This window comes from Vicia villosa, linkage group LG3 (genome assembly GCF_029867415.1).
Source record: "Vicia villosa cultivar HV-30 ecotype Madison, WI linkage group LG3, Vvil1.0, whole genome shotgun sequence".
Lineage (NCBI taxonomy): Eukaryota > Viridiplantae > Streptophyta > Magnoliopsida > Fabales > Fabaceae > Vicia > Vicia villosa.
Genome location: NC_081182.1, coordinates 59,621,885 through 59,693,697, shown reverse-complemented (window position 1 = coordinate 59,693,697; position 71,813 = coordinate 59,621,885). Strand labels below are relative to the sequence as shown.

Genomic DNA, 71,813 nt, shown 5'->3' with positions numbered 1-71,813 from the left:
AAATTTTAGAACGCGGTTGTTGATGATATATGTTAAGGCTCTTCTTCAGTGCAGAAGCATATTAGATGTGATGCTACAGAATGCACTCCTGTTAAAAGGATTTTTTGGAAGTTGCTAATGATAGTGATGGGAGCAGCTCAAAATTACCAAAAACATCAAGATCGAGAAGGATTAATGGAAATGCTTCATCTAATTTATGTTAAATCTTTTCAAAGTTATCTTATTAACACTTCAAGGCCTAAACTAATTCTACTTTTGATATTGGGGCATGTGTTTAGCCCAATTGGTTTATGTTTAGTTTTCTGCGATGACATGTTTACATAAATGTTGTGGTTAATTTTGTTTTGTTTTATCATGTAAACATTAAGTTTCATGACACTTTACCCGTATATGCACGGTTTGGGTTTATTATTAATGTTACATTGTGATGCATATTTGTTATAACTTACATTGCTAGTCATTATTTACATTGCTACTGCCATGACATTTCTACTGTTATGTGACTGAGTTGAGTAAATTATGCAAATTGACCTGTTACTTATAAAATGGTGTGATTAATGTTAATGCTTTACTAAATGGTATGAACATTCAAATTAAACATAATTCTTTGGTTATCTGTGAATTCATATAACTAATGTTATGTTTGCTCATATCGGAAGATGATGTAGTAAAGAATTGGAAATTGAAAGTGTTAAATAGCAAGTTAGTTGAAGAATACACATTTTAACGAGGCACTTATTTCAAATTATTGATTAGGATTATGTATTTATGATTATCGTGTGAAGCATTATGTAGTTGAAATATCAAACTCATTTTGAGTAATATCAATAAAACTAATTTTTCATTTTGATATTCATATCTTTGCGATTTCAACTTACACAGTTTTAACTACGTCATACTGGTATTCATGTAAATTGTGGATAACTTTTTGATTACCCATCCTACCTGTTAGAATTTCTTGCTTATTGATAATACCATAATTGATCTTTTTGATTACCCGTATTTATTTTCATGCAATCATTATTAGATGCTATTCATGATTTTTATTTTAACCATTGTTTTCACTTCTCTTTATCATAACATATTATACTTTTTGTTGTTTATTACTTTTAATTTCCTTACGGTCATAATCAAATACTTTAGTATTAAAAAAACAATATAAAATTTTAAAATAATACTTAATAAATATTTTTTTCTAATATACGAATTTTTAACTCGTGCCTCGCACAGGATTAAACACTAGTATAATATATAATAAAATCCATCCACATAATACTTGATAAGATTAGAAAGTTATTCAACACCCTACTTTTTCACTTTTTATGTTCCACATCATCTTATCTCTCTTCCACCTCATCATTCAACACACATTTAAATTTTACTCACAACAATGATTTTGTTTAATAAAATTCAACATCATACCCCACTACTTTTATTTCTTATTCTTATTTGCTTTAATATATTTGTTTTTATGATTATATATTTCTACATCTCAATTATCAATTGAAACTAAATTAAAATAATTAAGATTTAAATATTTTATTTTAATTTTTTTCTAATTTAGTAATTTTTTTTAATTTTTTCTTCCAATTTTATATTTTAAATTTTTTTTCTTGCAAGTAATAAATTTTTTGGGTGTTAAAAGGATTATTGTTGGGATCCATTTCACTACAAAGATGTCTAGAGCTATAAACAAGAATTTTTTGAAGGCTAAATAGAAAAAACTGAGAGAAACAAGTGAATTTTTTTGTATGTCCAAATCAAATGAAACAAGTCTCTATTTATAGACAAAAAATAATAATGAATTTTGGTGAAAATAAAAATAAATAAAAAATTGATTTACTAAAAAATAATTTACATTAAATAATTATTATGAAATAAAAATTTAAACATACACAACAACCAATAATATTTTGTCACATACTTTAGGTGGTTCCCACTCTTTTCTTATTCAACATGTTGAAAATATTCAACATCAATTAATCCACATCACATTAAACACATGATTCAACACACCATTGTAGCTATTCAACTATTGAATAAATTATTCAACACCCCCATTGTAAATGGTCTAAGACTTACGTCCATAAAATACCAAGTTTAAAATATTTATAAAAAAAAATAGAAAATTTCATAAAACTTACTTCCATAAAATGCGTAAGTTAAAAATATTTATAAAAATACATTGATCTAATAGTGGTATATGTAGTGATTTTTTTTTGGCAAAATTGGGGTTAATAGCATTATATTATTTATATTTTGATTTTAAATAATAATAAAAAAAATATTAATATGTTTGTGGATTGAGAAATTTAAATCCAATATCTAAATCATATAGACGAGTTCAAATAATTTATTATTTGATTTGGGTCGAAGAGTTCGTGGATCGATCCATATAGAAGATTAATATCAGGCAATTTTGAATGATGAGCTTCGACATGTTAACCATGTCGGCTAAATAGTCTGACTAGCATGGTAAATATGGTTTGTTAGAATATTAAGAACAAACCCACGAGAATAGGATCACTCTCTTTTTTAAACATGTTTAAAATCTCGAAAACGGTTTTCGACAAGATGGTTTAGTTCAACGGGTTCACCAGCTAGCACACATGCAATTGCAATCTCTGACCGTCATAGACACAATTTTAGTGTAAAAGAAACAATGGACCTAATGAAGGGATGCTGAATGGATACTATCGGGTCAAAGTGAATAGAGGTTGGTGCAATTGTCGTAAGTTTAAAGCCTTTTGCATGCATTACTTCCATGTCATTGCGACTTGTTCAAATGATCTCTAAGACGCTTCCAAACATATATCCTCTGTTTACAAAATGATAAATGTATTTAATGTATACAACAATAGCTTTTCGCTGGTAGCAAATGAGAATTATTGGTCTGCATATCAAGGGGATATAATTTGGCACAACATAAATATACAAATGAAGAAAAATGTTTGCCCTAACAACACGCGTATTAGAAAAGAAATGGATTCAACTGATAAAATGGTAAGATTATGTGGTATATGTCATCAGCCCGAGTACACTCAAAAACATTGTCCCATTGTTCTGCATAATGATGATATATATATATATATATATATATATATATATATATATATATATATATATATATATATATATATATATATATATATATATATATATATATATCAAGTGAGAGTATTTTATAATAAGAGATGAGAGGAATAAATATCAACCATTAGATTCATCAAGAGAGAAAAACTAATAGCCACATTAATGTATTAACATTCTCTCTCTTGATGAATCTAATGGTTGATATTTTTTCCTCTCATCTCTCATTATCAAATTACACCCGAAGAGTTACATCATGAGTTACACTCGCTCATAACTTCATTTCGAATAAATATTTTTTAAAATCAACCGTTGGATTGAAACATACTATCATATAGATCATACCTATAAAGTTTGAGATTAATCTACAATGATTTACTATACCATCGAGACATTGAAAGATTAACATCAAAATGAACTATCATATAACGTTAATTTTGATGTAATTCATTGACATAGTAAATCATTGTGGATTAATATCAAACTTTATAGGTATGATCTATATGATAGTATGTTTCAATCCAACGGTTGATTTTAAAAAATATTTATTTGAAATGAAGTTATGAGCGAGTGTAACTCGTGGTGTAACTCTTCGGGTGTAATTTGATTCATCCTCTATATATAACAACTTTTAGTTACAACAAAATTAACATAAACACTCTTAAAACAAACAACGGACGAACTTAAACACGCCTAAAACAAAAACAGAAACAACAACAACCCTTAACACCTTAACATTTCTAAGAGATTACACCAATCAAAATAATATCATCTAGTGCGGACATCATATTCCTAACATCATTGTCATCTTTAACTCGCACCTATATACGCTACATAGAATTCTTATCATTTGCAATTGAGATGTACGGAACAAGCATCTCGATACTTATGATTCTTTCTCCGTCATTAATCTACCTGTCTAACCTAGAGTTGTCAAAATGGGCTACGCGATCCTAAACGGGCGGGCCCAGGGCTTTTTAGGGATGGGCCAAAAAGGTCTTGTATAATATGGGCTCGAGATTTACTACTCAAGTCCGGCCCTAGATGGACTTCGGGATACTCGGTCCTAAATGGGCTTTTTATTTAAAAAATTAAAATAAAAACTCCATAATATTTATTATAAATAAAATTAAAAATTATGTCATTTTAAATATAATACATTTTTAAGTACTATATTATCTCTTACAAATACTATAATGTGTTTCTAAATATAATATATGTCTAAATTGTATAAAATAATATTTGAATATTTATTATAAGAGAAAAACTAATATAATACGATGAAAAAATGTTGATTATATTAATGTATAATATTTAAAAGAGAAAGATTGAATAGAGATAAAATTTAGTGAAGTGAGAAAAATCAATATGCTATTTTGGAGTAAGATAATATAACTATTATTTTTTTTAAAATTTATAATTAGGCGGGCCTAATGGGCTACCCACGATCCATATGGGGTAGCCCTAATGGGTAACGAGCTTTTTAGGGTTGGGCTAAAAAGGCCTTGAAAAATATGAGCTCTAATTTTAAGGTCTAAACCCTATGACTTTTCGGGTCGGCTCTAGTCTAACCAACCGTTTAAACTCCTTGCAAGAAGCTCGAAACTTTCGATGTTCCAAAAATGTATTTTCACTGGAGGCTTCATTCTCGAATAATATACGTGCCCATTCCTTTTAACAATTACGATAAAACCGGTGAAGAAAATATAAGAATAATATGACAAAAGGTGTGAAGTAAATGGTACAATACACCTTCATTTATACTTAAAAAGACATGTAAAAAATAGTAGCCAATTAATTGGTTCCACCACTTAGGTCTTTTACATAGGCACCAGATGAATAGGCGCCACCTCTTAAGCAATACATGCAGTCACTGATTGGATTGACAACACTATATGCAGTTGGTAATTCGATTGTGACACCTATTTCATTTTAAATGGAGACGTCAATTCATTTGACAACCCCTATTTGTCCTAATTTTTTTTTGTTTGAAAGTAGGTTACTTTAGGAATTATATGAAAAATATGGTTATTATGGAAATAAAATTTAGAAAGATGGTTATTTGCATAAAAAATTGAAATAAGATGCCCAATTTGTATGACTCAACCCCAAATTAATTCAAATATCACGATGGTGTGGAAATATGAAGAATTATATTTAGATAATTGGGAAACAAAAATTGTCACGAGGTGTTACCAATAGCTTTATTCAATATGAATATTTCTTTCCAATCCAAATAAAATTAGGTCTAACTCTTAAATCAATCAAATTACACTCATATAAAACATTCCTTTAATCACTTATTATATTATATATAATAAATTACAATTTTGGTCCCCCTATTTTGCCCAATTCATGAAATTAGTCCCCTGATTTTTTTTAAACAGTTTTGGTCCCCAATGTCTATTTATCAACCAAAAAGCGTTGAGGTGTACAATCTTTTTATTACGTGGCATTAATTTTGTTGCCATGTCATTTAAAAATAATTTAAAAAAGTTAAAAAAACTTTAATAATACAAATTTTTTATATATTAACTAAAAGTAATGTGCTATTCAAACTAAAACCTAAAACTTTTGCCATCGTTGTCTTCTTTACGTTCTCTTCAAGCCCTAAAATTTCGGCCTTTTATTTTCGTTATCTTCTTCCAACCATAAATCAAGTTCTTCCATAGTTTCCCTAACTCTTATTCTCTTTTGTAACGAATTCAAATTTATGTAAATATCAAGTTATTCTTCTTATTCTAGGAGGAGAAGGATGCAACGTTAGTGTGGATTGGATTCACCACTTGCAACTTTGTGGACATCTCATAATTCAAGTCGGAGGTTCTATGGTTGTGGCTTATACAAAGTACAAGTAAATTCCTAATTTTTAGTATTCTTCATCTTCTAAATTTTTTGGGTAATTTATAAATTTCATCTTCTTTTATGTTTCATTCAATTGCATGGAAGAAAATGACATTCTTTTTTATTGGTATGATGAGAAGATGTCATAACATTCACAAGAAGTGATTAACTTTCTTTTAAATAAGGTTAATGAATTGAAGAAGAAAGATGATTTAACAAAGAAGAGTGATGATGACCTAAAGAAGAAGATCCAAATTTTGATTATATTTGTTGATTTTGCCTTGGTTTTTTATCATCATGTTGATCACAAAAGCAGTTGTTTGAGTAATATTGTCATTATTGTAAGATTGTATTGTTAATTTTGTAATGTCGTATGGTTAATGTTGTAAGGTTTGTCTTCAAGTAACAATGTTCATCATGTCAATATTTTTGTAAGGTTAAGGTTGTAAGCCTTTGTTTTGGATGGTACATGTAATTTTTGTTTTGGATGATTCACTGTTAATGTTACTGATATGTTCCTGTCAAACTAGTAATTGGTAAATGGTCCAAGGGATAATTTGTCAATGTTCCTATCAATGGTTAAAGTGATAATTTGTAAATGGTTAAATGGATTATTTTCCAATGTTCCTGTCAATGGTTAAAGTGATAATTTGCAAATGGTAAAAGTGCATATATCATATTGATATGTCAAAATTGATATTTCACTAATACTTTCAAACTGATATTTCGGAATGGTAATTCAAACTAATATGTTATTAACAAAAGGTTACACGTAAAAGTTGTAATCCATTACAAAAAGTGATGCATCAAGTCAACGTTACTTCAACAAATAGTGATGCATCTTACAACATTACTCCAACAAAACGCGATCCATTACATATATGTTACACATAAAGAACATTGCAATCAAGTTGTCTCTTAAGCTTATGGAACTTATGATCCTTGTGTCAAAATAGTAGGTGCTTCTTTGGTTGATGCAATCTTTTGTTTTTTTGCCTTGTTACATTCTTTTGACAATTGTCGATCCACCATTGTTTTGCCTTTGCACGCTCTTGAAATGTGCCAAAAAAATCCCATAGCTCTTACACTTTACGGTAGTCAAAATCCTAGGCAACACACTGCTTGAAGTGGGTTCATCATTATCTTTGTGTCCCTTCTTTATGGGTCGACCCAGAGTTCTTCTCATAATCGGTGGATGAATTGGCTCCCCTTGAGTTATTGGCCAGAGTCTGGGACCATTGGAAGGTAGAACAATATATGAATATGTCGCTAATAAACTTGTTTTCCTGTTTACCATTTACAATATAACCAAAGTGCATAATATATTACACAATTTAGTACAGGCTAATAATATATTACACATATCATTACTATAATAAAGTATTAATCAATTCATAATATAACCAAAGTGCATAATATATTACACATATCAGTATCTAAAACAAAGTATCAATAAATTAACAAAGTTCATATCAATTAATGAAGTATCATATCAGTACATATAACAAAGTATCTACCAATTAACAAAGTTCACATAAGTACCTATACATTAGTTCATATCATATCAATACCTATATAAATTCATATCATATTAGTACCTACATATCAATTCAGTTCTTACGTCTACCAAAATATCAGATCAGTTAAGAAAATAGTAGTCAATTAAGAAAATAAAATCAATTAATAAGTACCTATAATATTGTGAAACGTATGGATCAACTTCAACCTTGTTGTGTAAAATACAAACGATTGCATGGACACAAGGAATACCACTTAAATCCTATTTACGACAAACACAAGAATTTCGTTGTAAGTTCACCTCAAAGGTGTAAATACCATTTGTCACACTAAATATATTGAATTCACCATCTTCATGTCGAGTTGGACTCCGACCTCCAGTTTCCCGCTTCAACCTTTTTATAGCTTGTTCAACCTTAGGAAAAATAATGCTTCTAAGTTGACTAATGAGATTATTTTGCTTCACTATAAAATTGTGACGTAATGCTTCAAACCTTCAAGAAATAATAATGGGTCTGTCTCTATACTCCAATATAGCCATTTTAAACGCCTCACACATGTTATTCACTTGCAAATTATAGTGACCATCAGTGCGGAATGCAGACATAGTCCATATGGAAGCTGGAAGTTCTATCATGTATTTCCAAGCGACTTTATTAATGCCCTTTATTTTTCTACACAACTCTCTCCCAATATTGTACAATTGTTACCCTAGCTTCCTGCCAGAGTAATTCTTTCATGTGTCCGCCGAGATACTTTTTCTTCCAGCTTCCATACAAATGTCTAAAACATAACGTGCGTTTTATATCCGGGCCTAATGCAACAATAACTGGTACCAAACCCTAAAAAATCTATGAATTAGTTCCAAATGGATACATAAACATAACAACATAATGAATTACAAAGATAAAAGCCTTAACGAATTACCTTATATTGGTATGAAATGAATAAATAAGACCTTTGCATTATGCTATTCATGTTCTCAAGTAATAGATCCACAAACAACCTGGATTAGATCCACTTCTTTCCTCAACATAATTCCTCAAATAAGAATATTGCTCTGTCAAAGCTCCTTTAATTAGTTCTAATGATCTTGTCTCAGCCCTATATGCTTAAGCAAATAAAAACTTCAACCCCTATTTCTCAAATGCTTATGCTATCAACCCAGTTGGCCTCATTTATGATGTATGTCTTAGGATATGCATAAATTTCGTAGCTAGCAACTCAATTTTAGCCTGCCTATTATTCACTATCCTATGACAGGTGTGATCTTCCATCAGACTTGCTAACAACCCGAATTGGTTGCTTACCCTTTTACCAAATCTCATATAAAATAGAAACTCCTTTTCACACGTAACAACTATTCTTTTGTTATTATTTTTATCGAAGTGCGTGTTTTTCTTCCTTTCCAAGGCATAAGACGTAATTGCATCTCTAACAAGATTCATTGTGGCAAAATCCATTCCTAACTAAACTCTCCCTTTATCTCCATAATCATGCGTTTTGAATTTGGGATACTTATGTTCGTCATCTTCATCTTCACTTCCTTGGGGAGTATCAAGATTATCTCAATCAATTGGTTTGCCGTCGTCCAAATCATTTGTTGTTGTTGGTTCTTGGTTTGAAGACACTTGGCTTCCATCATTCTCTTCTTGCATAAAGGCATAGTTAGGTATTTCATGTGTCCAATCCCAACTATCTTCATCTAAGTCATCAAATTCAATATCATTCAAGTCATCGTTATCTTCTTGAATAAAATATGAATCCTCCTTGCTAACATACCCACTTTCCTCTACATGCACTTCTTCCATTTTCTTTACCTGCACTCCTTCCCTTTCCTCAGCTTACACTTCTTCCTTTTCCTCAGTTTGCGATTCTTCTGTTTCGTCATAGTCAATATTTATTGGTTCTTGAATATGTTCAACATAATTCCTTATTTCATCTTCAGTTATAACATATGGTTTATCTACTACATGTTCAACACATATATTAGCACTTTCATAACTAGACATCTCTTCCCCAAATTTCAAAACATCTTTGTCATTATTCAAAGGTTTAAGACCATGCTCAAATGAATACTTCAAATCACGGTACCAAATACATTTTATTTTTATATAACCCGAATTCTTGATAACTTCTTCAATTTCCATATATGACATTAAATCAATATCCCATTTCCAGTTCATATCGTCAACCTTTCCATTTACATAAAGTTTGCCGAGATAATAAAGTAATGTACCCCATGATTAATTGTCAACCCTACTGAATTAGTCTGAGATGGCCTAGAACAAAACAATGATAAAAATACACAACATATCATTTTTGTTTACAATATTCAGTATCATAAAAATACACATCATATCAGTTCAGTAATCAACATTCACAAATCAACATACCTCGCGCAAAATTTAGGGTCTTCCATTGTCTTAGAGGATGGTTGGCCATGAGTGAAAGATATTTGACAACTGTTACAGATTCACAAAAAATATAAAGACATAAGACTTAGGGTTTATGTTTCAAAATCGTGTTTTAGATTCATAAAAAATGACAGACAATGTTATAGAATTAGTGAAATACCTAGATTACGACCTCGTTTGGTGTTCTCTATCGTTTTCTCGCTCTTCGTTTTCTCTTCTTCGCTCTCTCAAATGTTAATTTTGGGCTTCGTTTCTAGAAATAGATTTTTTATTATTATTTTTTAACATAAATTTTTTTAAATTACTTTTACTTTTATTAAGAAATAAACAAATTAATAAAATTATGCTAAGTCAGTACAATAATGCTAGTAATTAAAAAATGGTACACCTCAACAATTTTTCCCCCTTATTAAAAAAAAATTTAGTCCTTGTTTGACTTGGAGAATCTTGCTGATTAGAATTTGAACCCAGGTCACTAATGATACATTTTTGCAAGCTTACCACTAAACCAAGCTTATTTTGTTGATTTTAGTTGCCAAGTAGTTCTATATATTAATACTCTATTCTTTTTCAATAATATATAAATTAAAAAAGCTGTACATATTAATACTCCATTTTTTTATACTTATATTTAAAAAAGCTGTACATATAAAATATTTAAATAATTATATAAATGTATTATTTAATAATTATATAATTATTAAATGTTTAAATGTATTTTAATTAACGTTTTTTTTATAAAATATTTAATTAACATTTTTAATTAACTTTTTTTATAATTATGTTTAAATGTATTTAAAATATTTTAATGTTTTTTTATATAATTATATAAATGTATTTTAAATATTTTAACGTTTTTTTTATAATTATATAATTTAATATATAAATGTTAATTAAAACGTTTTTTTAATAATTTTATATAATTATATAAATAAAACGTTAATTAAAATTATTAAAAAAATATAATTATATAAAATATGTTATATGTACAACTATTTTATATAAACATTTTAAAAATATTTTATATGTACAGCTATTTTATTTTAACGTTTTTTTAATAATTTTAATAAACATTTTATTAATTATTTTAATTAATTATTTTAATATTTTAATAAACATTTTTTTAATAATAAAAGTTTTTAACATTTTAATAAACATTTTTTTTCTGATAAACATTTTTTTAATAATGTTTTAATAAACATTTTAATTATATTTTTAATATAATTATATTAAATGTTAATTATATTAAAAATGTTAACTAAAATTTTATATGATTATATTTATTAAATACATTTATATAATTACATTTATATAATTACATTTATATAATTACATTTTAAAAATATTTACATTTACATTTATATAATTACGTTAATTATATAATTACGTTAATTAAAATACATTTAAATATTTTATAAAAAACTGTTAATTAAAATACATTTAAATATTTTATAATTATATAATTATTAAATAATACATTTATATAGTTATTTAAATATTTTATATATACAGCTTTTTTAAATATAATTATATAAAAAAAGTTAATTAAAATACATTTAAATATTTTATAATTATATAATTATTAAAAATAATTTTGGAATACAACTAAAATATTATTACAGTTTTTTTAATTTATATATTATTGAAAAAGTTAATTAAAAAACTAAATAAAAACGTTAATTAAAATTTTTTATTAAAAACTAAAAAGTATTATAAAAATTGAATTTATAAAAGAATTATCAACAATTAAGCTTGCAGCAATTATAATCTATACTGAATGTTAAGCTTGCATCAATTATATAGAACTACTTGGCAATTAAAGTCAACAAAACAAGCATGATTTAGTGGTAAACTTGCAACAATATATCATTAGTGACCTGGGTACGAATCCTAGGTTAGCAGCCATGTCATACGCCCAGTTAGCCAAAATTAAAAATACATCTCTCTTAACTTTCATTTTTAGTCATTTCAAACACCAAAATATTCATACTACTTTCCACCCAATTTTCGTTACTTTAATTCTTGTTTTTTAAACCATTATTTTCTCATCCAAAAGCAACATTACGTTTTGGGTTCCCTCCGAATGTCGCGTCTCTTTGAAAATCCCAATTTTCCCTCCACATTTTTTAGCTCCGAAATCAAACCAAATTCAAATCGAAACCAAACTCAAATTTCAACTCCACTATATATCTTTCGTCTTCTTCCACTATCGCTATCAAACAAAAACCCTCTTCTCTCCAAATTTCTCAATTCCCACTATAATTAAATATGGCTTCTTCTCAGTCACCATCCGGCGAGATCCATCTCTTCGTGGGTCCCATGTTCGCCGGCAAAACGACGTCCCTTCTCCGTCGTATTAAATCCGAGGTCGATAACGGCAGGTACTACTCAATTTTACTTTGAATACCTATTTCCCCAAATTGATTGAATTTTGATTTGAAGAAATTTTATGACTGTTCGGATCTTTAATTCCACTGTTGATTTTTTTCATTGTGAAGGAACGTGGCCATGTTGAAATCGAGCAAGGATGATAGATATGCGGTTGATTCTGTTGTGACGCATGATGGGATCAAATTTCCTTGCTGGGCTTTGCCAGATTTGATGCTGTTTAAGGATAAATTTGGTCACGAGGCTTATCAGAAGGTAAAATAAATGTTATTTAAATTGTAAAGTTTCTTTTAGTAGTTTTGATTTGTCTTGCAATGTAAAGATTCGATTTTTATTAATAGTGAATTATGGGCTAGTTAGAAGTGTTGGGATAGTCATATCAATGGCAATTATAATTAGGATCTGCTGAATTGTGATTAGCATCCTATTTAAGATTTTAAATAGTTCTGTGTGTCTTGTTTATGTTTTGATTCTTGATGTTGTGAAGAATTGTAGTTACCCATATTTTGAAATTGATATTCATTGCAAGTGCAAATTAGTAACAATGTATGGTTTGATGCAGAGTTATAGCTTTTGTTTATATAAGTTTGCTGAATTTTGATGTAGAATTATAGCTTTTGTTTATATAAATTTGCTGAATCATTTACTGTTTTGGATGCAGTTGGATGTGATTGGTATAGACGAAGCTCAATTTTTTGAGGATCTATATGAGTTTTGCTGCAAGGCTGCTGATGAAGATGGTAAAATTGTTGTTGTTGCAGGCCTAGATGGTGATTACTTGAGGTATTATTTGGAGAAAATTCCTTAAAGGCTTTTACCACTTAGTTTATCTCAAATTATTGTTTTACAACTAGCCCTCTAATGGTGTGTGCTTTGAACTTCAGGAGAAGCTTTGGATCAGTGCTTCACATAATACCAATTGCTGATACTGTAACTAAGTTAACAGCTCGTTGTGAGCTTTGCGGTAAACGCGCCTTCTTTACTTTGAGGAAGACAGAAGAGAAACAAACTGAACTAATTGGTGGGGCTGATTTGTATATGCCGGTATGCCGCCAGCACTATGTGAATGGTCAAGTTGTTGTGGAATCTACTAAGAGTGTGTTGGAATCTCAGAAAGTTATAAGTGATTCCCTTCTTGAGGAAGCTGCAGTTGCTTAGTAATTTTAGAGGAATTGGTTTGGTTTTGGTTTTAACATGCTTACTAGATTCTGGTGTGTGGTTCAAAAGGTCGTGCTGGATTATGACTCACATCACATGATCTATTTGTTTTATCATTACTCTTCTAATTATGTATGTGTGGTATATAGTGGAGTTCATGTGAGCTCTTTTTATTGTCATGTTATACTTTACTTATATATCAATAAAGAATTCCTTGTTCACTATTTATAGCAAAAGGCTTTTTGTTCTTTGGGAAATTTTTAACTTCTCCATCCCCATTCTCGTGTATATTCTTATTTTGAACTTTGAAGTATTGATCTCTTCTTTCAAATCATGAAACAGCCAAGCAATTTTATTTTATGTATGTGGAAATTAAAAAGATATTGCTAATTTCCTTTTAAAAAAGAAGCAACAACCCAGTCTCTTGAAGCACTCTGAAGACACCATTGGTTGAGTTTTGATGAATCCCACTGTCAACCATCAAACTTAAACTAACTAGTACACAAATTCTGTAACAATTACAAAATCCTTACAGAAAACACATCAATGCTTAGAACAAATTTAAGCCTTTGCTTACAACTCTTTTATCTAGAAAGGTAGATAAATAAAATACTTGCATCCAATTGAATTGGTTCCTAAATTGCTTTCAGACATGGCTCTAACATGGGAAATGGTTAATCAACACTCCTCTGTCTTAAATTGAATATAGCAGCCACCCTTTTCATATTTCTTATAGACTCTTAAGACAAGGGTTATAATACTGTGGTTGTTGAGTCTGTATCCAAAACCTGATTGGAGACCTTGCTGCAAACACTTTTAGGGGTGTGTAAAAATATAATATTACTAATGAATCGTTTAAATAGTTAATGAGCTGCATCATTTATCTTAAACAATTCTAAATTAGTTTAACCAGTTTAGAATCATTTTTTTTAAAAATGATTTAATTATATGGATTAATTTCTAAACCAATTCTATATTATGAATTACTTTTAAAAATATCTCCCTCTATCTGTACCTTTTCTCTCCCCCTTTCGGCTCTCTCTCACATCCTCTCTCCTGTTATTAATTGGTTAAGTTAAATTATCATATTTATTTTCATTGCATTCCATTGATATTGCATTAAATTTACAAAAGGAAAATGTTATTCTTACACCCAAATATACATGTATTTACTATTCACACCATCTGTACCAGAGCTTTTTGCACTATCATAATCCCACACTACTCTATGAATTTCTTCTACAAAGAATTCCTTGATAAGCTCCTCTGCCTCCACCCCAGTGATTCGCTTGAAATTTAGATTTGTATCAATGAGGCTACTGTTTCGAGAATTATTGTTGAAAGTGTTCAGATATGACCTTATGTCCCTTCATGTCAATTTCCGTTAACGAAAATTAACTCGAGTGAAAAAAACATAAATTTAAAATTAAAAAAAATGTTTAAAGAAAATATTTAGAGAGATTAAAAACCAATTATTTATAAAAAAGAGAATTTCTCAATCCGAATCTCTTAGCCACTTGGCGAAATTTTAATTATGTCCACTGCTTCCGTAGATGCACATCCGGAAGCACCTTTTTTTCAAAAAAAATACTTATTCCCGTAGGTGCATCTATGGAAGCATTTTAAACTAATGTTTGTCGGCAAAAACTACAAATAAATTCAGTTCAGGGATTGCTCCGTAGGTACATCTGCGGAATGGCTTAGCGCCTGAATATTCCGTATATGTACCTACGGAAGCATCTGATATAATTTGAACCAGCATGATTACTCTCCCATTGTCACATTTCTTCTTCAACACTCACTCTCACCACCCTAAAAAATCCTACTTCATCAATAAATTTTCCACTCCAAAGCTCTAACTTTTTGGTGCAACAAATTAAAGGGAGCAAGAGAAGACTCAATTTCAGATAAATAGTCATCTTTATCCATTGCATTGTCCACATTATTCATGAATTTTTTGTTAAAAAAAAATTTTACGTTGCTTCCGTAAGTACATCTATGGAACGTGTTGAAGATTAACACATTTCGGAGGGGCATCTACGAAAGGTGTTTGTGTTGTTTTTTACAACAGTCTTGTAATTTTGTGTTATTTCTGTTATTGGTTACGAATAGGTATGGTGCGCCCCGATAATATCTCAAGAGAATTAGTTCCTTCAGTCGATGTTTCTCTGAATGTCGAAGGGGTAGTCGTAAAGGCGGTAGATGTTGGCGATGAATTTAATAACAAGCAATAGTTTGATGATCGGGAAAGCATGCTCACATGGATTCGTAAGAATGCAACTGACCTTGGTTTTGGTGTGCTGATAGGAAGATCGGATAATGGTACGACAAGAAGAAATGCTTTCGTAACAATGTTGTGTGAAAGAAGCGGGAAATACCATCCTCCTCTAAGGAAGTTTAAAAGAGACGACACAGGTACTAGAAAATGCAAGTGTCCATTTAAAATTTGTGGTTACACGGTGGCTAGCAAGAAGTGGAGATTTAGTGTTATTTGTGGTTTGCATAATCATGACATGTGCGGGAAATTACAAGGACATCCTAGTGTATGTCGGCTCAAATCAAAAGAGAAGACATGTATTAATGACATGTCCTTGAATCTTGTCCAATTGAAAAATATGCTTGCCACGTTGAAACGGAAGGAACCCGACAGCATATTAAATACAAGGCAAGTGTATAACATTTGGTACCGCAATATTAAGGCGATTAGGGGAGATAGAAGTGAGATGCAACAACTGTTGAAGATGTTGGATGATAGCAAATATGTATCGCGATATAGAACTTGCGACGATTGGGTTACGGTCCGAGATGTTTTTTGGACTCATCCAGATTCGATAAAGTTGTTCAACACTTTTCCGACAATGCTCCTTCTTGATTCTACCTACAATACCAACAAGTATCGACTTCCGTTATTTGAGATGGTAGGAGTTACATCCACTGATAAGACATACGCTGTTGGTTTTACTTTTTTGGAGTGTGAAATAGAGGATAATTTTAGGTGGGCATTAGAGGCTTTGGCTAATATGCATAAGGATTTTACTTATGCACCATGCATAAGCCTACATAAGCCATTGGATCATGTTTTTAATCCAGTATTGAGTATTGAGTGGTGAGTATTGAGTAATAACAATTGATGTCTAGAATTTGATCCAATGATCCAAGGGTCCATAATAATCTATGCATGGTGCATATATTTTTATCTATGCGCTGTAACTGCACCCGGCATTAGAGGTGTGTCAGTCACTTTTGAAGGAACAAGTCGAGATGCCCAAAGAGATTGTTATGAACCGCGATACCTCTTTGATGAATGCGTTGGAAATGGTATTTCCTTCTTCTAACGCATTACTTTGTCTATATCACATAACATGTAATGTGAGAAGTAAGGTTAAACCCACGATTGGGACGAAACAAGTAGAGACCAATGGTGGAAAATCGATGAAACACAATGTGATTGTGGAACAAATAATGGATGCATGGACTCGTATTATGAATTCTTCGATAGAATAATTATACGCCAATTTCGTCTTTCAATTTCAGAAAGTGTGTGAAAAGTATTCGTATTTATTGAAATATGTTGAAAGCACCATTCTTGATAAGGTAAAGGAGAAGTTTGTGTGTGCATGGACCAATAATGTCAGACACCATGGGAATACAACCACCAATAGAGTTGAATCGACACATGCTAGTTTGAAAAATTGGTTGGCTAATAGAAAGGGTGACTTGTGTCGAGATTGAGACACCGTGAATCTCATGATCAAAAACCAACATAATGAGATACAAATCACATTTGGTGGGAGCATTACGGTGTTGGAACATCGATTTTGGTACAACATTCTTTATTCTCAATCGATCGAGAATGTGTCTCCGGCCGAGTTAAACTATGTTTTTCACGAGGCCAAACGAGGTGAAAATGTCGGTTCCGATAGTGTAAAGTGTGGTTGCACTATTACTAGAACATATGGACGAAGTTATCCCTCATTGGAAAAGCCTTAGTTTTGATGATGATGGTTGCGTCGAAGGAGAAAAATCGAATATCTCCATTACTTCCAAATTGGAAGTGATACAAGAGAGGTTTTTGAAAGGCTGATGACAACATGAAACTCCATATCAAAGAAAAATTGCGGAAGATTGGATATCCCGAAACAATCAACATGAAACCGCCGTCTCAACCGGTTAAGACAAAGTGTTCTCCCAAGAAATTGAAGCCTACACTGAATGACAACTCGACTACATAGTCTCCTTCTTATTGTGAGCATGTCGATAAACTTTTTCTCGACTCACCGACTCTTAAATCTAAAAAAAGTTCAAACAAAGGAGCTCGCATAAGCAAACCGCCTCCGACACCTATTCCACTCAAAATTCCAATTGTCGAAGAGATGCCTATTCCATCAAACATTCCATTCATCGAAGAGATGTCGATTTTTATGCACCCTTACATCGAGTAGATCGTAGATGTTGCGGGGGACGGTAATTGCGGTTACCGTGTCGTCTCAGCGTTGCTTGGTAACAGAGAGGGTAGCCATACGATTGTCCTTCATCAACTTATCCAAGAGTTGAAGACGCATTAAGAATCGTACACACGATTATATGGAGAGAAAGCTAATTTTGAAGCAGTTAATGAAGCTCTTGTGCCTTGGATGAGCCCTTACGCACCGGTGTCAAAATGGATGAAATTCCCATAAATGGGATATCTTATTGCATGCGCCTATGATATGGTGTGCATTGACTTGACGCATTATGGTTTTGCGGAAACCTTTTTCCCATTCCGCACCGCCTACAAATTCAAATGCTCGCATCATATGTATTGGATGACTTTCAAAAGCGAATCACTTTGTGCAAGTTTACTTGAAACCAGGATGCCCCATACACCTACGTCACCGAAATGGGATCTTCATCATACCGAAGATGCCGAGATGTGGGCGGATCTTTTTGTTGATAGGATGCATGAATTCGAAAGATTGAACAACATCGAGAAGGAAGCGAATAAGGAATGAAAAGTCAAAATTGGAACCACCAATAGATTTAGTCGGCGACAGTTCTTTTGATGTATTTTCTAGTTTCAAAGTGTAATATATGCACTCCTTAACATTGCAATATAATCATTTTTTGTCAAGTATTAGTTTATGTGTTTATGTGTTTTCCTTCTATTGGTACTGTTGTATTATTCTGTTTTGTTAAAAAAATAGCAGGGAAACTTTCGTAGATGTATCTACGTAAAACTCTAATTTTGAAAATTATGGGTTTTTTCCGTAGATACACCTACGAAGGCAAAATATCTAAGAAACTTCCGTGGATATACCTACGGAGCGTTCTGTGACAGAGAATGTGTGATCCATATGCACAAAGGTTTTCTATAAATTAGGGTTTCTAGTGTTGTATTACACACAAACACAAAAATTTCTCAAAAGAATTAGTTCGTTGCATCTCCTAAGCCATCATCATGGCAGCGATCATCATCCAAGCGATCCGCTCCTGAATAAATTATTTCCAAAAGGGACGGACATGTTGTTTTTTCTCCTCTCAAACCCCTGATCCAGATGAAATTTTGGCACATCCATTCCTTGGACCAACTAAAAAGAGCTCTGATGTCTTGGTTAGAAGAGGAGTACGAATCTGACGAAGTCATCAGAAGGATTCAGAGGCTCAGAACAAATATCTCACCTAAGACCGGAGAAACGAAACATTGGTGGGATGAAGTGAAAAACGACATTGATGCCATTCAAATGATGCATGGATCAGATGAAATTGTTTTGATTGTTGTAATTTCTTAGATGTAGTATTTAATTTTCTGTTTGAAATTTCAATGTAATGCCGATTTTAATCAATGAATGTTTCTTTTTCCGTTGTTTTGCTGATTTTTGATTTATTCCACAGGCGTACGTACTTTGTGTTCCGTATGTGCATTTACGGAATATTTTCACCCAAATGTAAAAAAAGTGCTTCCGAAGGTATATCTACGAAATCAGGGGACAATTTTGTCAATTCAATGATGCATGAGAGATCCAATAAATCTAATAAAAAATTCTAAAAAAAACAAATTTAAAATATTTAAGAGACCAACATATCTAACCCATAATTATTATAATAAAATCTTAAAATGATTTTATCTAAATAAATCACTCTTTTTAAATTCCAAAATGAAAAAAGTAGACATACATAGAGATTAGAGAGTCCATGAGAACAGCGAGTATGTAGCTAAGTGAACATCTGTTTCCCGCCATCCCAAAATAAAAAAAGCGAACAACTCAAATCCCTAATTTGCTTAGTTAAACCCTCATCTGCGAAGAAGAAGAAGATAGATCAGAACAAATGTCGTCATGGCAGTTATTCTCCGACGCCGATCTCAATTACCGGTGGCAAATCTACTCCGACACTTCAAATGTTACTACACCTTCACCCCCTTCCAATCCTATTCCCACCTCTCCTCTCCCCTCTTTGTACAATGTTCTCCTACATGCTCCCACGCCACACCGTTTCCAACCTCAAGGTGCCTCTTTCTCGTTCATTCGTTTACCTTATTATTTCATTTTCATTTTTATTTCTTCATGATTTTATAATAGTAATGATAACAATTGAATTATTATTTATCTTCCGATTTTGAGATGAATTTTGAAGTGTCTTGATTTGAATTTATGTAATTTTATATTGTAGACGAAGAACATGCGATAGATGATAGTTTTGGATTCTCGAATTCTCTTTTCAAGACGGCCTCAGGAAGAAAAGTTACTATTTCTTCTAATAGTCTTGTTAGAGCAAAGTCGTTACTGGATTCGGGATTGCGAGAAGAAGCTGTTGGTAATGATATTCAAACCCCTCAGAATGCTAAGAGATTTCATGCTTTTGGTAAAGAATCACCTTCAACAGTTTTGAGCTCTGCGTTTCAGAGTCCTTTAGTTAGTAGATTGAGGAATGGTTTTGAGAATAAAATTGTGGAACCAGATAGTGGTAGTAGTAGTGGTAAGAAAGCTTCGATTAAATTCCAAACCGTTGGTAGTGATATTCAAACCCCTCAGAATGCTAAAAAATGTCATGCTTTTGGTGAAGAATCGCCTCGTTTACAACTTGTGGATAGTAGTAAAAGGACGAGTTGTGTGTCGTTTCAAAGTCCTTTAGTTAGTAGATTAAATAATGTGTTTGAGGATAAATTTGTGCAACCAGATAGTGTTGCTAAGCAAGCTTCGATTAAATTCCAAACTGTTAGTAGTGTTCAAACCCCTCAGAATGCTAAAATAGCTCACGCTTTTGATGAAGAACCACCTCATTTACAACTTGTGGATAGTAGTAAAAGGACAAGTTCTGCGTCGTTCCAAAGTCCTTCAGTGCAGCTAGATAGTGGTACTGGCGGCGGGATTGCTAAGCCTGCTCCAATTAAATTCCAAACTGCAGGAGGAAGGTCATTATCCATTTCCAGTGATGCGCTGAAACGTGCTAGGAGCCTTCTTGGTGACCCTGATTTGGGAGATTTCTTTGATGGAGGGGATTCAGTTTTCTCGATTCCTGACAAGAGACAGACCAACACAATCACTTCCTCTGTTGAAAGAAGTGAGAGTAATAAAAGTCATACTCCTCTGGTCCATCAAATAACACCAGAAGACAATCACAATCACATGGCAAAAAGTTTCACATCCCCTTTGCAGCCTTCTAGACAAATGGATTTTTCAAATAAGCTTCGCTATGAAGGAAATGGGAATAACTTAATCATGAAATTTGATGATGCCGTGAAAGAAAATGACTACAGCCGTAAAAGTAGCAACACTCCTGGACAGAAACCCTTGCATAACAGAAATGAGGTGGTTGACACGACAATAAAAAGTTCAGTAAATGGTTTGTCCTCACGAATGGATCCACGTGGAAAACCATTGGGTAGGGCATTAGTTGATATTTCCAACACCATTAACACACTTCATACAAATAGTAAACAGCCTACCAGTGGGAAAAGGAGACTAGGATTAAACTTAACTGTTTCTCCCTTCAAAAAGCCTCGCATTTCCAATATCTCTGCTTCTGGTGACCAAGATGTTCAATTTTTTCCTAATGGTATGCATGGCTTAGGATTTTTTAGTATATTCATTTCACTTTATTGGTTGCAAGATCTGTTATACTCATTTCGATATGCGTGATTCTTAAGATTTGTCTCAATTATCATCTGGTGCTTCTGGATGCAAAAGAAAGGTTTCTACCCGATATCCATTTCAGTATCCAAGGATGCATATCAAGGAATTTTTTGCAGTTCCTCCACTGGAACAAAAAGTGGTCAGTATGATTAGTATATGATCAATGTTGTTTATCACTAGGATCTCATTTGGCACTGAGTAGTACTGACTATAATTTGAACACCAAAATGAAATGTGTTGCAGCATTTTCCCAACCCAGTCAAACAGGTGACATCAGGTAATGCAGGAAAGTACATATTCCGTGATGGGTCTGATGATGATGTTATGGGAGCAGAAGCTTTCGTCCATCTATTGGCACAGCAGGGAGCTTCCCTTCATGCTTCAAAAGAGTAAATTGCTTCTGTCCTGAACTTTTGCTTCCAGAACTTCTGGAAACTGTCAAGGAATAACTTTGTTTTATAATTTCTTAATTAAACAATGCTCTCTTGCCTAGTTTTAATTGGCGTAGTTATACACTTGCATTGCACATCTCTCTAGGTGGGTCTTGAATCATTACAAGTGGATTGTTTGGAAACTGGCATGCTATGAGAGATTCTATCCATCTAGGTGTGCTGGCAAATTTCTGACTGTATCTAATGTGCTTGAGGAACTAAAGTACAGGTATGTAACTACTCTTAGACAACATATTTTAGGTCAATAAAACTAATGATGACATTTGGTGCATAGATATGAAAGAGAAGTGAATCATGGCCACCGGTCTACCATCAAGAGAATTTTTGAAGGGGACGGATTGCCTTCTTCAATGATGATTCTCTGCATATCTAGCATTCACTCTGATCACGTGCTTGAAAGTGGGACATTAGTTGAGGCACAAACCGGGAATCAGAGTAGGGAGGCAGTACAAGTTGAACTAACTGATGGATGGTAAGAATTTCAACTTGCATGCTCTATGAATCTATGATTTCATAATATAAGAGGTTCCCTGAAATGCAAAGTGTTTTCTTTCGCAGGTATTCTATAAATGCCATTTTGGATGTTCCATTGTCAAAGCAACTGGCTGCTGGAAGATTGTTTGTAGGACAGAAGCTTCGGGTAATGTGCTGGCCTTTATTTATTGTTTATCTTGCTTTCTGCTACTATAACTCAGATAATATTGAATTTCCTTTTCATATTTCTTGTACAGATATGGGGAGCAGGATTATGTGGCTGGAATGGGCCAATTTCACCTCTCGAGGTTTTTTCGCGGCATAGAATTGTGATTGAGAATTATGTGTATTCCTGTTGGATGGTTTCCTCAAACTATGTTCTAATTTTAGGTGTCATCGACAGTTAGTTTATTTCTTCACATAAACGGAACATATAGAGTTCATTGGGCAGAGCGGTTAGGATTTTGTAAGCTTCTTTTAGTTTGTAGATGTCATTCTTTTCAAGTTAGAGAAAATAGCATCTTGTTCATTGAGCTGATCTTCTTGAGCTTATCGACAGGTAAAGTTGCTGGTCCACCTTTGGCTTTCAAATCCATAAAAAGCGAAGGTGGTTTAATACCTCAAACTTTGGCAGGAATTACCCGCATATATCCCATTCTTTACAAAGAAAGGTAACTTAAAACTGGTTATGTCAGTTTTACTTGAAATAAGAACAGCAAATTTCTTTTCAGAAACCATTATGCTATACAGAAAGTTAAGAACTATTTCCCTTATTAGGTTAAGCAGTGGACAATCTGTTGTTATATCAGAGAGGATGGAAAATAAAATTACGGAGCTGCACAATCAAAGGTAACTTCTCATATTATTAATAACTTAAGCAGAAATCACTGTGGCTTAATATCTTAATAGTGCCATCAATATCCTTTTTCTTCTTCTGATGTGAATATTTCCCTCAGTATTGATAGTTTTTGTTCTTGTACAATTGGAAGGAAACTCCTTGTTTATTGTGTTCAGTCATATTTTGCATCTCATACAACGTCTACTTGTACATAGCTTTTAGAAAAGCATTTCGCAGCCAGTATAGTGCCTTATTTCTAGGAACAAGTGCTTGGATTTATTGAATAAAGACCATGTATAGTAACTACAAATTTCTGATTTAGTTTCTATCAACATTATCATCTTTATAAAGTATTGGGTAATTGGTGTGCTTATTTTAATGTTAATATCATGAAGAAATGTAAGAACAATGGATGATTGGCATGCCAACTGCCAAAGATTGTAAAACTAATCATTAGGAAAAGCACAAGGTTATATTTATACTTGGTAATTAATTTAAAACATGAACAAGAGGCATAAAATAGTAAAATAGAGTCAGTCGTGTGGCAAAAATTTGAGCAAAGTCCAAAGGAAAGCATGATTGCTCATAGTAATTTATTGCCTTTAAAAGCATTTTTGGTATACATTACAGATGATTTTGTACATGATTATGATAGGTAATCCTTTAGCTAGTCAGTTAGTTAACTAGGGGCTTAGTAAGTCATTAAGTTAGGGCATGCGAGATGGTAGGCTATAAATAATTGAAAGGAGAGATTAGAGAGGGTATCTTTAGTTTTGGAAAAGAATTTGGAGATTTTACTGTCAATAAACAACATTTTCTTATATGTTTTAATCTAGTTCCTATCAGGTTGCTTGAAGGTTTTTAGTCAAGATATGTAATAATCCAAGTTGTTGTACATAAGACTTTAATGGATTTATTTTCAAATATACCTGATTCTAATATAAGATAAAAATAGGAAAGGACCTCATTAACATTGAGTAATGATATACTTTGATGCCTATAGAGGGCATCAAGTGGGGGGCCTCTGGACCAGCTTAACAGTAATAACTTTTGTATGAAATATCATTTCTGTTGGCACTATAAAATGTAAATTTGGATATGGTTTGCTGTATAACGGATAAGAATAAGATGAAACAAAAAATGTTATAAAATATATTTGTGACTATTGGGCATATAGGAAAGCCCTAAAAAATGATAAGGTTCTCACAATGTGGTGTGGTTATTTCACATCCAATTAATATGAAATTTGATTTTGTGCTATGACTGATTACCTGTATGGCATTAGACGCTCGGCTGTTGTAGATAATATTGTTTCGGAATATCAGAAGGAAGGAAGTGGCTCACATATTTACGGCGATAGTGAAGGGGCTAAGATTTATAAGATGCTGGAGACAGCTGCAGAACCCGAATTCCTGATGGCAGATATGACTCCGGGGCAACTTAGTTCTTTTGTTGCTTACAAGGACAAATTAAATGTGAGAATATATTTCTGTATTAGTAGAAGTCTGTATGCAGAAAGATATTTATGGTTTCACATCCATCTTCAGGCAATCAAACAATCACAAATGGAAAGTGCAATTAAGAAAGCTTTGAAAGATACTGGCTTAGAAAACAGAGCAGTAACACCATTTATGAGGTTGCGGGTAGTTGGATTAACTTATAAAAGTCGGCAAGAGAAGCCTAAAGAAGGAATAGTAACTATCTGGAACCCAACAGAGAAGCAGGTGAGCTGATGAGCTAATTGCAAAGATTAATCATATTTCCCATGTGTTCGTAACTTTTCTGCATTTCTATGGTTGTTGAATTGTATGTCAATGATTTTTTCATGAATCATGATGCCTAGCTAGTTACTACACTCTTGATTTCCTTTCTTCCAATACCTTATCATAAATGTTTATCATGGACATCAGAAGATTGCTCACAATTTCACAATTTCTTTATTTTGTGTTACTATGCAATAGCGTCAGGAGCTTGTAGAGGGAGAAGCATATGCAATTTCAGGACTCATACCATCAGGCTGTGATTCAGATGTTCTTAACTTGCAGACTAGAGGATCTTCTACCAAGTGGTTGCCATTATCTTCTAATGCAAAGGAACGGTTTAAGTAGGTATCAATCAATTCAGAATAGGATGGGAAAAAGAAAGAAAAAAGAGTTTCTACCAGGCTTTCTTATGGTTATGTAAATTCTAAACCAATCTTATTTTTGTCCTTTGTAGGCCATTTTTCAGCAGTCGAAAATCAATCACACTGTCATGTTTGAGCGAAATTCATGTTTCCAAGTATTTTGTCACCCCAGTTTTCTTTTAATTATCTTTGTGAGTAAAAAAAGAATAGCAAGTCAATATTTAACATAGCCTTGTTATTGTTCTTATACAGTGAGTTCGATGTTGTTGCATTTGTTGTGCATGTGGGAGAGGTTTATACATCAAGTCAGCAAAAGAAGCAATGGGTTTTTGTGACCGATGAATCCATCATGTATGGTTTACAGTCAGAAGAGTTAATGGACACATTGCTTGCCATATGCTTTTGCTCCCCATTGATTGAGCATAATTCATTTCCCCCAATCAACCATAATCTGGCTGGATCTACGGTAATTACATTCTTCTCTACTTTTTCTTACTGCTAATTTAAACTATCCATTATGGATTGAATTCGATTCCATGGTTTTAGGCTGTCTAGTTTGCAAAACGCTACTAAATTTGTGTTACTTCAGACATTAGATAAAACCCGTGTTCTTGTTATATGTAGGTTGGTTTCTGTAATCTTATAAAAAAGGAGAAGGACCATTCAAATCATATCTGGGTTGCCGATGCTAATGAAACCTCAACCTATTATTTGAAATTTGATTCCTCACACTGTTCTCACCTCAGAAATGCTGCCAGTTCCGTCAGAAGATGGGCTAGCGAATCTAACTCGGTATGCATCATAGAATTCTACTGTATCAAAACTTGTGCCGCACGGTTCAGTTTCTATTAATGACACCTTGTTTCTTCTTTTCTTTCTGCAGATAATGGAGAAACTCAAGGAAAAGGTGTTCGATATAATTGGTGAATGTAAAGCCTAGATGGAGAAAAAAAGGGGGGGAACTGTTTTAAAGATATGTGCACGTTGCTCTGTTGTTTACATAATATTAAACAGTTTTTGAAATCCATGACAACATTGAAGTAGTTAAAAGTTAACAGGTCCTTTAAAAAAAGGATAACAGGTCTTTTGACAAATACAATGTTAGTAGTGTGTTCCTTTTGAAGAAAACAATCCTGAGATAAAGTAAATGTAAATTTTTTTTTTATGTAAATTGATATAGGGTGAACTATAATTACAAAGAAAGGGAAAATAAAACTGGAAAGCCAAGTTACTTTGTAATCAAAACATTCAACTGATGTGAGTTTTAATTTTGGAAATATAGTTGTCGCCCGAACTTTTTGGGGATACTTAATTCTTGTAAAATATTCTGTTTACATTCTACTAAGTTTTTAAGTATTACATTTTGGCTCTATCATAATGTGACATGTTAACGACTTATGTATCTCTCAAAATGGAACGTAATTTAATTATGGTGTGTAACATTTAATAATGTATGTCATGTTATGTTACCACGCAACGAAAATAAAATTGTAAATTAATGTTCTAGAGGGATGGAAACTTTCTTTTTACCGGAATTGAGAACAAAAATCGCTCTATTGACTATTTACTCAAATTAGTTTAGTGGTGAAAGTTAGATGTTGTATTTTTATTAGTTTAAGAAAAAAAAAATATGCATTGATAGTGTAAAATATTTTTACACTGTCAATTAGTCACAATCATGTATCTAATTAAAACATAATTTTAATTTTAAAAAATTAATATGACATGACAAGTGTAAGAATTTTGATTAGATGTATGTGTAAATATGACATGGCAAGTCTCAGTGCACTAACCTTAAAGTATATTTTATTCAATTAAATGAAATAAGGGGCAATTCAAATGATGTATGTGAATAATAAATTATCTTAACAATTGCAATCTGTACTTTTTTTAAAATGTATAAATAGATTACTTAATGTGATACAAGAGCACCTCTTTACAATATAGACATAATAACTGTTTGTCAGGTAAATGATTTATTAACTTTTAAAAAAAAATATTTATTTATAAATATTAATAATTTCTTTATAATTAATCTTAGTATGTAAATATAAATAAATGTTTCTATTTCTAAACCAACAACTTACATTCATTTATTTAACTCAACTAATGCATATCAGTTGATTTACCCCATTGACAACAGCTTAGGAGAAAGAGCAATGGACTGCAAGCGTACTTTGGCAGCAAAACTTATTTACTCTGTGAATACCTTTGACTGAAAACAACATTTTGACCTTTTATTTTCCTCACCAAACTAGAGTTTCCATTAGCACCAGTCTCAGTACTAGTACCAGAATTCAAGGCATTATAAGCTTCAATATTGGAAAACAAGGCAAAACTACAAAAATCATATAAAGAACTTAACACTTTGGAAATGAAAATGATTCCTCAAGTAGAACTTTGAACTCAAATTTATTATTTGCAAGAGTACCCACTGTGTGCAAAGTTCTTTCTCTATCGTACGCAAAGCGTTTGCCACTAAGTTCAGAAGAGTCTGGCTGGTGGCTAAACTATGATAAAAGTTAGTGTCATATACCAATTATGATAATCAGTTAGAGTAATAACATAAGAAAAGAAGCGGCGTTTCTACAAAGCACCTCGTACGTCTGCAAACAATAAAGAAAAAGTTGCACATATTGACTACGGCAGCTCCACAACTGCATACAGCCTGCTCAACATAACGAAGTACATCAGGCAGTCTCTGATTAGAACAATACTTATTACCAATTCTAGACTCTGAATTTGACATAAACCTCTGTCCATAACCTTCCGTGGTTAGTTTTTTGGCTGCTTGCATAACCAGCTGATCATCCTCTCTTAAGAAATGCACCTCATAGTTATGTGCATCATCGTTAAAATCACCTAAATAAGTATACGCCCAATTATCTCTATGAAGATCAGTCATTACAAACAATGGAGGAGCCAGGATCCTTGTTCAAGGGATTCATAATTAGTATTCTATAACTTTTTGAGCACACTGATTCATTTGATATAATAAGAATATTTCATTATCTTTTATTAATTGGTTTATACAATGGTTCAATGTGTATGGATTCAATGAAAATATATTTTCAAATTATGTTTCCAAAGCTTATAGAGAATTTACTTCCACTGTTATTCCAAATCTCTAAGAAGGATTTAGGATATCATTACCATGATAATATTACTATGATGTTATTAAATTTTAAGATAAGAGTTGTCTTTGTCCAACTTTAAAGTTACTTTGGCTTTTATGCCTAAAAAGGATGAAGATAAGAAAGAAATAAAGTTACTTTGACTTTTATGCCTAAAAAACAATGAAGATAAGAAAGGAATAAACTTACTTTGGCTTTTATGCCTAAAAAGAGATGAAGATAAGAAGGGAATAAAGCTTCTTTGGAATTATCTGAAAATAGATGATATTATTGTTAGCTTTACAGCTAAGCGGAATCTGCTACATTACTCATCTTGGTGTTATTAAGTGTATTATGAAGCCATGAATATTATTTTTAGCTTTGCAGCTCGAAAGAATCAACTACAAATGACATTAAGGTGTCAAATTTACCACATATTTAGAATAAATCTCTGCCCATAACTTGTCATGGTTAGTTTTTTTGGTTGCTTGCATAACCCGCTGATCATTCTCTCTTAAGAAATGCACCTCATAGTTATGTGCATCACCGGTTAAATCACCTAAATAAGTATACGTTCAATTATCTCTATGAATATCAGTCATTACAAACAATGGAGGAGCCACGATCCTTGTTCAGGGGATGCAGACTATATATATATATATATATATATATGTATATATATATATATATATATATATATATATATATATATATATATATATATATATATATCCACCTTTTTGTTTCACGTAATAATAATAGAGAAAAGAAGAGGAAAATAACGTAACAAAGAAGGAAATGAGAATGAGTGAGCGTTTGTATTGGGGTTTCCTTTTAGGTAACATTTTGTTAGGATTTGATACTATTTAAAATATGTTCATATTACATTATGATTTTATTTTATATAAAAATATACTCTTTTCGTATAAGGTTAACACCCTACCGCACAAGTCATTGAGATCACGTAGATATAACATTGCAAGAGTGAGTGAATGAATACCTGATATGAGATGCGAGATATTGTCTAATTAGATATGATGGTTTGTGATGAGAAATTAGGTTGAATCAGGTGCACGACCTTCTGTCGAGGATCAACCTATTCGTATTCCATATAAAAGATTCCTTGATTGGGCAGCTCAATTTGGGTAGTCTTATTGGACCGTTGGGACGGCCCAGATCAGTTCCCCCCAAATTCTTACTTTCATTCATGAAGGTAGGATTGGGAAGCATATTGAGGTTGACTCTTTTGAGCGTCCTTATGGGCCGTCTGACGGTTGCCAAGCATATTTTCACTTTTTGGTTGGATAATATCGCAACACAAAAAATACATGAGTGCATCACACGCTCGAAATACAACAGAGTCGCCACCAAACTTTATATATTCCAAATGAAAGAAAAAATATCGATAAAATCCACGAAAGAGAAGAAAATAGTCGTCATGACTAAATTAGGGTTTGGGAGTCAATTATGCAAGTGGAATGTATTAGCACCTCTTACATTCGTTGTACTCAATGTGACTAATTTATTTAGATTTGATAATGAGTATTAGTGTGATGTTAGTTTGTGATCTTCTATAATTATTATGCGAAAAAGAAGATTTTTTTTTTAGGTTTTTTATTATTGTACTCACCAATATTTCAAAATCTTGTGCCTACGTATTCTCAGGTGCAATGGGAAAATCAAAGTTTCGTAGTTCGTAGTAGAAAACTACGCATTTGTTGGGTGCTTTTAAATAGTGATTCTTAAATCACATTGAATGGTTAAACATTGCTTGTTTGGAGGCTGAAGCGTTAGTTTATTTCGTGTCGAAATGAATAAAGCATACTCGTTTGCAAAAAGGTTTTCGAGGTGACGCTATGGCGAAAACATAATTTGATTGGTTAAATTATTTTTAGGAGGATACAAGTTTCAGATGACTAAGCTATACAATTTGTATTCAAACACTTTAAGAAAATGTAGGACATACGTCAAACTCGTCCGTCTACGCGTTTATTGAAAAAGTGTGAGACGAGTTTAGTCTTAACTCCTTAGTAAAAGGTGAGTATCAAATGGTCAAGCTATATGACTTGTATTCAAATACTCGAGAGAAAGGTAGGACATACTGATGGTGAGAAAAACACAAGAAGGGGGTTGAATTGTGTTGACTTTTTATGTTTTTTCTTCTAAAGATCTGATATCAAATTCTTATTGTCATATTCAGAATCTGTTTCAGAGTCTGATGGATACCAGCGGAATAATCTAGAACAGAAGTAAAGAATAAAGCAAGATAAGACACAAGCAATTTATCCTTGTTCTTCCTACAAGTAATGAGTAGTCCAATTCCCTTGCAGTTCCAAGATATTTCCACTACAATCGAATTTGATTACAAGTTGCTCAAGCACAAAAGCAAGAGATTTCCAATGCCCAAACACACAAGTAAGGGACTTCAATGCTCAAGCACACATGTAAGAGACTTTTGATTTCTCAAACACACAAGCAAGATACTTTAAAAATTCTCAAACACACAAGCAAGAGACTTTACAAATGCTCAAGTACACAAACAAGAGATTTCACAAATGCTCAAACACACAAGCAAGAGACTTCCCTGCTCAAGCATGCAAGTAAGAGACACCTAATAATCTATCTAACAGATAAATGATAGTGATAGAGTGATAGTTACACTTGATATACAATCAAAAGTGTAAACAAATTACAACAAAGAAAACTCTAAGACTTAATAATTTCTTAGAATGTACAATGGTAAGAAGTTCTAATTTAGCTCGTGCTCTTTGTTTTGACAGCGCAACTTCTCCTTTTCTTGTCAGGGCGCAATGTTATATCTTTCTCAAAAACTTCAGCTTCTTCAAGCACAAGAGAGACGTTATAGAGAAGCATCAACAGGTTTGTTGCCAAGCTTCCTCGAATGGATAATGCAGTTGCAAACTCATTTGAACTTCCTTTGCTACAAAAGGAATTATCAATTGAAAACCTTCAGGTTTCTGCAAGTTTATGTTGAGTTATCACATGATTAGAACAAGACAAATTGACCTCATAATCTGATAGCGATGTGTCAAGACTTTCTCAATTCTTGAGCTTTGACTGGGTTCAGGCTCTAGTCCTTCAGAGTCAGAGTCTTTCCTTCTAATCCTTCTGACTCTGACTCTTTAGAGGCTGGCTTGTTCAGAGTCTAGAGACATCAGATTATGATCAGAAGTTAATTCTCCAGAATATGATCTTCATAATTTGCCTCTTAAAAACTTCTCTTTCAATGTTCAGTGCGGTTTTAGAATTGACTTTCAATCAGTATATTGATCTTTGTACCTGCACACTTAAACACACATTAGTCTATCCAATTGTTCTCAAATACTTTGTTATCATCAAAATTCAAAAGATATGGAATAAATAAATTTTGTTTTCACAATCTCCCCTTTTTTGATAATGACAAACACAAATATTTAAGATAAATAGTAGTTGTTTTATTTAGAGAAATTCTTTGGCCACCTCCCTATCTTCTAGTCCACCTCTGGTGAAAACCCCATTATACCCCTGACTTCGGAAATGCATGAAAAAGGTGTTTTCGGAAGTTCATCTCTGAAAGCGCCTTTTTTTTTGAAAAAAATGTCTTATTTCGGAAGTTCATTTCCGAAACTACAATTTCGGAAATGAACTTCCGAAATAAAACGCGTTCTGCAGATTAAGCAGAACTCTCCCCCTCCCCCAAATCATTTACCCTAATCATCATCAAACACTTCCATAGGCGAAATTTCTGCAGAAGCAAGTGTGAAGTAGCCAAACTCTTCTTCCAAACTCAACCAAACTCATCATTAAACACTAATTGGTAAGTTTATCATTGTTTTTTCAAGTTTTAGATCTATTTGATTAAACTATATTAGGGTGTTTAGAATCTGAAAAAATGACATTAAGATAGCTTAGTACTGATATTAGGATGTTTAGTAGGCAAAAAAATGGATTTGGTTTAGGTTTTTGGGTCTGCCATTGGAGGTTGCAGAGAAGCTCTGCGTGGGGGTGTTTCGGAAGTTCATTTCCGAAAACACCTCCATCCCAGTTTTCGGAAATGAACTTCCGAACTGTACCAGAAGTTAATTTTTTTTTGTTTTTTCATTTGTCTCGCATATTAATCGATTTCGATTGTTTACAGGATCATGTCAGACCAGCCAACACGCATCAGACAGGGGAGAGAGTCCCAGACTGCGTCGGCTAGACGCGAGCGGGCGGCGGCGCAGCTGGCGTCGACCCAGGGACGGGGGCAGGGACGGGGACGCCGTGTCCGCGTTCCACAGGACTTGGTGGAGAGTTCATCTGCTTCAGGCTCTAGGAGTAGGCTGGCTCGGGTATCTTCTTCATACCGGATGTTGACCCTCCAGTCGGGGAGGAGGAGGAGCAGGAGGAGCAGGAGGTGGATAGCTTTCCGGGAGGGCCTTTTGACACTTCCCTGCTGATTCACTACCAGGATCACGTCGCTCGGCGGATCTGGGAGGGAGAGGTATTTTTTTTAACTTAGCCGTTTATTTGTCACCATTTTTTATAATTTTACCGTTTATTTCTCGCTTATTTGTTTTTTTTGTAACAGGAGAGAGAGCCGCTGAAAATGGTGAACCACGCCCGCAAGATTTTCGGTCTGTTTAAACCAGCAGCTGAGTGGTTTAACGACCATGTGCGAGGTTCAGGGCTCAGCGGGCTCTGCATGACGGGGTACACCACCATCAGCACCGGCATGCAGGGGGCATTTGTGGAGCGCTGGCACAAGGAGACGTCCTCTTTCCACTTGCCGGTTGGGGAGATGACGATCACCTTGCATGACGTGCAGTGTCTTCTCCACCTGCCGATTAGGGGGCCGCTGTTGACCCACTCCAAGATCCAGAGGGTGGAGGCCATTGAGTGGATGACGCTCTACTTGGGCATGGAGCACGAGGTTGCTCACTTTGAGTGCGCCACGACATCTGGGCCTCATATCCAGTTCACCACACTGAGCACTTATTTTGAGCACCACCTGGACGCGGCTGCCGAGGCTGAGGGTGAGGGTGACGAGCTGTTCACAGAGTATCACTGCGGCTGCGCTCTCCGATGCTGGTACATGCATGTGGTAGGCGCTGCATGCTTTGTGGACAAGAGCGCCAGGTACGTCGACGTGACCTACCTCCGCTATTTCATGGACCTGGATACCGTTCACCAGTGGAACTGGGGGGCAGCTACTCTGGCATATCTCTACCAGAAGCTGAATGAGGCCTCCAACTGGAGGACGAGGCAGCTGGTCGGATCCTGCACTCTGCTTACGGTACGTTTGATTTTAACACATTCTCGTATTTATTTTTTTATTTATGTTTCGTATTTAATTTTAATACATTATCGTATTTGTGTTTCAGAGCTGGATCATCTCCTACTTCTCCCGCATCCACGGCTTCCACATCGATCCTGCGTACGTTGACGCCATGCCCAGGGCCGCCAGATACGACCTCCAGAGGGGGAACGATGCGGTGGGACCATACCTCCTATACCTGGACCGCACGATGCACGACGACGTCACCTGGAGGCCGTTCGCCGACTATGCTCAGGTTGTCCCCTTCGACGGGGTTGCTCTATATTCAGGCTGGTTGGCATGCGGGACCGGCATCATGGTCCGGTATCTCCCGGAGCGGTGCATGCGGCAGTTTGGGTTCGTGCAGATCATACCCAGGTCACCCTTCGAGGCTGCTCCTGACACAGTGACCAGAGTGCAGCTCACTGCCATATGGGAGGAGTGGCAGCATCATGTGGTACCGGAGGAGTACCGTCGCATGCGGGTCACCCAGGACTGGCACAGTGTGGAGGGGTACGTCACATGGTTCTACCGGGTAGGCATGACAACGGGGCGGGTCGGGGACGGTTTTTACCTCCCCCAAACCTAAACCCGAATCTCTAATCAATCCCCGTTACCCGCCCCAAACCCAAACGGGGATGGGGAATTAAAATCCAAACCCGTCCTTGACGGGTTCGGGTTGGGTTCGGGTATCCCCGCCCCGCCACCATCTATTTCGTAAAATCAATTTTTTTAATAAAAATATTTACTTTTTCAAAAATCAAATTACGTTATAAATAACAAAATAAAACAATCTCAAAAAAATTCTTACATATATTTCAAATATTTAAAATAATAAATACAAATCAAATTATTAAAACATTAGCCACATATTTAATAATATAAATTATGAAATATAAATAATAATGTACATATTGAAATAAACGGGGCGGGTTCGGGGACGGGTTCGGGGTGGGTACTAGTGTCCCCATTACCCAACCCATTCCCATGTTTTCTAATCGGGGAAAACCCAAACCCGAACCCAAACCCAGTCAAAGCGGGTTTTCCCCGTCAACTTCGGGGCTGGTTCGGGTGGGTACCCGTGGGTCTGGGTTTTATTGCCATGTCTACTACCGGGTGTCCCATCCTCTCTTGAGACCCGACGTTCTCGGCGCTCCTAGGCCAGCACACAAGGAGATCCTGGAGAACCGGCAGGCGGAGGATGACCACGCCATCGATCTCCTTCCGATCTGCCAGCGGATAGAGATGCTTGGGCGGGACGCGTTGCATCGAGGTGTCATTCATCAGGGCGGACCAGAGGCAGTCGCCGTGATGGAGATGATCGTCACTGATGCGGGCCGTGCGGCGGGGTACAGGCGGCAGAGGAGGGCCCAGGGTGAGCGGGTTAGGCACACCCAGTAGTGGTGGGGTTTATTCATTTTTTGATTTTGGATTGTATATTTAGCACACTATTTTTATTTATTTCGGTTTGTATATAATATTTTCATATTAGTATTTTTTTTTTGTTTATTTATCATATTAGTGTTTTCAGTCTATCTATTGTTTATTTTATTTGCCGGTAACGTTTAATTAAAATGCGGTTGCGTTTAAGAAAAAACATAAAAAAAAAAAACACAGTTTCTGCATAATTCGGAAATGAACTTCCGAATTCACCCCCCATGAGGTGTTTTCGGATGTTCATCTCCGAACGCACCCCCCATGAGGTGTTTTCGGAGATGAACTTCCGAATCAAGGAAAATTTTTTAAAAAAAAAAGTGCTTCGGAAGTTCATTTCCGAAGCAGGGGTAGTTTGGGAATTTCGCTGGGGGTGACCCCCCATAGGGAGGTGGGTAAAGAAATTTTCTTTATTTAGCATTCTGACTTCAGGCTCTGAGGTTTGTAAGCTCTCCAAGAGTTTGATAGTCCTAAGAGTGAGATTTTGTAAGCTCTCCAAGAGTTTGATAGTCCTAAGAGTGAGATTTTGTAAGCTCTCCCTAACTCAGAAAGTCCTAAGGGTGGGGTTTGTAAACGTCCTAGCTAGGTTAATTACATTTTTCATTGAAGCACAATAAAACAGATATTCAAAATTAAGTTAAGCATAAACAAATTTAAATCAATTAGGTTCAGATGCTTAAATACATATTCGTCTTCTCTCTCTTATGTCATCAACAAAAAGATAAAAAAGAACAGAAAAGAGACTTGAAGCATAAAACAATGTAATGGATCAATCTGTTGATGGCTTATATGAACGTGATTAACGGTACTTGAAATGGTTTGTAGTTGTGTTTATCAATGACATTCTCTTATACTCTCCGAGCATAGAAGAACGCGAGAAGTATTTGAGGACGTTGTAATATTAAAATAGACAATTATAAGTGAGTCTAAATGTGAATTTTGGCTTAACGAGGTTTAGTTTCTTGGACTTGCAATTAGCTATGACGGCAAATTAGCAGATTCGTGTAAGATAAAGTGAGAGAGTACGCTGAATATACGAGAGATTCGTTGTTTTACCTGTGATGCAATTGACTTTGAAGGGTGAGTAAGACTTTTGATTAGTCAAAGAATTGTGAAGTTAGCCTTCAAAAGTTAGAGAAACTAACAACATCTACATTATTAATTCTGTCGTGTCTATTAGGAGGGTTATATTGACTCCAAGAGTAAGTGTTCAACACTTACTCCAAATCATAACCATTGATTTTCATTAATCTAACGGTTTTAATTGATCATTTAATCTAATTATTTTTGGAAATATTTTTTTATATAAAACTTTAATTAAAACCGTTGGATTAATGATAATCAATAGTTATGATTTGGAGTAAGTGTTGAACACTTACTCTTGGAGTCAATATAACCCTCCTCTCTATATATATCGTGACGAGTATGAATTCACTTCATTTCTTAAAATAAAATGGAAGGTCCATTACTATAATTTTGTGTGCATAAAGGTAAATAAATAATAAATATGTGTCACATGTTTTAAAAATACGTGTAATATACACATAAAACTATAGTAACGGACCTTCTATTTCTTTTTAAAAAATGAAGTGGATCCTTACTCGTGACACATTTTATCAAAAATTCTTACTCATGACACATTTTATCAAAGATTCTTACTCATGACACATTTTAATGTGATATTTTATGAGTGAATTTTGTTTAAATTTCTCTTCTTGTTACTAGTTGATTGTATCGAAAATGTGTATCCCGTCAAATGAAAATAAAGGACGTGCACCAAATCACAATTTTACTTTTAAAATATTAATTACACTATCAATTAATTATAGGTGTGTAGTCAATGAAATATTCTGTAGACAAAATTGAGGTACAATTTTTTAGGTGTGGTTCTTACTATTTTCCAATGAAAATACGACAAATATACTAAAATATCATTTAGTGAATAAAAATAGGAAAAATTTGCATACGTGTATGAGAAAAAATTTGCATACGTGAAAAATAGTAAAAATCACGCCTATAAAATTGTATCTAGATTTTGTCCATATTCTATATGAAACAAAATATAATAAAAAATTAACACATTCATTTCAATCCATAATGATCTATAAGCAAAATTTGACTTATTTTTTTAAATATTAACAAATTATTTATTGTCTTATTTAAAATGTGCAGAAAAAATCTGATTACAAGAACAGACTTAAATCACTAACATTCTACTTATTGCAAAACACCAAAAATAAAATAGATCACTTGTTACTGAACAAGAGTAGATCTTTACAATATAAAAATAATTATCAGTCACATAAATAATCTCCTTATTCTATCTATGTACATGTATTTTAGCAATAATCTTTGTTAACGCAATTTTAATGACATTAAACTTAGTTTCACACAATTTTAATGATGTTAAACTCACGAACCCGCCTAATGATGTTTCACAACTACACAAAAATGTTTCATCAGTGCTAGTAATTCCATTCTCATTCATTCAAGTAATCAACATCAAAATATAGCTTAATCATAAACCAAAATGATTTAAACCACTAGAGCAGGCTTTACATCAGTGTGATATTAGTGCAACATGAGAAGAGGAAATAACTGTTACGAAATAAGTACTAATGTATGCATAAAGCAGCAAGTCTAGTGTGAAGCATTCAATATTACCATGATTGATATCATGGTAATACGAATATGTCCCAAAGCTCCCATTGAGATTTCCTAAAACAAAACCTGGGTTTTTAACATCTACGTTAACTGTACACCCCAGAGATATTTACTCTTTAACTGGTCAATCAAAATGTATTTACTGTTCCTCCTCAACAGAAGAACATGGAGGTCTTCACATTCTTATGCAACCTAGGAAGCTCTGGAATGGGGATGTCTCTGTCCAATAAATCATCGAAATTCAGAAATTTTGCCATTTGAGCTGCAGCATGGTGGGCATAGGATATAGGTGCCACTGAAGGAAAATGTAAGAAATTAATTTATAATACAAAAAAAAAACCAAACATTGTCATGCAAATAATTATTCTGAGGGCATACCAATTGAGGTTGCGATCGAGCTCCTTTGGTTCCTAAAAGAAGTAAAAAAAAAAGTAGTAAGATTGACTATTTGGGGGGTAGGTCAAACATGATGTACAAACAAGAGGTTGAATGCCTACACATAGGAAAGCGAATTGATCAAATTTTGCAAGCCATCTGGCGTGAATCCAATTTCATCAAGCAACACATGATAATGTACAGGCCTAGACGTTCCCTATTATAGAGAGGAAAAGAATAAAAAGGCACATTAAAGTTAAAACATCGGCACTTCAACTGACACTGAGATATTTCATTGGTATCACATGCTCTACTAATGCTAGTAAAATGAGTATAACTTATCGAATAGTGAGGAAACTAGACAGGAAAACTTACAATCAATCCAGCATGAGCACACATGTAGAAATCATAATTTCTTGGATGCACAATTTTTGTGTCGACAACTGTCCCTGTAGAAGAAAATTTACTATAAAATGTTCCTGTGTTCGTATATATACAGGACAAAGAAGTAGCATACCAGGAGGAACGTTTTCCAGAGCATTAGCTTGAAATAGCCTTGCATGATGATTTTTCTGTGCCACAATTACAGCGAACTTGGGAACATCAACCTCGCCAATATGTTTATAAGCCTGTAATTACAATAGTTTATCATCACCTTAAAACTAATCAGCCAAGAATGTCATTTAATAGGATAGGTGAGTCAGCTGGGATCTTTTGGTAAATTTAGGACTTATTTTGTTTTAAAAATGCTTGAAACAAAAAAAAAGGCTTTATAGAAAGATTTTAGTAATTGTTTCCTACAAAATAACTATACCCAAAGAGATGCAAGGAACAGTGTATAGCTAACTTCAACGAGAGAAACAGCCAGTCAAATAATCAAATTGATAAACTAAACGGGAGGGGTTGCACGCAACCTTTATTATCTGGTTAAGCTCTATATTCAACACCTGGTTAAATTGTGATTCACTAACTCCATCCCTGCACAGGAAAAGACACCAGAGGGTGAATAAAAATCTTACAAGAGATAAAGGAATTTGAAGCCACCGAAAGTGAGTTCATTTTCCTGAAAACTAATACATCATAGCCACTCGTCAAATACTAGCAGCATAAACTAATAATTAGATATCAAAAACTGAATATTAGCTTCCTAGAAATAGACACCTAATATCTATGTATTATTTGTTACTAATTTGATTGAGTAGCAAGTAACCAGATATGTATTGAAGTGCTTGGGGAACCCTCCCTTAAAAACTAGATATCAAGGCAGAAGAGTCAGACCACTTAAAACACTCATACTACTCGATGTGGAACTTAGGCAGCCCATAAAACCGAAGACAGTGTCATCGTGTGGTTGCATCTGTGGTCACAAGACTTTTCCATCTCGAGCAGCAGTCCTAGTTGCACTGGATGTTTTTAGCAACAATAGCTTACAAAACACCACCTCACCAACTTGACCAGTGATCTGGAAGGAACTTTGATAACTACAGACCTTAAACACTAATTAACCGTGTTTTAGATAATTGCACGTGTAACAATGAAAACTTTTTTCCTCCTTTCCCTAATTATTATACAAATGTTTTAAAACAGAAACACGAGTGGAAACAATGGACAGTCTTACAATTAAAAGTAAAAACATGAAACTAAACAGAACTTTTTCTAACCTTATATGCCCGTAATTCTAGAAATATGCATGGAAGAATTGTTCCTCTCATAATTAACCCAACAATGCAAAATGTTCTAAAATGAAAAAATTGGAGTAGAAACCACAACTATTTCTGCAAATAAATACAAGTAGCTTACATTCATTAATGTTTTCTTGATATTATTATGATAGCCATTATCAAAAACATCCTAGTTAAAAAATATTTGACCTACAAGCAGTTAGTTAGCCTAAAGAACAAACACGACTAGATATCTAACCAACATAACAGTGAGCGAATGACACCTGAAGAGAATAATTTGAGTTGGCTTGCGTCCATTACTAGAACTATAGAAATCTAGAAGCAATTCCCTGCAATGAAATACCATTCAAATTTTAATCTATATGATCATGCATGCATAAAGAAAAACAATAGAAAGTATGATTACCTTAAAAAATTTATGCTTGCACACAACTTGATATTAGAAAAGTATATAATGGGATAACGAGGCTGGATAATAATAGAATATAGTGTTGAATATTGTTTCTTTGTTTGTCACTTATCTACAGCACTAGTATTAATTGCATGATACAGAACTTTCAGAATATTATAGCATAATTATGGCTTCTGCTTAATGGTTAAGCATCTTGTCCTATGGCTTTGATTTTGGCTGATATATTTCTGGCATCTCATTGTATTTTATTTCGATTTGATGTACTTCTGTATTGGTCATTCCAAGCTGGAAGTCTTGGGAACACATTGCAGCTTGCGGGGGGCTATTAAGGATATAGTTAGTTAGTAATTAGGAGGACTTGTCAGTACTTAATGGGTGCCTATAAATAAGCTTTGATGTAATTGGTTACTTTACTTTTTCTCATATTGTAATAGTTTTCATTATCATCAATACAAAGAGTTTCACAACCTTCTCTCTATTTTCCCATGGATGCCATGTTTCTTAACATTACCCTCTAGAAGATTTTAAGTTTGTCATTGTTCTCTTAGATAAATGTCAAATAGTTAGGGAAATGTACGATTCGGTTGAGTTTGATTAGTGAATTGCTTGAATGGGAGATGTAAAATGTATGGCAAAATGCTCCTAAGAAAAAATCTGCATGCCCCTATGTGACACATTCCTATTTTATCAGATATTGTTTCTTTCACTACAGATCTACAACTCCCCAGATTCATTATATTGCTTTCCGTTGTAATTATATATTTAGGCCATAACTTCAGTTTTATAAGAATACACTTGTTAGGCCTTTGCAGATCCCATCTAAACTGCATTTGAGTCCAAAGTTGCAGTCAAAAGCTATGATTAGATTTATGCTGTTGATTAAGTCTCGTCCTTCTATTTTGTGGCTAAGTGGGTTTCTATTTGTTCATCTTGTTGAACAATGAGAAGGAGGAAGGTAGTACAAAATGGTAACAGTTCAAGATGTACAAAATAATCAAACCTGATAATGCCATCATCACTCCCATCATCCAAAGGCTTGAATAGAGCATCAATCATTTCCACCTTAGGTGACTGCGATCTCACAGATGCTCTATACCTCGAAATTAGAGGCCAACATCGAGATCCAACAACCTACAATTCAAGATGACTAGAATTTGCAGCAGAGATAACCAAAAATAAACATCGTATTGCAAGGAAAATATAGCACTGAGTTTGATTATTTACAACACAGATAGGGGGAAAAAAAAGAATAGCCTTACAGCTGCTATTGATGGAATATCTGATTGGCCAGGGGAACCATGAGAGACATCCATCCCTAAAATCATTGTTGGGGTATCTTTAATCAAGGGAAGATGCCCAGAATGCTCTATTGCCAGCAAAGAATTTATTCCTCCGAGCTATATTGAGAATATATGTACAAAATTTTCAAAACCACGGATAATATTATCCGGTCAAAATAAGCTAGAGTCTAGATGGTATGTGTTTAAATATATCATGGTACAAAGTAGTCTTATACTACCTTGGAATTGATTTTAAGAAGCACATTAGTAAGATATTGTTCGGTGATCTTGAGAGGGGAAATGCACTGTGTAGCAACCCCAGCTTCACACAAACACTTTCTTTTCCAAGGCCCTAAAATTTGCAAAGAACACAGTGAGAGAAATATCAACATAAAGAAAATACTGGAAAAACTTGCTAAAAGAAATACCATAGATGTCACAGTTTTTCCTCTCTGGCAAGACACAAAGAATCAACTTTGGTTCTTTAGTAAGTTTTGATGTCAGTAGGTCAAACATCTTTTCAACCCTTGCAATAGGGTTAAATTTTCTCGTTTGTGCATCTTCCTCTATTAAAGTATATGGCCGTTCAATATTCTGTGTAAATATTCAGGTACATGAGACAGTCAATTAAATGAAGAATACAATGGAAGATACTTGGAACAATGTATAATAGATACCATTCCCTTGCTCATTCCACATTTAATCAGCTCCCTCGTTATATAACTAGTATCACATATTGCAGAAAAGTTGACAACAGCCCAATAATCAATATGTGATGGTTCTAGAAGTGTCTACAAAAAAGGAATATAGAACCATCAACCATTGAACCAGTTAATTATATTTGAGATCAGTTTAAGAAACAGGACTCTTGAATCCTCTCTGAATATGAAAGAATAACGCAATACCTTTTTTTTAAAGTTCCACCTTCCATTATTGGGAAAGCAGTCTTCATTCTTACCTACCTTCAACTGTGTGTCAAAGAGTATTAGAGTTCACGTAGTTCCCAAAATTAATTGAAACAAACCAACTCATTTACACTGCTTTATCTTTTATCTCTCTCTGACTCTCTGGTGCATACAAAAATGTGATTATTGCAGGTTGATGCTAGATGATTTACCTTTGGTGTCTCAAGAACTCGACCATCAACTGGAGTGAACTGTTTGTCAATAGAAATGCCACATGCCGCAAGAACAGCGTCATCTTCGTAGGAAGAATTTCCTAAAGCCTATAAATTTTAATGAGCTTTAATTAATATAATCATTTCAAAAACAGACAACATATTAATATCTATCTATGAGCATACATTTGTCAGAATTTTGATTCTTTCTTGAGGCTTTTGGCGTGATTGTTCTACTAAAGATGCCTTTTGTGCAGGAGATAATGCCTTTGTATACCGCTGGAGGGGAACAAGTGTACATAGCTATACCAATAGAATAGAAAAGGAAAGAAAAATAATCAGATGTAATTGATCCAAAAGAAAAGACTGTTACAGCAAAATAATACAATTAGTACAAAATAAGAGCGAGGACATAGTTTGTTAAGGCATAGAATTCAACAAACCTCCAGGGGCAAAAAGATTGGCCGATTTGGCTTCCCAACATCAAGACATGGAAGGTAAGCAGAAGAGGCCGCCTCAATGTCGTGGTGTTCAACAAAATAGTCATATACTGTAAGTTCCACTGTCTGTTCTGTTTCTCCATTCTTCGTCTTCATACTAAAACTGCCGAAGAAATCCAAATTTATGTTTTTCCAGTCATGAGGCCCATAAATTTTTATTCTTGCTCTTTCAGAGATTTAAAGTAAAACAGAATAAACACATGACTTTTGAAAAAGTACTTACAGTTGTTGAATGCAGGGTTTCTCACTAAAGCCAGCAATTTTGAATTCTTGGTTACGATGTGTAGCACGAACTCTTGAATTTTTAAGGATTCTCTTGGCCTACAGATTACCCAGAAAGAAAAATGCCTTCAGGAAATTACTAATGCTGAGTCATGAACCTTATTTAGCTGTTTGTCACCTTTGCCCAGTCAATACGACGAGTTTCCTTCACATTCTGGTTTTTTAGGAGAAAATCAATTACAGGTTCAGGTTTTACGATCATCGTTGTGGACACATCTGAAATAAATACATTGAGAACATAAAATAGAAGAATATCGTGATGCCGGGATTTCAAGTTAAGTATGAGAGCATTCCTACCCATATTAAGAGACAACCCTCCTTGTGTAAGACGGAAACTTGAATGAAAACCGCGAATACCAGTTACTCCGCCTCCAACATCAATTATATTCCTCGAGTCATCATGAAAAAAAGATTGCCTTACCAAGAGACACCCTCTTTCCACACAGAAGAAAGGATTCAAGTTCAACTAAGTTAGACCACGTACATAATAACGAAAATTCATGCAGCAAAATTTCAAGATACTTTAATTTTATGTTTATAGAATGCAGGGGTACCTATTGGCTGCTCGCTGCCTCAGTACAATATTAAGCACCCTCAATGCATCCTGAGAATTTGCACATGACTCAATCCCTTCAAGGGAAAGAGCAATGGACTGCAAGGGTATTTTGGCAGCAAAACTTATCTCCACTGTGAATGCCTTTGGCTGAAGAGAACGCTTTGTCCTTTTATTTTCCTCACAAGGGGTTCCATTAGCACCAGGACTCTCGGTACTAATCCCAGAAATCAAAGCAGTATAAGCCTCAAGACTAGAAAACAACGGAAAACTACAAAAATCATATAAAGAACTTACCACTTTGGAAATGAAAGTGTTTCTTCAAGTAGAACTTTGAACTCAAACTTATCATCTGGAAGAGGACCCACCGTGTACAATGCTCTTCCTCCATCATACGCAAAGCTTTTGCCACCAAGTTCAGAAGAGTATGTTTGGCGAAGCTTATCAATCACTTTTCTCCCAAAGCCCTTGCTTTCAACAGCTCTTTTATCTTCCGAAGTGATAGTAACCTGAAAAAACCCTCCAATTAGTCAAAATGAAATAAGGGAAATTGCAATGACAGAACCAATTGACATACACTATACTGGAAAAAGGTTGCATCTGTAGCATCAGCAGCAACTTTGAAGAGATTTGCAATCAAAGGTATGTGTTTTCCTGTGGTACCAACACTGGGCCTACTGATAATAGAATAGGTTGGGAGAGCTATTTCTTCTGTTTCCGTAGTAGGCAGCACATCAGGAGGTGATGGAGGTAAAACTGGTGGCTCAATAGCTTCTTCAAAGTCAAGTATAGTCGCCATCTTCTATCCTTTTTCTACAAATGCCGCTTTAAATCATCAACCAGGAAAAGAAAATGCTACATTTAAAAACTAAAAATACAGATATGTAGGTTTAAATTTTAAGAGATTATTCAGTGCTGCGTTACAGTTATCTATATTTTCAGAAGAAGAAAAAAACGATTGTACTTAACATCAAAGGAAAACTCGTGTTTTCAATTATGAAAGCAACTACTATTTTCTATAAACACTCGGTTCAAAATGACAATGGCTAACAACAAAATGATAAATACTTATAATGTAAAATAAATTACCTAAAGAAAACATTATCAATATCAACCGACAAAAAAATTGAAGGACCGGATTCTAACAACAAAAACACAAAATTAGAATACAGAGAAAAAACAGCAACTAGAAAAACGAGAGAAAAAAAACATGTAAAGCAACAATAACAACGGCTTTGGCGATCAAACTAAGCACATGTATGGGGAATCGGAAATGCAGAAGAATGAGAAAACCCTAGGCTAGCAGAAAATAACAACATGCAAGCAAATGAAAGTTGATTTTCAGAAACCGAGTGTAATGTGTAATCAAGGAAAACGAAAGCATGAAATAGGTAGTGATTGTTGAGATTTAAGATCAGAGTAAAGGGATGAAGAAAGGTTTCGTACCGAAATGAGGTTTGGTAGGGTTTTGAGATTTTGGAGATGAAATGCGAAATGGAACGGCTATGCGTTGAGAGCACTCTGCATAGTGAGTGCGTGTGTGTGAGAGAGAGAGGGACCTAAAAAAGAGAGGGAAGTAATGGTATTGACTTCTCGGCTACTACTACACCTCTACCCCTTAATCAAAAGGTTCAATAAGGTAATTTATCTCCGATAACTTGACAAAGAAAGTTAATTGCTGTCAAATTACTTTATTAAGTATGATTTTCTCTTATTTATCAATTGATTGACACATTAATGATTAATCTCTTTAGTGGCATAAATGGTTTTTTCACACCCGCCTCAATTATGATAGCAGACACTACATTTCCACATACGTTTTATATATGCTAGTAGACAAGCAATAAACATTTCCACATACATTTTATATTTCTATATATTTAAACAAGCGTTATGGTTTATCCTAAATTTTATGTCTAATTTTTTAATAATACTTACTTACAAATGAAAAATATTTATTGAAAAAATATGGAAATACAAAAATATGTGATGGTATTTATTATTGGTTATAAAAAAAAAAAATAAGTTTTACACTTTCAATAAAATCATAACCGTTAACTTTCGTAGCCGTTTGACTTTTTCTTTAAATCATATATAAAAAGTTTTTTTAATGGTTGTGATGCACTGACCATATAAAATATTTTACACTGACAATGCACTACCTTTAATCTCATAGATATTTTTTTTTTTGGTGACAAATCTCATAGATATATTGATTATTGATAAATATAAAAAATTATATAATACATATTTATTATTGATACATAAACACTATAAAATAAATATTTGTCACTGATTAATATAAATAAATTTATGAGATAAATTTTTTTATTCATGAATATTAAAAAAAAATGAGACAAAATATTTTACATATACATATAAATGACGAATATTTGTTATTGAAAATACTTTTTAAAAACATATGAAACACCTTTGCCATTATTAATATAAAAAAATCTACAACACAATTCACTTCCAAGAAATATAAAGGAATTATGTGACAATTATCCTTCGTAATTATTTTTGATATAGTCTTAAGTTCTGACTGAAAAATAAATTCGTAATTATTTTTGATATAGTCTTAAGTTCTGACTGAAAAATAAATGTAAATGAGTTGCGGCTAAAAATACATTTTAAATAAATGTGAATGAGTTGCGTCTAAAAATACATTTTTCGATTCTATAAGAAGTTTTTATTTTTTACTAGAGCCGGATACAATCCTTAGAGTGCTACTAAAAGTGTGCTTGACACTTATAAACCTTTCTAATGCATTGTTTGCTGTATAGATACAACTGCAATTCAATGTCTTCTATGCAAGACATTCATTTCAATGTAGCTCTTTCATAAATTCTTGTGATATTTATTCTATAATTAAATGTTCAATTCAATGTCTTCTATGCAAGACATTCATTTTCCTTGGTCGATTTACGGTGAGCAGGCCCTTTACAAAATAAGGTAACAGGTTATTTGTCTTTGAACGATGTGATTATGATTCAACTCAAAAGTAAAACATTTGATACAAATTTCTCTTCTTGATGCCAATATTTACAAACTAGCAAAGAATATATACATGAAAACAAGAAACACCGATTAAGGCTCAAACAGAAGGACTAGATCTGAGAACCTTTTCAAGCTTCTCAGCTTTAGTGTAATCCTTGTCACTAAGAGGTCCAGCAGGAAAAGGTGTGATCTCCACAGTGAGATGAGGAGTTGGTAGCTCATCAAAAAGAGCTCTCACATTGTTGCAACAAACACTTTCTCCATGTGCACTTTCTCGACGGATTTGGCAACCCTACAATGGTTAATTAGTGCTATCAATTTATGAGGATAAGAGAAAAATGATAATAAAGTAACTAGCTATAGAAACAGACAAAGGAAAATTGCAAACCTTGTGAGAAGTGGCATCAACAAAGTGGTCATCATCTGACAGCAGAGATGCAATGGCTTTAAGAAGTCGTCGCCCCTCAGACTTGGATGGGATTCTGTAGTTCCTTCTTAGAGTACCCTTAGTTGTAGGATGCCATTTGCTCGTAAGGTTCCCTCCGTTAGCTCCTTCCTTTGCTGACCAAATAAAACAAGTTGAAATAATTAACACGGATTGCAACACAAAGATACATTCATTAGTAAGGTCCTTGAGCTTAGTATAGGAGTTAATGTTAAAGGTAGAGTAGAGCAGCAGTTAGGCCATGGTCTATGATATGGAAGGCTATTCTAGATAGGGAGAAAGAGGACCACATGGATGACAGAGGGGGTTGCTATGTAGGTGGCAGTATGACTTGAGCAGGGTCCACGTCCGGGAAGCAGCAATCTGTAGCTAACTCAAAAACGGAAGTGGAAATTTCAAAGTTCACATCAGGGAATTAAAAAATGGATCAGTCAGTGAGTTTATTAAGCCAAGGACAGCAGAGACCCTCATGACTTGTTTTGGCGACTAAAAAATCAGAGAAACCCGCCTACATGAGTGCAAATGGAAGATTTTGGAATGTCTTTTGATTTGATGATAACCAAACTTCAGGAACTTACCAAGAATATAATCTTATTCAACGCCCTACAATAAACAGAACTAGGCCTAATGAAAGGACTATAATATGGACTGGAACTACACCTAATGATATCTGTAGTAAATATTTCATCGGCAAGTTTTCCTATCCCCAGCTTTTTGATGGTTGGGCAACCTATTTGACCTCAGATTTGGCATACAACTCGTTCCTCAGACAATAATGTTTTGATCCTGACAATCTACGTAATAAGAAACCTTAGGATCTCTAAAGACATTCTTAAGATTTTTCAATGCTTCTTGAACCTCCTCTGAAATCTCTCGAAACTCAGCAGGGAAACCAACAACGTTATTTCATTCTGCAGGGAAATGTTGGTATTCACTTTGCAAAGCTGTCATTATCAATTTGAAGAATGCTGCAGATCACCATAATCTAAGTTCACCTTTACCGTCATCTCCTGTCCCTCCACCTTTATTTGCATATTCAACCTTAAAGTTGACCCTCGTCTCCCCTAATCTCCAGCCAAACAATTCCTAATTCCCATCTCTATGTAAGCTCCACCTAAACCAACAAGTAAGAAATCAAGTTGAACTTCCATCACTTGCAGTTTCAAAGTTACTCGGCCAAAAACATATTACTTTGAATGAGCCTTACTGTGGATCATGTCAACCTGTCTAGGAGATCTTTAAATAAGAAGTTCTCTTTGAAACCCTTCTCTAACGACTCTAGTCTTGTATTCATTCTTATACGCTCATATTTACGGTTCTGTAAAGTTTACAGAACTAGCTATTACATTTGTTTAAGCTTTACACTATAAGTTGTAGCTATCCAGTTGTCTACTGTTAGTTGCAGGTTGTTATCGTTTGATACAGTCTTTCTATAAAAGACTTTTCATAAAAGAACATTCCAGTCCCACTGTGAATTATGTAGTAATAAATCACTAATTAAGTATTGAAAATCATAATGGAACAAACTCAATTTTATGGCATTACACAAGGCATAGATAGATCACAAGTATATTAGATATTAATTGATACAAAAACAGAAAACCCAAAATAAACAACAAACAGTTAGGGATAAACAAGTAAGAATATACCTGGTTTTCCAAGTATGCCTTGTGTCCATTTAGAGAACCCTAAGTCACCAGAATCATTACTATCACCATTACCGATTTCCAAACCTGAACCAAACAAACTTAACTAATAAGGATCCATAAAATAAAAGTAAAACAAAAATAGTATGAAAAATAATGTGTAAAACCTGAGAGAAATGGGTTAGAAGGAGATCCAACGAATCCAGTCTTGATAAGAGCATAGAAGACGCACATTCTACCAACCCATAGAACGGGAGTTTCAAGCAAAGAAGCACGGGTGGTAGTAGTAGTAGTTGCTGTCCGAGATTTTTGAGTGGTGGAAAAGACGAATCTGTTGAGAGAAAGAGATGGTAAAGTTGCGAAACCAGGAAGAAAGGATTTGTGCAAGATAGTTGAGGAGGGATTGAAAGAGTGAAGAGAGACGGTGGTGATTTGCAGAGAAGAAAGTAGAGTCATTTTTTTTTTTTTATGAATGATTAGATGTTAGAGTATCACAACAAGTGTAACTGCAAGGAAGAAGATGGAGTGAGTTGGGTCTCTTTCCTAACCTTAATTAATTAACTGTATCGTCGTCATTCATGATGTTTTTCTGCTTGAGCACATCTTAAGTGTACATTGGAGAATTGTCATTTAGTTTTGGATAAGTCCATATTTTTCGTACATAATTTGGATAATGTCTGTCTGCCAATGCTTTTATTGTAAAATTAGAAAATTTCTTTATCAACCCTAATATCTTCTTGGTCACCTCTGGTGAAAAACCCAAACTATCTCTAACTTCGGAAATGCATTTCCGAAATGCAAGAAAAAGGTGTTTTCGGAGATGCATCTCCGAAAGCGCCTTTTTTTTTGAAAAAATTGTCTTATTTCGGAAGTTCATTTCCGAAAACAGCATTTCGGAAGTTCATTTCCGAAATACTGCGCGTTTTGCAGATTAAGCAAAACAGCCCCCTCCCCCTAATCATTTACCCTAATCTTCTTCCAAACTCAACCCCAAGAGATTTTTGTGCAAACCAGTTCCAAGCTACCTCAAAGGCTCCATCTACTTGCTCTATTACATTCAAAAGTCCTCCAATCTATTCAATCGGTAAGCATTTTGATTTTAAGATCTATGATTAAAATGTATATTAGGATATTTACAAATAGCAAAAAATGTATTAGGTTAGGTTTATACTGATATTTAGGATGTTTAGAATGTGTAGACATAGGTTTGATGTTTGGTTTAGGGGTCTGCCATGGAAGTTGCAGAAAACTTCCTCGCAGGGGTGTTTCGGAAGTTCATTTCCGAAAACACCTCCATCCCAGTTTCGGAAATGAACTTCCGAATTGTATCAGAAGTTCAATTTTTTTAGTTTTTTTCTTTTGTCTCGCATATTAATCAATTTCAATTGTTTACAGGAACATGTCAGGCAACCAACCAGCACGCATCAGACAGGGTAGGGAGACCCAGACTGCATCGGCTAGACGCGAGCGGGCGGCGGCGCAGCTGGCGTCGACACAGGGACGGGGGCAGGGCCGGGGACGACGTGTGCGAGTTCCCGTGGGCGAGGGAGAGGGTACATCTGCTTCAGGATCTAGGAGTCAGCTGGCTCGGGTATCTTCTTCCCGCCAGCGAGAGGAGGAGGAGGATGAGGAGGAGGTGACGGCAGTGCCCTACCACGAGCCGGAGGGGGTACCGGATGTTGACCCTCCAGCCGGGGAGGAGGATGAGCAGGAGGACAGCTATCCGGGAGGGCCCTTTGACACTTCCGTGCTGATTCACTACCACGATCACGTCGCTCGACGTATCTGGGAGGGAGAGGTATTTTTTATAATTTAACCGTTTATTTGTCACCATTTTTTTATAATTTAACCGTTTATTTGTCGCTTATTTAATATACGTCGCTTATTTATTTTTTTGTAACAGGAGAGAGAGCCGTTGAAAATGGTGAACCACGCCCGGAAGATTTTCAGTCTGTTTAAACCAGCAGCTGAGTGGTTTAACGACCATGTGCGAGGTTCAGGGCTTAGCGGGCTCTGCATGACGGGGTACACCACCATCAGCACCGGCATGCAGGGGGCATTTGTGGAGCGCTGGCACAAGGAGACGTCCTCTTTCCACTTGCCGGTTGGGGAGATGACGATCACCTTGCATGATGTGCAGTGTCTTCTCCACCTGCCGATTAGGGGGCCGCTGTTGCACCACTCCCGGATCCAGAGGGTCGAGGCCATTGAGTGGATGACGCTCTATTTGGGCATGGAGCACGAGGTTGCTCACTTTGAGTGCGTCACGACATCTGGGCCTCATGTCCGGTTCACCACACTGAGCTGCTACTTTGAGCACCACCTGGACGCGGCGGCCGAGGCTGAGGAGGCGGGTGACGAGCTATTCACACACTATTACCGCGGCTGCGCTCTCCGGTGTTGGTACATGCATGTGGTAGGCGCTGCATGCTTTGTGGACAAGAGTGCAAGGTACGTCGACGTGACCTATCTCCGATACTTCATGGACCTGGATACCGTTCACCAGTGGAACTTGGGGGCAGCTACTCTGGCATACCTCTACCAGAAGCTGAATGAGGCCTCCAACTGGAGGACGAGGCAGTTGGTCGGATCCTGCACACTACTTACGGTACGTTTTATTTTAATACATTATCGTATTTATTTATTTATTTATGTTTCGTATTTATTTTTAATACATTATCGTGTTTCTGTTTCAGAGCTGGATCATCTCCTACTTCTCCCGCATCCACGACTTTCACATCGATCCTGCGTACGTGGACGCCATGCCCAGGGCCGCCAGATACGTTCTTCAGAGGGGGAACGATGCGATGGGACCATACCGTGGATACCTGGACCGCACGATGCACGACGACGTCACTTGGAGGCCGTTCAGCGACTACGCTCAGATTGTCCCCTTTGACGGCATTGCTCTATATTCAGGCTGGCTGGCATGCGGGATTACCATCATGGTCTGGTATCTCCCTGAGCGGTGCATGCGTCAGTTCGGATTCGTGCAGCGGATACCCAGGTCACCCTTTGAGGTTGCTCCCGACACAGTGACCCGAGTGCAGCTCACTGCCATATGGGAGGACTGGCAGCATCATGTGGTACCGCAGGAGTACCGTCTCACTCGGGTCTCACAGGACTGGCATAGTGAGGAGGGATACGTCACATGGTTCTATCGGGTGTCACATCCTCTGCTGAGACCTGACGTTCCTGGCGCTCCTAGGCCAGCACACGAGGAGATCCTGGAGAACCAGCAGGCCGAGGATGACCACGCCATTGATCTCATGCCGATCTGCCAGCGGATAGAAATGCTTGGGCGGGACGCGTTGGATCGAGGTGTCGTTCAGCAGGGCGGTCCAGAGGCTGTGGCCGTGATGGAGATGATCGTCACTGATGCGGGCCGTGCGGCGGCATACAGGCGGCAGAGGAGGTCCCAGGGAGAGAGGGTTAGGCACACCCAGTAGTGGTCGGGTTTATTTATTTTTTGTTTTCGGATTGTATCTTTAGCACATTATTATTATTATTTGGATTTGGTTGAGCTTGTATATATTTCTTTTTTTTTATCATATTAGTATTTTCACCTTTACATGTCGTTTATTTTATTTCCCGGTTTCTTTTAATTAAAAATACGAAACTGTTAAGAAAAACATAAAAAAAAATCTCTGTTTCTGCATAATTCGGAAGTGCATTTCCGAAACCCCTCAAAATCTGAACAAAGGTGTTTTCGGAAGTTCATCTCCGAACACACCCCCCATGAGGTGTTTTCGGAAGTTCATCTCCGAACACACCCCCCATGAGGTGTTTTCGGAGATGCACTTCCGAATTGTGGAAATTTTTTTAAAAAAATAAAAGCTTCGGAAGTTCATTTCCGAAGCAGGGGTAATTTGGGTTTTTCGCTGGGGGTGACCCCCATAGGGAGGTGGCTAAAGAAATTTTCTAAAATTAGGAAATTTCTTTATCCACCCCATGTTATTTTGGTGACCCCTGGTGAAAACCCCAAAATGCTCTCTATTTCAGAAATGTATTTTTGAAATGCAATAAAATGTTGTGCATCTCCGAAAACGCTTTATTTTTCAAAATTTGTATTATTTCGGAAATGCATTTTCAAAAACAATATTTCGAAAGTGCATTTCCGAAATACTGCGCGTTTTGCAGATTTAGCAAAACAGCCCCTCCCCCCAATTCATTTACCCTAAATCACCATCAACACTTCCTCAAAGAGATTTTTTGCTAAACCAAGTTCCGAGGCTACATCAAAGGCTGTTTCTACTAGCTCTACTACATTCAAAAGCTTCTCAATCACTTCAATTTGTAAGTTTCATAATCCTTATATTCATAATTCAAATGCATGTTAGGGTTGTTAGAAATTACAAAAATGATATAGGAGTAGGTTGTTAGTAGTATTTAGGTTGTTTAGAAGCATTATAAAATGTCTGAGAATTGGATTTCTGGGTCTGCCATGGAAGTTGTAGAAGTTGGCTTCGCAGGGGTGTTTCGGAAGTTCATTTCCGAAAACACCTCCATCACCAGTTTCGGAAATGAACTTCTGAAATGTGTCCAGAAGTGTTTTTTTTTATTTTTTTAATTGTTTCGCATTCTTATGGATTTCAATTGTTTCAGGAATATGGCAGGCAACGCAACACGCATCAGACAGGGGAGAGAGACCCAGACAGCATCGACTAGACGCGAGCGGGCGGCGCAGCTGGCATCGACGCAAGTACGGGGTCGTGTCCGAGTACCCGTGCATATGGACGAGGGTACTTCCTCATCTGGATCGAGGAGTCGTCTGGCTCGGGTCTCTTCTTCCCGTCAGCAGGAGGTACGAGAGGAGGAGGAGGAGGAGGCAGTTAGATACCAGGTGGCGGAGGAGGTACCGGATGTTGACCCTCCGCATGGGGAGGAGGAGGAGGGCTACCCGGGAGGGCCCAGTGAAACGTCTGTGCTGATTTCCTACCACGAGCACGTCGCTCGACGTGTATGGGAGGGAGAGGTGTTTTTTATAATTTGTCCGACTTTATTATTTTAATCGTTTTTTATTGAGCTTTTTATTACACATTTTCTTGACGGTCTAATTAACAATGTTTTTTGTTTTGTTTTTGTTGTAATAGGAGAGACAGACTTTAAAAATGGTGAATCACGCTCGGAAGATTTTCGGTCTCTTTAAACCAAAGGCGCAATGGTTTAACAACGTGGTGATAGCTTCAGGGCTAGGTGGGTTGTGCATGACGGGGTATACCACCATCAGCCACGGCATGCAGGGGGGCTTTGTGGAGTGGTGGCACAAGGAGACGTCTTCTTTCCACTTACCGGTTGGGGAGATGACGATCACCTTGCACGATGTGCAATGTCTTCTCCACTTGTCGATTAAGGGGATACTGCTGGACCATTCCGGGATCCAGAGGGTCGATGCGATCGAGTGGATGACGATCTATCTGGGTATGGAGCCATATATGGCTGATTTTGAGTGTCGGACGACAAATGGGCCTCATATCCGGTTCTCCACATTGAGCATTTATTACGAGCACCACTTGGTGGCGGCGGCCGTATCCGGGGATGCGGAGAACGACCTATTTATGGAGTATCACCGTGTCTGCGCTCTCCGGTGCTGGTTTATGTTTTTGGTAGGCACTACACTCTTTGTGGACAGGAGTGCAAGATACGTCGACGTGACCCACCTCCGCTACTTCATGGACTTGACTGCAGTTCACTAGTGGAACTGGGGGTCTGCTATTTTGGTATACCTATACCAGAAGCTGAATGAGGCCTCCAACTGGAGGACCAGGCAGTTGACCGGATCCGTCACACCCCTGAGATGTACAAGCTTCCCCTGAGTCAAAGAATTACATATTTTAGAAGGAAGGGATATCTGAGCATTGTTTAAAAGACTCCACCTGAGTTAAACAATCTCCCCTGAATCTAAAAATTAAGATTTTTTTTCAAAAATGTAGGGGTTTCTAAGCTTTGTTCACATTTCATCTGATCTTGTTATAAGCATTCACTTGATCAAAGTATCAGAGATCAAATCACTTAGATTTTTAAGTATCAGAGCTCTTGAATGTTCAAAAGTTAGAGTACATATTTCTCATATAACTTGGAACTTGATGATTCAGATCAGATGAGTTGTAGTGTTAGTGCATAGGTATCAGAACTTTTGAATCACTAGTATCAGAGTGTTTCTAGTTAAACACTATCAGAATCATTAAGACTTGTGAACCAGGTATTTCTGAACTTCAAAGCATGTATCATCATATATCTTTCTCATCAGATTTTTCTGACTAACCATCAAAAGTTTTCTCATCTTTATCAGGATATAATTCATTTATCAGAATTAGCGTACTCCTGAATCTCATTTTTCAATTATCATGTAAGCGACAAGATTTGTTAAGAATTAGATATAGATCAAGATCATCATTATTTTTCTCCCCCTTTGTGTCATAATAAATTTTTTTAAAGACAATAAATAATTGATTTCATCATAATTAAGCACTTAACAAGGAACAGAGAGAGAAAAGTCAGAAGTTTTCTCATCTTTATCAAGATATAATTTGTTTATCAGAATTAGCGTATACCTGAATCTCATTTTAAATATTATTATTCAATTATCATGTAAGCAGCGAGATTTGTTGAGAATTAGATATAGATCAAGATCATCATTATATTCCTCCCCCTTTTTGTCATAAAAAAAGTTTGAAGATAATAAATAATTGATTTTATCATAATTAAGCACTTAAGAAGGAACGGAGAGAGAAAAACGAGGACACAAATTTCATTTCATTGAAAGAGAATTTACATCATTTGAAACATAAATGAAACACGAAAAGAACCCAGTCAGGATCAAAACCTAAGCGAGTAAATAAAAAGAGTAAAAGACAATGAAATTTCATCCAGATCTTGCGATCAGAGTAATTTATATTTGTATTGGTACACCCTTCCATTAGCTCCCACAAAAGTACGTCAGCCTTCATCATCAGAGTCATCATCTGAATCAACATGAAAGCTGGAGGAACTTGTCTTCAAAGTTTTCATCTTAGATACAAATACTTTTCCATCTTTTGAAGTTCCAGTTGGTAGATTCGGTTACGAACAACCTTTTCGAAGGATCAGAACTGGGTAAGGAGCACTATTTGGAAGAAGTCGGATGATTAACAGAATTATCTAATTTGATCTTCTTGTTATGAGTGGATGTTTCATACAATATGATAGAGGCGAAAAGGATAAGACAACACTGAAGAACTGATGAAGGGATAAAAACAAATGAAACAATAGAGATTCTCATAGGAGGGGAGAAGACGTAAATGACAAGAGAAAAGATCTTATCAAGTGATAGATCAAACCTTGAGAAACTCAAAGCAGTTAAGACAGATTTTGAAACAAGAGAGAATAAAAGGACCATCATTTCCAATACAATTGTCAGAGAATTTAATGCAAAGAGACAAAGAAGTAAGAATATAGAAGGTTATGCTTAACCAGATTCTTTTTTCAATTAAAGCTTGTCCCACTATTCTATTCATAAACATATGGGGTAGGAATATAGATATTTTTTAAATTATTCTCATGGATATTTCCCATTGCTCGAGGTTACGCTCAAATAAATTAATATGTTATAAGTGACGTGAGTCAAATCATATACTTTTATTTGAGAACGTGTGACTTAATGTTCTCAGAGTTAAGAAGTATCATTGACATAGAAAGGGCTTGCGTAAGATCAATATCTTATTTTCCAATGAAGCAGAAAGCACATATATTCAATATTCATTCTGGACAAAACTCCATTTTCAGGTGTTTTAGAATGAACACAAATCTATCTTCAACTAAGAGTTTTATAAAGATATCAGCCCATTGATGGTTTGAATCTATAAATTTTAAAAGAAGAATCCCTTTCCGAACATGAATTCTAATAAAGTGATGCTTGATTTCTATGTGTTTAGCTTATGAGTGTAAAATGAGATTCTTACTTAAGCATGTAGCGACAGTATTATCACAAAAGATAGGAATGTTACTTACATATATCTGCAAGTCTTTCAGTTGACTTTTCATCCAGAGCATCTGAGTGCTGCATAGTGATGCTAATATATATTCTGCTTCAACAATAGATCTTAGAGAAACTGCACTAAGCAATCCGTTGTGAGAAATCTAATTTCTAAGAATTTGTAAAGAACACAAGAGTTGTTGCTCATAGATTGTGTTAAACATTTGAGCTAAACCGTTTATGTTTCAATCTGCTTTAAGAAGCAACATCTTGTAAACATTTCCATTTGTAAATCTGTTGAGATTTGTATTCCTCAGGTGACTAGGTTGTTAGTCTGTATACTTGAGAGGACTAATGTGTCTGTCTAGACTATTAGAGGTTGTTTGTAATATTTCAAGATTAGTGGATTAAGTCCTTTTCTAAGGCAAAATCACCTTGGCGGGAGGACCGGATTAGCCTTTTATAAGGTGAACCTGGATAAGCAAAAGTGTTATTTTCTTTCCTCCATTGAACTATCTCACTAACTACTTAAAACATTTTGTAAAAGAATCAAAGTTTTTTTTTTAAAACCCAATTCAAACCCCCATTTTCTTGTGTTTTTTTCATCCTTCACACCTTTCATCAGACTAGGAGCTTCATTCGTCTTCTCTTTGCCAACATCAACATTATTAACAACATATGTATTGTTATGTTGTCTTTTTTTGTCACAACCATCCTTGTAATATCCAGAGCGACCACAATTTAGACATAGAAGGTGAAATCCTTCATAATCAATTTTGTAGTGCCTTTCCTTGATAGAGAAGATAACTAGCAGTGGTTTGGTTAGGTCAACCTGAACACAGAAACTAGCATACTCTCCCATTTTTCTTGATAATGTGTTCATATCCACCTTCATTATTTAACCTATACTATTACCGATGAAAGAAAGAACTCGATCATCATAGTATTCTATAGGTAGTCCTAATATTCAAACCCAAACTATTGCTTCTTCAATTTCATCATTTGTCGAGCAAAAGTTTGAACTCCATTCTCTGACCGATAGATAATGATCATAGATGAACTACGATCTTTCCATTAGAGCAGCATATAGATCTTCTTCTCATGTGAATGTTACCAAATAATACTCTTGCTCTAGATCCATTATGGTTAATGCACCCCTTCCTAACCCACATTTAATACAACCTGTTCTCCAAAGCTTTGTAGCCAATTTTTCTTCCCATCATTTTCACTATAGCACCTTTACACCAAGGAACTGCGATTCTCATCTCCTCTTTGTCAGAAAGTACGAACTCAGGGCATTCATACTCTCCATATTTCATTTCTTCAATTCTCAAGCCTCTTAGATTTTCACATGTTCCAAAAAAATTGCCTGAGTCTGGTTCCCTCTCAATGTTCATGGCATTTTCATCAACTTTCTATCTTGTAACAATGGCTTTATAAGAGATAATCTCCTTTCTCCCTCCCCTCTCTCCTTGAAAATTTGTGTGATATTTGAATTTCTTAGTGCTTCGATCCTTCTAATTGTCCTCCTCATATTCGTTCAAATGTTCTTCGCAGGTTTGCCCTAACATAGCCATTCTTTTAAACATTCTTCCTTTTTACTATACATTTTGTTTGCTTGCAGGTGGACAATGAAAATATATAAAAGAGAAATAGAAAAGGACAAGTGGAGATAGAGGTTTGATGAGGAAGATATATAAAGGAATTGAATCTATTCGACTATTTAGATCATTCAAATTTATTTAATCAAAAAGTTAAATTAAAAATGGTACATGAGGGATTTAATTCATCTCTCATTCTAGAAGTCACAATTAATAAAATATAACTATAAAAAAAATCAAAATTGACTACATTTTATAATATTTTAATTTTAACAGGGACTTTCTTCAATTCAATTTATATACTCTTTTTAGTTTTTGCTCCTTTCATTATTTTTATTTCAACATGTCCCTTTGCAAAGTTCGAGTTCTTCATTTTCGTCTAACCCAGCAACCGCCACTGTAGTTCAAAGTTCAAACACACTCCACTGGTTCGTATTGTAATTTTTAATTTCTTCTTCAGCCTTCTCTCTTTGTACTTTTAAAAAAAAAATCCGTTACAGCGGGAGCGAAACTTCGTTATGGTAGCTACATCCGCCGTGTTGTTCTCGAGCGGCCGCTCCCCTCCGCACCGCCGCCAACGCGCCGATTAAGCACCTAGCTTGAAGCTCGCCGTTTTCTTGATTATCCTTGATATTTCCATAACATAGCATTTTAACTGTAAATTTCTGATTTTAGGGTTTATGTTTATATTCATTCCAATTAATCTTGCTGTGTAATTCAATAGGATAAGAACTCTGTATTCTGTATCTCATTGCAGTTTTTTGCCTTTTGTTTTCAATTCATTTTCAGGTTCATCGTGGTGTTCTTGGTTGATGCCTTAAAAATGGCACTATGCCATCCTTTTTTAGTCACCAATCATGGACCTGTAACTTCCCTAACTTCAACCTTTCTCTCTGGAACAACACCTTCATCCTTTTCCATCAATACAAAACCAAAAACCTATAACCTAAAAAATCTCACTCTTTCAATCTCATGTTCGTCTCTTAAAACTGTGCGCGACCGCACTCTAGATAGACACGTTGTAACGAAGAACAGAATCCGGTTTGTTCAGAAGCTGAAAACCTTGCTTCTTTCTAAACCAAAGCATTATCTTCCAATTCGTATTCTATCCAAATGTAGGGCTTATCTTTCACTTCACAAGCCTCGGTCGTTACTTTCTATGATCCATCGGTATCCATCCATTTTTGAAATGTTTACTATCCCGTGGCCAGATGTACCTCTCAATGCAACAAAGTTGTATCCTCAGCCCTGTGTTCGATTAACTCCGGCTGCAGCCGCCCTTGCAACCGAGGAATTGAATCTTCAATATTCTATTTCGACGGTATTGGCAAACAAACTCCAGAAACTGCTTATGCTTTCTTCTCACCGAAGGTTACTTATGGCGAAACTGGTTCACCTTGCTCCTGATCTTGGTCTTCCTCCTAATTTCAGAGGCCGGTTGTGCAATGACCATCCTGACAAATTCAAGATTGTTAACACTTCATATGGCTGTGCACTTGAACTTGTATCATGGGATAGTGATTTGGCAAAGGCTTTACCGCCTCGTGAGTCTCATTCGCTTGATTTAATAGTTGACCGACCTTTGAAGTTCAAGCAATTGAGACTTCGAAAGGGGCTTAATTTAAAGAGGCCTCACCAGGAATTCTTGCTGAAGTTTGAAGAAATGCCAGAAGTGTGCCCCTATAGCAACCCTGCTGAGAGTTTGGCCAAGGAATCGATTGAGGCAGAAAAGAGATGCTGTGCTGTTATAAGGGAGGTTCTTGGAATGACGACTGAAAAGAGGACTTTAATAGATCATTTGACGCATTTCAGAAAGGAGTTTGGCCTCCCAAACAAGTTGAGAGGATTGATTGTGAGGCATCCGGAATTATTTTATACGAGTGTTAAAGGGCTTAGGGACTCAGTTTTCCTGGTCGAGGAGTTTGATGAGAAGGGTAACTTATTACAAAAGGATGAGATTTTAGCCTTACAAAATAAATGGATGTACTTGGCGAGGGAGTCAAAGAGAATGAGAAAAGAGAGAAGGAAGGCTAGGTCTGCCAAAAATATTGGCAGGTTGAGTGGTGTTAATCAAAAGCATGACGAGAGCGATGTTGATTCTGATGAAGATATTGAGATTGATAATTTTGAAGATGGTTATGATGATGGTTTTGAGGATATATTTGAAGATTTGGATTTTGAAGCTGAGGATTATGACAACAGAAACAATTTGTTTGCCAACAAGGTTGGGGAATTTTGGACAGCAGGACCTTTTCCAATTCAAAATGGTTTGGACGGAGGACAGAAACAACCTTGGTAATTTTCAAAGTGAAGAACATAAATTTTGATCTGGATGAAGGGAAGGAGTTTCAACAGACTGTACCATATGACAATGGAGATAATGTTCTAAACTGGACTATTGACTATTGATCATTCAAAGGAAGATCGTGTCTATAATAGGGTCGAGTCTATATAATTTCAATATTATTTTTTATAAATCATGTGTATAGGAATATTGATTTTGTAAATGAGTGATGACTCTAGTTTTAGGTGTTATCTACAGGATCCTCCTTTTTTCCTTATGATTATGTAATGCAATGCTTCTGATTCCAAGTGTTGTTTTAAGGTTGTAAGAATGATCATAAGCAAAAAGAACTTGAAAATTTGGAGCCATGACATTAGCTTTTTATTCAATACCATGTTAAGCATTTTTGTTTGTTCAATTTTACATAAAAATCATATTTTATCATTTCTAGCTCTGATTTCCTTTGAGGTGCTTTTGATGGAATGAGAGGCTGTCTTGAAGCCATGATTTTGAACTCAAGGAGCTGTAAAAATAACACGTCTATAGGTTCAAGAATTGTATTAGCAAGGAGGAGGGTGTAAATAGTATTCCTTTAAAGTTGATATGCATGGATCCATTTCCTAAAGGAAGGAGTACACTACAGGCCCATAAGGTACATTAGACCCACAATATGTTGGAGAATTTATCCTAAATTTTATCTAGCACCCCCTATACTAGTGTTTTTATCATAATACCTTTCCACCTAAAAAGAACAATATTCACATTTTATTTGTCTTTTTTTTTTTTTTTTGGAAATTTTAGAAAAAATATGATATTTATTGGATTTTTTGAATCATTTACCGAATATTTAGAAGTAAATCCTCTTTTTCGTTAAAATTATGTTTTTTAACCAGGAATTTAAGATTCATACCGTTTTTTATAGAAAAAACCATGCATGTTTATTGACATTTTGAAATGTTGGGCAAAATTCCATTATTGACATGCATTTATGCCAAATTTTTTGAAAAAATACGGTAACCAAGATGGATTTTTACCGATTTTTTAAAAAGTTCGATAAAATAAATATATATATACTGACAATTTCAAAAATGTCGGTAAAAAAACATATTGGTAATCACATTTTTCAAATAAAACCATGTAAATTCTGAATTTTTAAAATCTAGTACTTGTATTTTTGTAATTACAAACAAAACTAAAAATATTTTTTTAGTAAAATGAAAATATTTATATTATTACATTTCGGTTACTAATATTAATTTTGTTTACACTTGTTAAGTTATTTTAATTAAATAATGTGATCAAACATGATAACTTTAAAAGATTAATGTGAAGTCAAAAACTGATATAAAATTTGACGATGGTAAAGAGGGGGAGTAAATTGAGGTGTGATTATTGGTCTTCACATAAATTTCCAAGGTTAACATATGTCAATAGACTGGAAATAAGTTAGGCAGAGTTAATTGAATAATGTGATCAAACATGATAACTTTAAAAGATTAATGTGAAGTCAAAAACTGATATAAAATTTGACGATAAGGTAAAGAGGGGGAATAAATTGAGGTGTGATTACTGGTCTTCACATAAATTTCCAAGGTTAACATATGTCAATAGACTGGAAATAAGTTAGGCAGAGTTAAGCTTTGCTAAGTCTAAATTTGACCTACTAAAAGTTTTAAAGTCTGACCTGTAACCTATCACAATCTTACTTTTAATCTTGAGTCTAGTCTTTTTGAAAGTTGGATCGACTAATTAGTCTATATAAATGTGTATTTTATTTGAACATTTATAAATAAACAATTCAATTATTTTTTAAATAGACTAACAAATTAAAATATTAACGAGACTAAATGCTTATTTGAATTGACGTATTTAAGTTTATCTAATAACATAAGTTTTGTAATATTATTTATTTAAGATAATTTATGAAAATAACTTATCACATTATTCATAAGATTTTTTTAGCTTATTTTTATAAGTTCTTCAAAATAGCTAAACTGTATTTTTATTTTAAATCAAACTTTTAATACAATATAAAAATAATAATAAATTTATTTATTTATATTTACTTAAATTAGTCGACCATATAGAATTAAAAGACATTTTTAGGGCCTATGACCTAATCTTTTTAACTAAATAGATTTATAAAATACTGTTTGACCTGAGCCTATGTAGATTAGACCGCAAACCCCTATTAATTGATCTGATCTATTCTCAATCCTACGTGTCACTAATTCTAATACAAATGGGAGAAATACACACAATATTTAAGTTGTTTCAAAACGAATTTAGATAATTTTTTAACTTTATCAATATTCAAGAGAAATAACTCTTACACTTTATGTGAATATGTCATTATTATAGAGAACCAAACAAGATATTGGAGGGTGTCAATTGATAGTGATTCAACTTCTATTACTTATATTGTAGAAAATTTGAGACCTTTGACAGACTTTGTTCACATGAATCAAAAGTGTTTGGAAGAAATGATATTAAGAGTATTCTTAATAAGTATATTTTAAGGATATGGACAAGACAAAACCTGTTATAGTATCATGCAAAATTTTAGGAAAAAGGAGGTTGAAGTTGATCGAAAATAATCTAAAACACATAATCTTAGATAAGTCTGTTTTTAAATTCATAAAAGTGGTGGCTGAAGCATGGTGTGAAGAGGAGAATCTCAAAATTGTTGATGAGAGCATAAATATGACATATAAGAAAATGATGGAACGTCACTCACAAGCAAAAGGCAACGACAATCATAACAATAATAACTTGACATTATCAAGTTATAATGTTATGCAACCAAAGAGATTCAAGAAACAAAATCACTGTTAATTTGAATATATAATAGAAATAAATTTGGTAAGATGGTTTGAATAACCCTCAAATAATCAATCCATGAGTGACACAAATCAAATTTAACATATTCACCATAATAGCCAGTTTTTATTGAGGAACCTCGCCAGTCTTAATTGAAATCTTCCATTTTAATTACATATTTTCCACCCACAAAGTTCAATTCCCATACTTTACTTAAATGATTTGAATTGAGTTACAGTGTTACCAATGTAGGTGCCTTAAGTTATATACATATAAAATTATCGTATAAATAATTAATAAGTTGGCGCAGTAATTGGATTCGATCTATTATAATATTAGTTCGAATATGGACTCCATTAGTGGTAGTTTTGGTGGTGGTGGGGAACATAGTCATAAAAAGAAACTTTGTGGGTCCAAATTAGAAGCAGAAAAGGAAAGAGATAAAGGTTGAGTGAGTGGTGAACTCTGTAAATGTATACCAAGTACATGAATGTGAAATGTGAATAATGACTTAATGGTTGTATGACTCATTCATATAAGTTGCTTTTTATCCTAAAGTTGGTACATAGCGTGAAATGCAAATATGTAGACGTGGATAAATTAAAATCACTTATTCTCCAACTTTGTGGCAATTTTACTTTCAATCATGCGCGGCAACAATACCCAAATGTGGCCATGAATGTCCTATGTATATTATTTCAATCATTTGTATTTTTGGTATAGACTCGTTTCACAATCAATTAGAGTTTTGGCTTAAGAGACTTCTTTTACTATTTTAGATTGTGCTACTATTGGATATTGATTGAATTGTGATCTTTTGCACAAACTCAATAATAGTTAAATAGTTTCATTCATTTGGTTGTCGTGCTATTTAAAAAAAAAGTTATAGTATGTTTCTATTTTTGTGAAAGACGAGTTTCATCTTATTTATAAATACTAGATTGTCGACCCGTGCTCCGCACGGGGAGCACGGATATATTAGAAACAAAACTATATTTTTTATAATTACATTTTTTTATAATAGTTGATATTTAACTTTTATTTATATATAAAATTGTCTTGTAGGATATTTAAAGTATTTTGCAATTATATTATTAAATTTTTAATGTGAAACAATAATACAAAAAGTATTTATAATATTATTTTGTAGGTTATTAGAAGATTTATTATGGTTTCATTTATATATTAAAATAAGTAAGTTTTTTTTTTACAAAATATGACTACCTGAACTATATTGAGTTTAACATTTAACTCATAATATAAATTAATTTTTTTACTTATTATTTAAATTTAAATATGAAATATAGAAGAGGGAGATTTTTTAGCTTATATTTTAGAAATGATAAATATATATTAAAATTATATTTATATTTTTAATTATTCTCTATTTTAAATTATTTATATAAAAGTTATTTTTTAATTATGGAAGTAATTTCAAAAATCAAGTAATTGTAATAAAGTTTAGACAATAATTGGTAATAAATTGAAAGAAAGAAAAACTTTATGAGTGTTAAAGCCAGATATATTTAGTGAATATGATTTTTCTTTAATGAGTTGTTTTAAATATCAATACATAATTGCAAATAAAAGGAAATGAATGAAAATTTATAAGTGTATAATTGAAAATAAAGTAAAATTCATGCTAATATTTATTATTTATTAATAAAAAATCATGGCTAATATCTTTTATTTATTAATAAAATATTTGACTGTTATTACATAGATAAAAAAGACGTAAAACAAATCCAAAAAGAGTATCAATCATCAAATTGAAAAGAGAGTGAATCATTTTGTTTCTTTTATTTTCAAACATAATAATTTTGACTCTTTAGTGATGGATGCATTGTCACCTTCGAGATCAATTGTTTCTAAAGATTCCAAACTCATAGCTTTCGCTCTCCAAGTGAGTTGCTAGTTGGAGTCTGGCAAGTATTAGCAACAACCACTTCATCTTTGAAATTTGAATCACCACCTTCAATAACTTCCTAAATTACATTTTAAAAGGTAATTATTAGCGATAAATACTAATAAAAGTTTTCATATATTTTTATTAATTTTAAATACATAATATAAAAGTAATAAACCCAAAAAAAAAATACATAATATAGATAAAAAGAATTACCTTTAATTAGGTATATTTGAGATATGATGAAGAGGAATTGGAAGGTTAATATTCTGCATTGTTATCGGGAGGTAAATCAGTGTGCTAGTCGAGACGTACTTTTAATGCTTCTTTAACAGTTTTTGAGAATTGTCTTCCGCACGTTAGGAGAGTCGTATGAGGCTGATCTTAGGGGACATGCTACCCCGAGGCATATTGTTGTATAATGTTTTTTTATCGGGTTTAGGCCCTCACTCTTACCAAAGAAATACTTTATCCCAATTGATCATGAATTTGTGCGATCAGGTGTAATCCATATAACAACAAAATAATGACAAAGCATAAATTTAATCATGTAAAATAAAATACAAAATATGATATACTGATGATATGTTTACAATACTAACCATTGGTAGTAATTTTGACATCTTGCCACTCAAAATCTCAAATATTAGAGTTATCGTAGAAGAAATATAAACAAACAACAAAACAACACTATTCATTGATTTTAAAAAATTTCGTGTGTGATGAGAGGCCCGTGTGTGATGAGATGATCAAAGAGAGATAATAAAAGAGGTATTTATAATGAATAATAAAAATATTAATATTAATATGAATTAATATCTATATGAAAGTTACAAAATATTAAGTAATATAAATATAAATTATATTATATGAATGTTAACGTAAATATGAGTACTATGTATCAGTTTTTTTTATTGAAATAAATGTATCAGTTTTGTTAACGTAGGATTCTAATAGAGAGGTGAATTAATTAAATGGTGATTATATTTCAATTATGCATTGATATTCAAAACGGTCTATTAAAACAACATTATATTCACTAAATATATGTAGCTTTAATACTCATAATTTAATTAATTACAACAACTTAATTTTTTTAATTTAAATAAAATATTATTAATCACTTATAATAATATTTTGAATTTTTTTAACAAATTAATAAAATGTAAATAATAATAATAATAATAATAATTGAAGTAATAATTCTAAAAGTGTGTATCTTAAAAATATAACCCAATGTTTAAATCAATATATTATAAAATTATATATAACTTAAATATATATGTATTCTAAATATTCTAAAAGTTATATAAGTTGACTGAGAATAAATTAATATTAAAACAAATTAAAGTCATTTGTTCCTTTGATTGCCAACATTCCAAGGAAACTGAATATAGAATTGTATAGAATATTTATTATTATTATTGTTATTTTAAATATTCATATCTGAATACTATATTATTTTTATTATTACTAATTTATAAAATAAATAAAATATAGTTTATAATATCAATGATAATAGGAGTTATATATATTAAGATTAACATATATTCAAAATAAGTATTTAAAATTTTAGAATTAATTATATTAGTTATAGTTATAATTATTATGTTTATTATTATTATTATTATTATTATTATTATTATTATTATTATTATTATTACTATTTTAATTATTATTATTTTGGTAAATGAGGTTTAATTAATTGGTATAATTTTGTAAGGATGACACATAAGCATGAGGCTATATGAGATGACAAAATATAAATATGTGTGTAATAAGATGACCAAACAGAGATAATGAAATACATATTTATAAAGAATAAAAAAATATTAATATAAATATGAATTAATATATATGTATATATATTTGGAAGTTACAAAATATTAACTAATATAAATATGAATTATTATAATTATATAAATATGATTGATGAATGATACTCCACCTTTTTTTTTGAAATAATACTCCACCGTTTTAACAAAATATATTTAGTAATAAAGAAAATTAATTTGGAGTTAGTGTGGAAAAGTTGAAAAAGAGTAACTATAAAACTGATCAGACGTAGATTTCTAATATGAGGGAATCAATTAATGATGGTTGAATTTTGTTTTAATAAAATTCATAATTGTAACATTTGTTATAATCTACCGTTTTTGTTTTATTTAGATTATACTTCACCGTTTAAAAAAAATATATGCTCAATATTATAAATAAAATTAATAACAATTATTTGATTTTTTTTTTGAATAATATGTAACGATTGGTTGTCATTATATTTATTATAATTAATTCAAAAATTATAATATTAATTAATTAATTAACGAAAAAGTAAATGGAATAAGTAAGATTTTTAATATTTGGATACAATATAAAATTTTTACTAATATTAGAATTAGTTCTTTTTATAAAAGTAATTAATTAATGATTGAAAAAATGAATGAAATAAGTAAGGTTTAGATATAAAAAAATTGATTTTTAATACTCAATTTTTTTAATTTCATTTGTATACCAATGATTAACTAAATTACTTACAACCATTTTATTTTATAATTTAAATAAAATATTATTAATCATTTATAAAAATAGTTTGAATTTTTTTCAAATTAATAAAATATGAACTTATATTAAATTTATTTTTATTTTAAATCTAAAATAAATTAAATAATAAGGACTTTTAATTTTTTGTTACAAATTGCATACAAATTACATACAATCATTTTATTTTTTAATTTAATTAAAATATTATTAATCATTTATAACAATAGTTTGAATTTTTTTAACAAAATTAATAAAATATAAACTTATAAAAAATTATTTTTATTTTTAAATCTAAAATATATTAAATAATAAGCATTAGGATTAAGTTTGTGTCTAGAGTTGTCATGATGACATTCTTAGATTTATATTAAGGAGATTATTATTATTTTTATTATTATTATTATTATTATTATTATTATTATTATTATTATTATCTCTTACTATTATTAGTTAAACATTATGTTATTATACATTATTTATAAAATTATTATTATTATTATTATTAGTTATATTCAATATAATATCAAATAATAAAAGTTAGAATTAGGGGATTGTATAAATTATATTACTTATATAAATTATATATATATATATATATATATATATATATATATATATTACTTATTATTTATATTACTATTATTGGTTTTATTATTATTATTATATTTATTTTTAATGTAGGGTTAAATTGGTAAAATTAAAATTAGAATATAAGGTCAAATTAGTAAAATCAAAATTAGGGTTTATGCTTAGAGTTGTTATCAGGTTGACATGTGGCTAGGGTTGCCATCATGACAACCTTGCATTTATATATATTAAGATAAGAAATGATAAATGTTCAGGGTTGGCTAGATGGCCCAATAATTACGGTCTAGAGAGTTATACGATCCATCAGATCACAAGCGAAATATGTAAGATATTCTAGTAAAAAATAGATGATCTTGATCCACAACCAATCAAACGAATCTCTACATCCCATGCCAAGAGATCTGCGTGCGACTATAACCACTCAACTATATAAGAGAAAAACATGTTATTTCTTAAGTACATTTTGAATTCAAATTTCATTCGGTCATCTCACTCTCATACTAACTCGAGTGTTGAAGTGCTAACCTTGCAGGTCAGCCCCTCTTCCACCATTGCATTAGCTCAAATCTACTGTTGTAATCCTCCTACATCGACCACCGATCAATTCTGGTTCTCGCGCAAAACAATGACACCGTCTGTGAGAATCAACCTTTGATTTCCACGTTTGAACATTCATCTATCGATTCACTAAATCAAAGTTTCTTCAACATAGAGATTTGAATTTAATGAATATGAACCATAGATCTCTGGCTCTTAATCCGCTCCGATAGTAGATCAACACCACTTCTCAGAATTCCATCCATGTCTTCCAACAATGACAGGTTCTAGAGCTACTCGCTCCACTGCACCACGCAAGGCAGCTGTGTAACACCCCATTTCTACCCGACAATTATTCAAGAATTAGAGTTTCAAAATTTCTCGACAAACAAATGAGGCGTCACATATTCATTTTGCAATAAATCACTTAATCGCATTTAGCGGATACATAACACTTTCTTTGATCAATTAAACAAATACTCAGCATATAATACTATTCAAAACAGAATAACTTCTTTCATTAGAACATGGCGGAATCATAGTTTTCAATCTTTGAATCAATAACATCTTATTCAGCTAAGATAAAACAATAAACAACAACATCATAAACATCATAAATCATCCCCCCGAGTGCTACGTATCAGAGCGACAACCGACTCGATTAACGGTAACTAAATCTTCATACTCGAACACCTGCACGTTACCAATATAAAGGCAACGGCGAACAAGAGAAAAGGGTGAGATATCAAATCATATAAGTGAGCGCATTATAAATTGTATATTAGGATTCAGACATATATGATTATCACATCACAAGTATTAATATTGCCATACACTTCATACTTTCACCAACTCACAAATCTCACATACTTTTCATCGCACCACAAGTCACAACACTTCATATTCACATCAATTACGTATATATCTCATCCATTTACTTTGCAAGTCAAGTCACGATACATAACAAGTATAAGTCACAATTCTAGTCCCAAAACGTCACAACATATAAGTCACACATCTAGTCACAGAACATCACATATAAGTCACACTAGACATATTCAGTTAATCGCATTCACAAGTATTGATATCATCATACTATTCATAAAATCATCAATTCACGTCTTCATATACTTCCATCATTTAACAAGTCACAAAATACAACCACGATATAGTCACAAAACGTCACAACTATGAATCATATAAGACACATGGGACATGACTTATGTATATGCATGTAGTACCAATCGGAGCTTCAGCCCCCGTCACCAATTGCCGAATTCAGAGGAAAAAGGCATAAGCCTTCGTCACTAATTTGCCAATCCAGGCCGTCACAGAGTATGCATATGAAATTTGACTCGACAAACAAGACATACATAACATACTCATCACAATCACACATCGTCACGAGGCATATGCCTATATCACTGATAATTACCAATTACTAGAGGTAATTCAACGTCACAAATAATCTTCCATCTTCACATAGTAACAAAATCATCTCAACATCATCATGTTCAGGTATATCACAACAAATAGACACATTAAGTTAATTCAAATTAGTCTCATCATTCTCTATAAATTAGTCTTTTAATTAACTCACTATCCACTATCAACCAACCAAAATTATTCACCTAATATTCTCTAATTAATCAGATATATCCTGCGTCAATACCAGTTATCTAATTTTCGGTTAAATCCTTAATATTCACGACTTTACGAATTTTTTATTTATACTCCCAAGTCACTAAAAACATAGCTCAACCGGTTAATTCAGATACTATTCTATTCTTTACCGGTTATTCGATTCATTCGGTTAAATTCACTAATTATTACTATACAATAGTTTCACTGCTATCCATTAGTTCACAGGACTATAACTGATATAATTATTACTATGTCCTTAATCATCTCAGCTACCAAATCCTAATGTTCCCAGGTAAACCATTTTCTTGAGATATATGAACCCCTACTGTTTTTCAGTTTACTTCCTTTCATAATTGTAGTTCCATTTCCATTATATATGTCATTGTATATATGCCTTAAGTAACAATATGAGATATGGAAACAGAACCGGCGCCTATGTGAAACATAAACAACATAAAGTAACAACAAGCAAACATGGCACAATAGGGTACATGTATTAGACAGAAAAGAAAACAAAAGAAACAGCAAAGCACACAATGAAACGGCAATGAAACAAAAAAACTAAAACATGGTTTCAGTGGGTGTGCCGCTCGGCAAACCACTCCCCCACACAAATGCCGCCCGTCATGGGCTGGCTGCTGGTCATCGCATATCTAGGCGGTGCCGGCCGTCAATGCCCAAGGTGCCGTCCATCATGGCCCTAAGCTTAAGCTGAGACGGCCAC

General features: G+C 33.8%; 6 protein-coding genes across 9 annotated transcripts; 4 read left to right on the top strand and 2 right to left on the bottom strand.

The window, feature by feature from the left end:
• Positions 1-11,945: 11,945 nt before the first annotated feature.
• Positions 11,946-13,636, top strand: LOC131655873 (thymidine kinase a-like). The gene is made up of 4 exons (XM_058925671.1): positions 11,946-12,250; positions 12,368-12,512; positions 12,919-13,040; positions 13,142-13,636. Exons 1-4 carry the CDS (start codon positions 12,138-12,140, stop codon positions 13,413-13,415), a joined length of 654 nt encoding a protein of 217 aa, XP_058781654.1. The 5' UTR covers positions 11,946-12,137; the 3' UTR covers positions 13,416-13,636.
• Positions 13,637-19,569: 5,933 nt separating this feature from the next.
• Positions 19,570-26,735, top strand: LOC131661611 (protein BREAST CANCER SUSCEPTIBILITY 2 homolog B-like). 2 transcript variants are annotated; one of them, XM_058931207.1, is made up of 18 exons: positions 19,570-19,899; positions 20,064-21,449; positions 21,541-21,665; positions 21,770-21,915; positions 22,064-22,186; positions 22,253-22,450; positions 22,537-22,618; positions 22,710-22,760; positions 22,843-22,918; positions 23,012-23,123; positions 23,230-23,301; positions 24,576-24,765; positions 24,838-25,014; positions 25,252-25,394; positions 25,508-25,570; positions 25,668-25,881; positions 26,040-26,207; positions 26,299-26,735. In XM_058931207.1, the coding sequence occupies exons 1-18, from the start codon at positions 19,722-19,724 to the stop codon at positions 26,353-26,355; spliced, it is 3,561 nt and encodes a 1,186-aa protein (XP_058787190.1). In that variant the 5' UTR covers positions 19,570-19,721; the 3' UTR covers positions 26,356-26,735. The 2 variants fall into 2 exon arrangements, 1 of the variants encoding a protein (XP_058787190.1); XR_009301199.1 differs by lacking the exons at positions 26,040-26,207; positions 26,299-26,735 and having other exon boundaries at positions 25,252-25,398; positions 25,668-25,726.
• Positions 26,736-33,655: 6,920 nt separating this feature from the next.
• On the top strand, positions 33,656-36,125 carry LOC131658160 (protein MAINTENANCE OF MERISTEMS-like). Its single transcript, XM_058927489.1, has 3 exons — positions 33,656-33,803; positions 33,892-34,329; positions 36,084-36,125. The coding sequence occupies exons 1-3, from the start codon at positions 33,678-33,680 to the stop codon at positions 36,123-36,125; spliced, it is 606 nt and encodes a 201-aa protein (XP_058783472.1). The 5' UTR covers positions 33,656-33,677.
• Positions 36,126-37,749: 1,624 nt separating this feature from the next.
• On the bottom strand, positions 37,750-45,782 carry LOC131661610 (protein argonaute 16). Of its 3 annotated transcripts, none has more exons than XM_058931205.1 (23): positions 45,570-45,782; positions 44,701-44,948; positions 44,421-44,632; positions 44,125-44,340; positions 43,868-44,004; positions 43,689-43,786; positions 43,512-43,609; positions 43,232-43,391; positions 42,975-43,091; positions 42,789-42,896; positions 42,577-42,639; positions 42,349-42,462; positions 42,100-42,265; positions 41,911-42,023; positions 41,651-41,788; positions 41,392-41,522; positions 40,243-40,308; positions 39,212-39,275; positions 38,815-38,926; positions 38,673-38,746; positions 38,420-38,514; positions 38,301-38,332; positions 37,750-38,217 (listed from the first exon to the last, which is right to left on the bottom strand). In XM_058931205.1, exons 2-23 carry the CDS (start codon positions 44,920-44,922, stop codon positions 38,075-38,077), a joined length of 2,679 nt encoding a protein of 892 aa, XP_058787188.1. In that variant the 5' UTR covers positions 44,923-44,948; positions 45,570-45,782; the 3' UTR covers positions 37,750-38,074. The 3 variants fall into 3 exon arrangements, with proteins under 3 accessions (XP_058787188.1, XP_058787186.1, XP_058787187.1); XM_058931203.1 differs by having other exon boundaries at positions 44,701-44,936; XM_058931204.1 differs by lacking the exon at positions 45,570-45,782 and having other exon boundaries at positions 44,701-44,955.
• A 1,283-nt stretch (positions 45,783-47,065) lies between these two features.
• On the bottom strand, positions 47,066-49,846 carry LOC131661609 (uncharacterized). The gene is made up of 4 exons (XM_058931202.1): positions 49,382-49,846; positions 49,218-49,301; positions 47,512-47,684; positions 47,066-47,415 (listed from the first exon to the last, which is right to left on the bottom strand). The coding sequence occupies exons 1-4, from the start codon at positions 49,668-49,670 to the stop codon at positions 47,221-47,223; spliced, it is 741 nt and encodes a 246-aa protein (XP_058787185.1). The 5' UTR covers positions 49,671-49,846; the 3' UTR covers positions 47,066-47,220.
• Positions 49,847-59,095: 9,249 nt separating this feature from the next.
• On the top strand, positions 59,096-61,442 carry LOC131655872 (protein WHAT'S THIS FACTOR 1, chloroplastic). Its single transcript, XM_058925670.1, has 2 exons — positions 59,096-59,197; positions 59,559-61,442. The coding sequence occupies exon 2, from the start codon at positions 59,593-59,595 to the stop codon at positions 61,066-61,068; it is 1,476 nt and encodes a 491-aa protein (XP_058781653.1). The 5' UTR covers positions 59,096-59,197; positions 59,559-59,592; the 3' UTR covers positions 61,069-61,442.
• The last annotated feature ends 10,371 nt before the right edge of the window (positions 61,443-71,813 follow it).

What these genes read in the sequence shown, in the direction of transcription:
- LOC131655873 (XM_058925671.1), top strand. Translation starts at nt 12,138, where the DNA reads ATGGCTTCTTCTCAGTCACCATCCGGCGAGATCCATCTCTTCGTGGGT. An exon ending in GTCACGAGGCTTATCAGAAG is followed by an intron (nt 12,513 to 12,918) that starts GTAAAATAAATG and finishes TTTTGGATGCAG; the next exon opens with TTGGATGTGATTGGTATAGA. An exon ending in CTAGATGGTGATTACTTGAG is followed by an intron (nt 13,041 to 13,141) that starts GTATTATTTGGA and finishes TTTGAACTTCAG; the next exon opens with GAGAAGCTTTGGATCAGTGC.
- LOC131661611 (XM_058931207.1), top strand. Translation starts at nt 19,722, where the DNA reads ATGTCGTCATGGCAGTTATTCTCCGACGCCGATCTCAATTACCGGTGG. An exon ending in ACGGAGCTGCACAATCAAAG is followed by an intron (nt 23,302 to 24,575) that starts GTAACTTCTCAT and finishes GTATGGCATTAG; the next exon opens with ACGCTCGGCTGTTGTAGATA. An exon ending in GGGCTAGCGAATCTAACTCG is followed by an intron (nt 26,208 to 26,298) that starts GTATGCATCATA and finishes TTCTTTCTGCAG; the next exon opens with ATAATGGAGAAACTCAAGGA.
- LOC131658160 (XM_058927489.1), top strand. Translation starts at nt 33,678, where the DNA reads ATGGACCTGGATACCGTTCACCAGTGGAACTGGGGGGCAGCTACTCTG. An exon ending in GATCCTGCACTCTGCTTACG is followed by an intron (nt 33,804 to 33,891) that starts GTACGTTTGATT and finishes TTTGTGTTTCAG; the next exon opens with AGCTGGATCATCTCCTACTT. An exon ending in TCACCCAGGACTGGCACAGT is followed by an intron (nt 34,330 to 36,083) that starts GTGGAGGGGTAC and finishes AATGGTTTGTAG; the next exon opens with TTGTGTTTATCAATGACATT.
- LOC131661610 (XM_058931205.1), bottom strand. Translation starts at nt 44,922, where the DNA reads ATGGCGACTATACTTGACTTTGAAGAAGCTATTGAGCCACCAGTTTTA. An exon ending in GAATCAAAATTCTGACAAAT is followed by an intron (nt 42,897 to 42,974) that starts GTATGCTCATAG and finishes TAAAATTTATAG; the next exon opens with GCTTTAGGAAATTCTTCCTA. An exon ending in AGTGATGATGGCATTATCAG is followed by an intron (nt 40,309 to 41,391) that starts GTTTGATTATTT and finishes ATTTCATTGCAG; the next exon opens with GGAATTGCTTCTAGATTTCT.
- LOC131661609 (XM_058931202.1), bottom strand. Translation starts at nt 49,670, where the DNA reads ATGACTCTACTTTCTTCTCTGCAAATCACCACCGTCTCTCTTCACTCT. An exon ending in TTCTAACCCATTTCTCTCAG is followed by an intron (nt 49,302 to 49,381) that starts GTTTTACACATT and finishes TGTTTGGTTCAG; the next exon opens with GTTTGGAAATCGGTAATGGT. An exon ending in AGGCATACTTGGAAAACCAG is followed by an intron (nt 47,685 to 49,217) that starts GTATATTCTTAC and finishes TTATTTGGTCAG; the next exon opens with CAAAGGAAGGAGCTAACGGA.
- LOC131655872 (XM_058925670.1), top strand. Translation starts at nt 59,593, where the DNA reads ATGGCACTATGCCATCCTTTTTTAGTCACCAATCATGGACCTGTAACT.